This window comes from Carex rostrata, chromosome 8 (genome assembly GCF_964058835.1).
Source record: "Carex rostrata chromosome 8, lpCarRost1.2, whole genome shotgun sequence".
NCBI lineage: Eukaryota > Viridiplantae > Streptophyta > Magnoliopsida > Poales > Cyperaceae > Carex > Carex rostrata.
The window spans coordinates 2,830,166-2,880,761 of NC_135925.1; the positions used below are offsets into that span (position 1 = coordinate 2,830,166).

Consider the following 50,596-nt stretch of genomic DNA (forward strand, 5'->3'; position numbering starts at 1 on the left):
AAAATCGAACCGAACCATTTAAACCGAACTAAGTCACAAAATCAACCGAACCGAACCAATCAACCGAACAACCGAACCATTTAAACCGAATCTTACCGGTTCGGTTCAAAACCAAGTAAACTGAACCATTTGAACACCCCTATTCCCGGCAGATGCGTGCTTGATTGGGATGGAGTGATGAGTAATCTATGACAGAACGTTCGTTGGAGCAGGAACAACAGGCATAGACGAAAAAAACAGAGGCTGTGTAAGAAGGAGGGAGTTTATTGTATTTACCATTTCGAGGTAGGAGAGGGTGGGAGGTGGGAGAGGGAGATGGGAGGTGGAGGTGGGAGAGGGAGGCGGAGACGAAGGTGGGAGATGAAGGGAGAAGAAGATGAAGGTGAAAGAAGAAGATGAAGGTGAAAGAGGAAGATGGAGGTGGAAGAGGAAGGGAGAAAGAGAAAATAAATAAAAGTTGTTAGAAATGGTAGTTATAGTTAAAATATAAAGTTAGTTGGGGAATGAAATGAGGAGATGGATAGGTGAGGGAAATTATAATTACCCAATTTTTTTTAGCAATAAGATTATTTATTATATTTATTTCAAAAAGGATGGTTCAAGTGTGTTCATTTTGTGTGTCTCCACCATGCCTTCATTTTTAAAAGCATTAATAAATCAAAATTTAAATCATAAACATTAAAATAAAACTGTTAGATGTGATTTATATTTTTTTCTCTATGTGATCATTAAAAGATATCACATTTCGATTTTGTTTTTATGTGGATCAATCATTTGAAAAATCAACATCTAGAAATTATCCACATTGGTATGTTATTACAAACTCTGGATGACAAAAAAGAAAAATTTGAAATGTCATAATTTTATACACGTGCATAGATAAAATTATGTAGATCATATCCAACGGTTTTATTTTGACTTTAAAGTTTTAAATTTTGAGTTATTAAAGTTCTTAAAAATAAAGGATGGAGGTATCAAAAATGGAGACATTTGAACCCTCGTATTTCAAAATAATACATTAATTTTTCTAGCAATTAGAAGAACGAACTTACACCGCGTTATATGATAATTCAAAATAGTGTATTAATTTTCATACGAATTAAAACTGCAATAATGAATTATTTTCATAGTGTATTTTCTATTTACATGCATTTTTTATGCTTTTAATTACTTCGGGCCTCCTCTCCCGTCACAGTCAAAAAAATAATTTGCTAAATATTTTGTAATAAATGTTGAAGAAATTATTTGCAAATTAGTTAAATAATCGCATATGAATTTAGTTGTTCTTTCTTTCAATGATATATTTTTTCTTGCATTAATTAAATGATATATCAATTTTGGTGTCAATAAAATCTTGTATCAATTGATGTTTTTCCTGACGGCCTGACCCCAAGTGGTTCCCCACACGCTTCAGCAAAACCAGACAATTGGTCGTCCCAAATCCAAGTAAATTTTAAAACATAAAAAATTTCAAACTAATTTAAAATTCTGCGAGCAATTTTTTGGTTCTTTAAACTAATGATATTGCTTTCTCGTAAACAAGAAAAGAAAAAGAAAATTGGATATCACCGCTTCAGTTTCCAAAATAAATTATTTAGAATTATAAAAAATGAATTATCAAGAAAAGGATAGCTTTTTTTAAAAAAATACATAGCATAATTAGGATTTAGGACGTCTATATATTAATAGGCTACAAATGAATCGAATCGAACTTAATCCAGTTCTGCAGTTCGAGTTTGAATTCGAACTAATTTCGAACCAAACTAGTTCAAAATTGGAGTAGAGTTAGATTGAATTGAAAAAAAGATTTTTGGAAATTTGGAAATCATTCAACTAAGAGCATTATTTTCTGGATCAGTGCGAAAAATAGTTGACGTAGAGCAGCCTCGAGATTGAGCCGCCAAAAATCAAGATTACCCAAGATCTTCCTTTTTCCCTCTCAATGGGCCTACCGGCCTCGTTAACCCCTCTCTTAGCGGAGCTACAGAAAATTCTCCTCACAATCTCTTCTTCTTTGCAACAATCTGAACCTGTTAACGTCTCATCCACTCCAAATCCCTCTTTTGCAATGTTCAATCTCCCCCCACCATTTACCCAGTTCAACCCCTTCACTTGAGTACCCCGCTGCTAAATCCAGTCCTTGGGACATTGATTCGTCTTAAATTTGTGGGCCACAGGGAGGGGGGGGGGGGAGAGAACCACAGCATTCGAACAAAATATAGCTATATATTGGCAATAAATTTGTGGGACGCATAAATTTTGACCTGGCCGCACAAATTTTTTGAACTGGCTACACAAAAAAGTCTGAGACCACCCTTTCCTACTCTGCGGTCAACACAACTTTTGAATTGGTCGCACAACTGGCCGCAAAAACCTCTGTTTGCACCTAACCCTTGGTAATTTAAGTTTCCAAATTTATTTTCTTGTTCGTGTGACCACACCTTGGTACCATGTGGGCGACACCACTCTCTATTTCACTAATTTTCATAGATGCCTCCAAGAAGAAACCCGAAGAGAACTCGCCAAGGGGTTGACAACTCTGGCCAAGCAAGCAACGACCGAACCTACCGAGCCACCTTACCCAATGCGACAATACTTTAATGGCTTCGACTCCGCCCACTCAGTGAGGAACACCGCCTGCGCCTTGATAACCTAACGTACCACCGCACTCTCAACTCTTCTTGGTGGTTTGACATCAACACTCTTCAGCAACTAGGCCTTCACAACTCTGTCAAGATGCTCATCGATCGCATTGGCGTATGGGATTTTTTAAGCTCCCAGTGCCAAACCTTCAAAGAGCTGACTCTCGAATTCCTAGCCACGGTTGAGTTCGACCAGGCCGCCTCCAACATCATCAGTTTCCAACTTGGTGGCCAACAATTTCAGTGCACTTCTACTCAACTTGCAGAGCTTCTCCACATACTGACTGACAAAGCCCACCTCATGAATGACACCCGCACATTCTGAAGCGATATGTCGGAACAATCCTTTAAGAATGCCATTTGTGATTTCAATTGTCCCCTCAGCACACAAAGAGTTCGACTAATCAAGCACCCCATGCTCCATTACATTCAGCACGTTTTGGCACTTACCCTTTTTGGGTGAGGTGAGACTAGTTTTTGTTTCAATAAAACTGAAACTTTATATCTTTATTGCATGATGCGCAGAATAATGGTGAGATTGTTAGTTTGTAATAATTTAAAAGTTAATAATACGATAATTTATCATATAATGCTTTGTCATGAATTGAGTGATTAATAAACTGTCATTTTGTTGCCTTAAGTTATTGCATTTATGAATCATTTCGAGTCAATGATTAGAATTGTGAAACTTCATAATATAGATGATATATATTCTTAAAAGTCTCTAACCAAGGTAATTAGCAGGAACACTAATTTACCATTACAAGATTAGTGTGTGGATTAAAAGATGGTCAAGTTTTACAGATCACTGACAAGAGATGTCATTTTAATCACATATATACATGTTTTAGGAACATGATATTTGACAGAGTCCAAATGAAACATTAAATTGAATTGTGTTCGTGTCATTAATGTTTTTATTCAGTGTTAAACTCTAAAGTATGAGGTATTCATTTTTCCTACTAAGAGATGTGTATGTGTGATTGTTATCTAACGATGTCTGTAAAAAGCAGCTATAACGGTAGCTCTTCGGTATACATAGCTTAGCTAAGGAAGTGATGGTTTACCAAAAGTACTATTATCCCTTGTATCTCTATACGAGTTATAGTATCACTGGGCCTCTTGATAGAGTAAGATTATCGGCATGCGATTACAAAAGTAATCATATTTGATAATCTGCTCAAGATCAAGAAAATATTAAGTTTTCAAGGATGACACACACCTACCTTGAAACTGATCTGATAGCTATGAGATAAAAAATTAACATAAGTAAAATAGTTTACTGGATCGTGGTATTGTATAGTATAGCATCATCTATATAATTGAATGGTCATAGTGCATTCTGCTAGGTGCCTCCTATGATTATAGAAGTTAGAATAGTTTTAATTCTATTTACTAACATAACACAAATCTTATTGGGTCACACCGTATAGGAGCTAATCGGAGAATCTTGTTGATTAATTATAAATTGATTATGATTAATAATAAGATGGTTATAATTAATTATACGTGATATAATTAAATATTAAATGTCATGTAAAAATGCCAAAACAAAAACAAAAGAATAATTTATAAACGTACTCGGTACGTTGTATAAAAGTTACTGAAACAACAACCGAAAGAAATATAATTGTACATCACAATTATATATATTTGAGTTGGATTTTAAATGTTAATTATGGATTAATATTTTGGGCCTAAAACTCATTAACAATTAAAGCCTTAATTAATGATTAAAGCCCAAATCGAAAAGCCCAAAACTATTAGATTTGAATTTGGGCCAAAGTGCAAAAACCCAAATTGGTTTCTTCCTCTCAAAACTGCCATCTAATGGCATTTTTGTAAATAGACCAAACTTTGGGGGGTATTTTAGCCATTGGCCGAACCTCCTCAAATGCCTATAAATAGAGGGGTGAGGGTAGAGAGAAAATTACTAATTCACTTGATACCAAATTGATTTGGTAATCTATTTTCTCTCTTTCTTAGTTACGGTTGTTACGGGATCCGGAAATAATATATTTGCGAAAGTCATGATATTTTTGCTTTTACTTATTTGTGAATCATAATAACTATGGGTCGTGAATATTGTTATTCTATCCTTTTCTCGATGAATAGTGTTTTTACAGAATCCCACAGTTTATGGTATTTCTGGCAAAAGAAATAAACTGCTCTTTGGTTAGTCCTAGTGGATAACTGATAGAGGTATCAGACGCCTGATACTCCGAGACGAGTCATTCCCTGAGTCACTCTTCTCGCTCGGTCTGCATTCCAATTTGAATTTTAAAACGAGGTATAAATGTTATATTAATATATTTAATTGATTAGTAGATTAAAGTTTTAGAAATCAATCAAGGAGTAGATTTGTAAAGAATTAAAAGAGTCCTTGCAATGAAAGACTTGTGAAGGAACTCACCTTTTAATTCATGGCTTGAGTTAGAAGTAAAATTTTTTATTTTATGGTCTTTTCATAGCTTAAGCCTAAACGGGTTTTGGTACCTCTGAAACCCAACAGAGATGACCTTTCAACCACACCTTGGATACTACCTCACCAAACACTTACACGTCGTAGCCGCCGTGCATCAACCAAATGGGATTATCTCTTGCGGTGGCGTGTTCACAAAAATTGCCCATGCACTCCACATTAATGTCCCTGACAGCACGGTCAACCCTCTAATCACTCTCGATATCCCGAGCCTTTTGCAAATGCATTTAATCTCGTGATCACCTGACAATGAATTTTGGATGAGTGATGGATGGGGAACTATAGTTATCACTTGCCTCTCACCACCGCCATACACCCACTGCGGTGTTCAGCATGAAATCTGACTAAAGAGCCCATGATCTTACCAACTGATGTAGCCGCTCAAGCACCACCTGATGCTGTCGCACATAGCACATACACATCTGTTGCACACGCCGGTCCTTCCAATCAAGCAATCATGGACCCAAACATTCCAGCAAGTCTCTTTTGAACTCAGCACTCTCAACCTCAGCTATAATAATCTTGAGGAACCACTCTACCAAGCCGAGAAAGATGCCCACATGGCAAGGTGGTATGCTCAACAAGCCTTCGAGCACTTCAACATCAAACCCATTGAGGATCCGCCCACTCCACCACGAGCGCGTCGCGAAGCTCAAGGGGGAACTCACACTTTAATTCAGAAGACGTATTCTCCACCCGCCCCCCAGGGGGAAGGACACCTCCAGCCCAACAGTGAGGCGCTTCCGCCTCCTTCTCCACCTTTGCTTTCTCCACCACTATGTAAGTTTTATTTTTCTTCCTTTTTACTCTTTCTTGTGCGAATGTTTGCATTGAGGACAATGCTTTGTTTAAGCTTGGGGGGGATCGAAAGAAAAATTATATCTGCATTTAAGGCATGTTTAAATTTTTGCACAATTGCATTTTTAGGTGAAAAATTCACGTGATTGCTAGAATTAAGGACTTGTTTGAAAAATTTTGGTTATGATTTGGATAACTCTGGAAAATTGAAAATAACCCCATAATTGATCAAAAAATTGCATAGGATGAGATGTTTTTAGACTTTGAAAAAAATAAAAAATTGGATTTTATCGAAAAAATATTTTGAAACCGGATTATGCCTTTTAAATTGGAAAATTGGGATTTAAAATATAATAGAAAGATTGTGATATCCATGGGTATGAAAACCTTTGGATGCGTGTATTCATGGTATTTTTGCATAATTGGTTGAAAACATTTTAATTGTAAATCTTTGAAATTCATTTGGACTCCGCTTGCCTATATTACAGCGACATGACGTACTTATGGTTATGAGTCCTTAACACTTTGCTCCGCTAGTTTTCTCGATAAAGTGACCGAGTTTACACCACAAGTGTGAGTTTGTGTCATGGAAGGGTTGAACTAAGAGCATGCAATAGCACTTTTGAATTAAAACGATTGGGTATGGTTAACTATTTATAACTAGCCGATTTTCCACTGGGGATAAAGATCATAGTGTCATAAAAATAGCAACAAAAATAAAAAGAAAAAAAAATATGTAGAATTTTGCCTGATACCAACACACGAAAATTCACAACTTTCTAACTTAAGCTTATTCCAAGCTTGGGGGGGGGGGGGGGGGGGGGGGGGCGAAAAAGAAAATTACTATAAAACGAGGGCACATTTTTGGTAGAATAATGAAATATTGATAAATTCAAATAATTATTTTTTGCAAATATTAAAGCATCTTTGAAATATGAGATTTGATTTGTCAAATTGTTGGGTGAATTAAAATTGATCAAGGAAAATTTAAATTATTTTTCAAAAGGATTCTCGAGTTTTTAATAGTAGCAAGATCATGAGAATTTTTCGCACTTAGGGATATACTTGGAATTTGGTTAGTTTAGAAATCAAACTTATACCTAAGATTAGATTTTTGCTTGAGAATAAGCAAGGTTTAAGCTTGGAAATTTTGATAAGCCTTAATTATATATACTTTCGGTTAGGGTTTTACCTCTAAAATTGCACCAAATTCCTTGTATTTTAGCTTAGTTTAGTATATAATATATCAAATAACCAAGTTACTGCCTTTGTCTTGTTTAAATTGCAAAAATCGAGCAAAAGTAGCAATTATGTGGGTGTATGTGTGGCCTTTAGGAATTCTGTGCGGGCCACACAAAATAAATTCAAGCCGAAAAAGAAAATTCGGAATTGGTCAAGTTTTCTCCTTTCAAGACAGAGAGTTGTGCGGGTCTTTATGCGGCCTTAAGGAATTTTGTGTGGGCCACACAAAATCCTTCATGATCCCCAACCAATTCTCCATTCTGTGCAGGCCACAGAAAATTTGTACTGGCCGCACAAGTGGCCGCACGAATGCCAGTCTAGCCTGATTTCGTCATATCTCCTGCTTCCAGATTTTGAGAGATTATTTTCCAAGGTACAAAATAGCTATATATTGGGGGAGTGATTTCGTCATGTCTCCTCATATTTGCTTCTAGATTTCGATATGTATTTTATATTGTTGAAGCTTGATCTGATCATTAAGTTCCAAGAGGGATTTGAGCATGGTCTACCGTACTTAAAGGGGTGATTTTAGCCAATAAAAATTTCACCTAAAGATGGGCTATTAAGCATTTCAATCTCATTGTAATCGGTGGATTCAATGTACTCATAAATCAGAAACCATGCTTATAACATAAATTAACATATTTTTTTGTACTGTTGGCGGTGTAGTTCATTTTATTGATTTCATTTTCATTAGAGCATCACAAGCTGACTCAAATTTGTATGTATTGATCACATTGACACACGTAGATTGGAAATCTACAACAAATTTTAGGGAAACAATCTACATTTTGTATTTATGATTAAAGATTGTGGATTATCACCATCACAGCTGTTGTCGGTATTATTGAGTCAAAAGTGATTTTGGCATGATACACAGGAGCAAAGTCCAGAGATCAATTTCTTTTATTGACAGTCATTAAGCTCATCATTTATTGTCAGAAGGGTTTCAGCGTGCTGCTTGCCTGAAATATATAACAAGTCTGATAGATGATGAAGTAAAATGGGTTGACACTTGACAGCTTGTTAACAGGCCTAATCAACGAAAAAAAAAAATGAGAATTAGGATTTATGCTGCGGTCCGAATAGAGCAGGCTTTTAATTCAAATTAAGATTTCTTCCTATACAGCCCCCTTTAATAAAGAGATTAAATTAGAGGTGGTCTATGATGCGGCACAAATGGAAGAATTTAATCTTTCTATTTTCTTCCCTTCTATTTCTTTTATTTACTTATTGTTCTTTGACATATCCCCTATTATTTATTATTTTTTGTTATTACTCATAAAGGTATGCCAGCAACCATTTTGTATGTTCTTAATATATAGTTTTTTTTTTATTGTGTTGCATTATTTTTATAGTAGAACAGTGCCTTTAATTTTCGGGAAGAGAACCATCTTCATTGTACGTGCTTCAGTGTAAAAATTTGAAATTGGTTCTTTCTTTTCTTTTAACTATATTTTTTTATAGTTCCAAGTTTTATTATTTTTAAGTCCACAGTCTATTGGCTATACTTAAATTGGCTGGCTTATATCTTTAAATCTAACTTTTTCTTCTTTGGAGAAAGCACAAGTTTTAATAACTTTTTCTTCTATCTAAATTGTTCATATATGTTGTCCACACAAAACCCGTTGGTTGTCCATGTATTTTTGTCCGAACAGGCCAGTTTGAATTGGGGTTTGTAATGATCTGAGTTGGACTGACCGAACATGGTCAAAAACTCCTCAAGTTCGGGCCAATTATAGACTGAACATGTATTATTCAAATTTCGATACGGGTCGGTTATGGACTGAAACCCGCTCATTAACAGGCCTACTTCTAACCCTTCTGACCCTGTCAGAACTCTTGGATGTAGGGCTTTTAATGAGCCGGGCGGGCCTGCCCATGAGTTAATGAGCTGGATAACCCAATAATTAAAACCGAGCTGAGTCTAGAGTATGGCTAATATAACATCAATGTCATTTCAGTCTGTATAACACTAATTTCAAAACTTATCAAATCGAGTTCAAATGGTGAATCCAAACCGTTCAAATTAATTTACTTTATAAGTGATGCGTTTTTATGCAAACTTTTTATATTTTCGAGTTATTTTAGTATCAAATCAAGCGACAAAAAATTTAAAAAATGAATGTATTAAAATTAACTTAAAAACTCACACATTTGACCGCTTAACTTGATACCAAATAAACTCAAAAACTTATAAATTTTATATGTAAATGCACAACTAATGAAGTAGATCGGTTTGAACGATTTAAATTCATCATTTGAATTCAATTTGATAGATTTTAAAATTGATGTTATATAGACTGAAATAACAATGATGTTATATTAGCCATACTGCTGAGTCCATTTTAGATAACGCCCAAACTCGGCTGTACCTCAAATCTGACCACTCGAACAGGGCTGAGTTTGAGCCGAGTACGAGTAGCCCATCGAGTATCTCGATTTGAAGCTCACCTTTCTTTCCCAGAATTGCAAATTCACAATTTCGCTCTCACCTTTCTATCGTTTCCAGCACATCGCCGCCTCCGACTACCCATATCATCGACCTCCCACCTCCGCCAACTTTGAAGATAGACCTGAAGAGGTTTGTTCTTTATTACTATTCTATACACTGTTCTAATCCCTTTTCCCAATTTTTTTCTTTTCCCCTGTGATATCTCTTTCCTATTGGTTAATTTTATTCACTTCATATTAAGTTATCAATTTGGCTTTGGGGCTGAATTTAGAATTGAGATCATGAAATGAGATATTTACCAACCTTGCAATTGGGAAAAAAGCTAGATGAAGCATGGTCTATCTAAAAATGTACTAGGATATGGTGCAAGATATTCTAACAATTGACTAATCCATATGATAGGCATTTTATTAGGGGTTTGTATTATTTTCTTCCATTGCTCTATGTTAGGTGTAAAATTAAGTAATTATCTCTGCAAGCAACAGTGTGTCTACCATGGATTAACATACAAGCTGGTATATATTTAGTACACAAGTCTTATTACAAGCTTACAGCCAAAAGAAAAAAGAACCAACAAAAAAGCCAAGGCTCTTGAAACTGAGTTGTGACTGTAAGTTGTACAGCTTCAAACTCTGGTTTGTTACTCATGGACCAGAACCGGAGATTGCACTAGTGGCCTACAACCTTTTTTCACCTTTTGAATTAAAAAGATTCAATTAAAACAAACAAATAAGATCATATTGAAGCATATTTTCTCCTATCACTGAACCCTGAGTGGATTCTTAAATGAAATGAATGTGGCAAATCCTTTTCAGGTTTTTATTACATGATTAAACTGTAATGTAGGTGAGAGAAACAGTTGGTGTGGAAAGCATAGAGCTAACCCGATGCCTTGCAAAGAGAGAAGCAAAGGAGAGGCAAGAAGAAGAACTGTTTACACGTGCTCCTGTTACCAGGCGTGAAAAGAAGTTTGAGAAGTACATGACAAAGTCTAGGAACGGGTGTGAATCTTCTTGTGATATTTTAAAGTACAAGAGATGGCCAAACTATAGGAATGATTTGTTTTTTTCTTTTAAAAAAAAACAAATTCAAACTGTATATTACATTCTTTGGTAGTGATAACCACATTTTTTGCGTTATTTAAACTTCCAATACTCATTGTGTATTTGCAAATTATTGCCAAGTGCCCAAACTAATATATAAGTTCACATATGGGTAGTTTTTTCTAATCTTTCCAGATGAGTCACCGAACTGCTTTGTATGTTCAAATGAAATTGAATGCCGAACACACTTCACTCTTGTTTTAATTTACCCAGCACTTGTACCTTTTTTGGATGGAGGAGGGTAGTGGGAAAGGATGGAAAATGAGGGAAAGAGTCTAAGAGAACTTCATAAACTTATCTTGTTTGGTTGGATATTTGGGAGGTTAAGGTTTATGGATGTCCAAAGCTTATATTTTGTTACTCTGTAACAGAAGGAAACTAGACCTACTAAAAAGGAGAAGGGAAATTATGAACCTCCCTTTGTATTCATTCCATTACCTGTTCTCTCTAGTTTTAGTATCCCTTCACCTCATGCTAACCAGATACCATTTTAGGGGAAGAAAGTCTTATTGGGGTGGGGGTATAATTGTCAAAATAACAGCAATTGTCTTGTCCATGCATGAACCTAAACCTAATGGAAAGGCGAAATTAAGCATCTCAAGTAAAAATGGGTGTTAGTTGCAAATATGTCAAATATCAGGGTGTCATTTGCAAAAGAAGAAAATATGGTTTATGATTTGCAAATTAATATTGAAATGCACATTGTAATATCTGCTAGTTATAGGGTTAAAGTGAATAATTGGTCACCAAGACCTTCGTATGACAAGACGATTAGAGGTTAGATTAAAACTTCTACTTGTTTTTGAACAGATTGCTTGGGTTGACAGATGGCTTCTTTGATGATGTTAAAATGTTACCTCTAGAAGAGAGAGAAACCGATGGCCCTATAGAACACAGTACACCAAAGAGAGGAGGAAAGAGAGATAAAAAGAGGAAGGTGTGTACTAGTTTTGTTTATTTTTTTAACATCAGTAACACTGGTTATATATGTGTTGTTTTTCTATCACCACTTATTATTCAAGGTAAGATTTGTTCATATGCTAATTCCTAGACTCAAGTAGTTCTGTTTTATTTTCTCAAATGATTTATCCAGCTAATTGTTTCTCTTTTTCCAGGCACAGTTTTGAGGGCTTGCAAGCTGACATTATAATGTGTTTTGGTAAAATACCTTTTTGTGTAATCAGTGTGCTGTTGTTTCTTTTTAGATAAAAAAAATGTCATGCTAGCAGAGTAGCAGTTAGCTGTTAAATGATATTGGTGGGATCTGTGGGAAATTTTAGGGAGGTTACGGTTTTATCTTTTAAATTTGAATCAGGCTTTATGTTATGATATTTTAATCGCTCAATCCTGTTTATGACTACTTGTCCAAGTGTTTTGTGTCACTTCGCCTATATAGTTAATAGTGCCTAATACTGATTTTTAAATAGGCTATTGTGGCTATTTATTGAAATGAATAATTTTTTAATTCTAATATCTTGAATATTTATTTTCTTTTTGCAGGATTAATGCCAAGTTTTATGTAGGCGCTTCTGCCAGACAAATATTTATGCATTATTTAGTCAAGGATTCGGTTTAAGCTTGCGGGTTTTTAGATGTCTATCTTTTGTAGTGCCTTATACATGTGAAAGTAAGTCATGATATAGTTAGGATATTTTCAGTCTGTTTAAAACAATAGAATGTTTTACTGCCGCTTTCTTTTCACCGGATAGAAAACATGAACTGGTTTACAACATACTACATTTTGAAAAAGGTGACAAAAACTTGGTTCCATTCAAAGGGCTTGTCCAACCCAGTTCGGGCCTATAAATCTGACTCAAGACGTTAATTTTGAAAATTCAAGACGATTTGAAGTTGGACCAACCTATGTAAAGAAGATCTGATGTCCAGAAAATTTAAAAAAGAAAAGAAAAAATTGAGGGTAAGGTGGCAACTTGCCATCTTACATTTTGGTTGATAAGAAAGTTAATTACAGGTGCCCAAATGGGCGTAATATACACAATAATTACACCCCTAATAATCACAGTTTAGTATCTAATTTAATAAAGTTTGGAGCGCTTCTCTTAAGTGTCTCGTCCACTGTTGTATGTTTATCAACATCTCGTTGACCAGCGTTAGGATTGTTTTTGATTTGTCATTGAAGATCTTATTGTTTCTTTCTCTCCAAATGGTTCGAAGCTATTTCCCATGCTCGCAATCCCGAAGGGTCCATCGGTATTTGGTGGCACTTCCACAACCGAATGTGTGAGTGTACAGAAATTCTGGACACTCCCGAACCAACTATGTTTATGAATGCCGCTCAAAAAGAAGGGGCATGTCCAAAACAGATGCACACCCGTCCTCCCTTGTATCAGTTCCACACATAACACACCCTTCAGATGTGTGACACCCTCGTCTCATTAGTACAGTTCTTGTGAGTAATTTATTTTGTAATAGAATCTTAACATTTGACGGGGCTTTGATTTTCTAGAATCGCTGTGGTGGTTGCAATTAACTCCTTTATGATGAAGCATTTTATATGCTGATGATGTTGTAAAAAACCCACTTACCTCCCATTTCCAGACCACCTGAGGCTAGTGCAGTTGTGTCACAGTGGAGGCCGTGTAGAAAAGTTTTAAACTTTGCAGGTCTTTTAAGAAGAAGGATTGATCTTCTGAAACGGCCAGTCGGGAGCCGCTATTTATCTCATACAATAAATACAGTGTTTGAGCCCAGTTTCTCTGTGGTTTGTTTTGCAAGATCCAAATTCATTTCGTCAACAAAGCATCATTTTAAGAAAAACAAGTCTTTTCCCAATTAACTAAACAGGTGATCGGTTTACACGTTTACTACCCTTTCTAGAGAAAATTGCATGTAGTGGATCAGGATCGCCAACAGGACTGATTTAACGAGTGGGTTTGCCTCCGAAAGACAGAAGAACTGATTTCAGAAAATAGAAAATTTGAAACTGACTTGAAATTGAGGCGATTTTATCCGACCTTAAAAGCGATTGATACCTGAAATGGTCGGACTCAGAACAACATATTGGATCTAAGACTTTAAAGGGTAGTGAAAAAAACTCCAAATTTAATAAAATTTGGGTTTCGGACAATCTATTTGATGCTTTTAATATCGAAGGATGCGGAATAGAATATTATGATTAGTAATAACTTAATTTTGTAATTGCTTAGATTTATTACTTTTAATTGGATTTGACAATTAAAAGTAATGATCATCTTAATCTGATTCTTACGATTTAAAATAAGAAGTCATAATTCCATACGCTACATGCAAAGATGTATTGTGCCGTATATTCAAATCACACACTGCCATGCTTAAAGCTGTGGGCACAAAGTGCCATTTTATTCCTACTTAGCATTTTGGCCGTTTGCACATTTCATAACAGATAAATGTGGAACCGAACAGAATCAAATGTTGCTAGTCATCTTTACTTTCCGCCAAGGAATAGCAGAGTTTTTCTTTTCTCCGTTTCCGTTTCAATCACATTGTGTGGTCAATGTGACAAAACAATTACAAAATAAATTGAGTCAGGCTATATTATATGCATAGTGCGAATTGGTTCAAAATATAGATTAATATCTCTATTTTCAAAATTTAAACAGTCTGATCTAAACTATTCAATATTGTTTGAATATAAAAAAAAAATGTACTTGTAAATCAATTTTTACATTTTTTTTAGAATTTTTTTTTTACTATTTTCTTAGATAGGTAGAAAATCACTTATTATATAAAAGTAGCGATTTATACCTATTTTAAAAAGGAATAAAAAACTCTAAAAAATGTAAAATTTGGCATGCAAGTAGATTTTCATATGGAGATCATGTTGAATAGTTCATATCGACTATTTGAACTTTGAAAACGAAGAAATTGATCCATAGTGCGGATTGCTTCTTTTGCAAGAGAACATAAAAATAGAAACTTTTGCCTTCCCCTCTCAAAATTTGAATTTTTTTAGAAAAACAAAATAAACTGCTGCTATATATGCTGTAAACTTCTTACAAAACCAAAAACGTTAAAATAAAAAAAATTGGTCAATAATTACTTGAAATGGTCCATTAGTTGTCAGCATTTCTAGATAATTCCCATTTATTGCATCAGTAATGGAGAGAAACACAAGTATGACAATATTCTTTCCACAAGAGACAGGGAGAATCCCGTACGTCTCTGGCACGTCGACAACTCAAGAGGAATAAATAATTAAAAGGAAGATGCTTGATATGACTAAAGCTGAGAATAAACACCCACACATCCCTATCTGATCCCATTGGAATAAATTCTTCCCTCTGGTAGTCTGGTAGATAATGTAATGCATCCTCTCTGCCTATAAAAAGAGGAGGAGGTCCATAGGAGGCATACAAGCAAATAATATCTGCAAGAGAGGAGAGAAAAAATAAAATAAGAAGAAGATGGCTCACATCAACCACGCTCGCCGCCATGGCGGCCGTGTTGGGTCACAGCCGGAGGATTACTGCGCCTACATCAGCCGTCTCGAAAGGAAAACGAGCATGATGGACGGGCCTCACTTTGGTAATTTCATCTGTTCAATTTTAGAGTCCGAAAGGTTTCTAAGTCATGATGGATTCATATTGTTGTGCTGTTATCACATCATACCTCTCAATTTACTGTTGATTAGTGTTAACGAAATATCATGAGATGAAACAGTAATATAACCCTAATTGATCTATGTCTGGCATGTGATGATTCCAATATATGGTAGCAGTTGCAACCTTTCCCCCAATTCTAATACATACGCAGTATTATGGTCGAGAACAAAATAAAGCGAAATAGTTATATACATAGTGCTCCAAATCATGGCTTTGTTCAGGCAACATGCAGCATGCATTTAAGCGGGTAGAAGTGTACAAGGAGGTGGATGAGGGGTTCGAGACAGCGGGCCTATTTGGCAGGGCCAAGCACATGGGGCGGGTCGAGAACAAGGGTCACCACCACAAACAAAACACTTGTGAAGAGGCAGAGACAGAGACAGAGACAGAGACTGTGGAGTACATTGAGCGCAAACATGATTTTCTAAGCAGAGCCAAATAAATTGATATCAAATTTATCCAATCAGTCCAATGAATCTCATACATATTTTATATGGCGGATGACATATTTACATAATCCATAGGTGTGACTACCCATGTACTTGGCAATGATATAAAATAAGAATTTGTCATGTAACGAGTTCTGCCACTGTGTTGTATACTTAATGAAGATATATTTTCTCTAGAGCTCTTATGCTATGTCAATATGTCATATTTACTGATATGCATGCGCGTATAGTATCTGATTATACCGACCTGCTGAAACAGCTTGAAAATTCACCTTTACAAAAAAAGGTTGTACTCATCCAAGAAAAATGTGAAAGTTAATTAGGTGAATTAGTTCAAAATTTTCAAACAAATTTGAGCGTCGAACACATCCCTTACGAGTTCTGTTATGTCCAAGATTGATGTAACGAAGCAACAAAGAACATGAATTGAACATGAACAAGAAAAAAATCAAACAGTATTATTGAAATTCAATAAAAAAATGGATACAACGGCCTTAGGTCAAATCTTAGCATAAAGTCACAAATTACAATATGATAGTCTGAATTGGCTTCACTGCCTACTAGAATTTTGATTATTTGCATGGATAACTAAAAATAATTGCAATAATACTGTTTGATTTTTCTTCATGGGCGCACTAACTTAGTTGCATGGGCAAAAAAATTTCGGCACATGCAATTGATAACCAATATACCCATGCAAATCATGTGTGCTGCAGAGATTTCATAACTTTTTTTTTTGAGAGAAAGCCCTTAGGCATATTTGATTAAAATTAAATTGTTCAGTTACAACATAGGATAGTAAAAAGAACACAACAAGAAAATATTGCAACATGCTGCTAAGGTGCTGTTCTATAACAGCGCCTTATATCTCCTATATCTAAAAAAAACTACTCCTGTAAAAGAAAGAATTGAGGGTCTAATGCTTGTCTTGATGGGCTAGCATTGATGTTTATTCTTCCTTGAGTTGTAGTGCCTTGTTTTCTGTTTCTGCGAGTTTCATTTGCCAATTCTTGGGGTATTGTTAGAGCCTCCCTATTCATGTATCTGACAGAAACCACCTCATTCATTTCCCCTAGCACTGCTTTGCATTGAGCCACCAACTCAGCCGCTCTCCATAAAGGAAGGTTTTGATTTGGTTTGTGGTTGACTAGGTTTACCAGAGCCTTGCAATCTGAATAGATATGCATCCCATGGATTCCGGTTGGTCTTGGATGTCGCTGGCACCATTGCAGAACTTGAAAAAGTGCAACTGTTTCTGCATGGAAGGGATCTGAGGCCTCACATGAACATGAAGCAGTGAGTTTGAGGGTTCCCTGATCATTATACATAGTAGCCCCCCATCCAGCATAGTCTGGTGTTATCCAAGATGCATAAATTAGGATAATTCCAAATTCTCTCTGTATTTGTGCCTGTTGTGTGCTCCTTGTTCCTTGCTTAGAAATGTTTACTTTGGTGGGGGTTGTGATTTTCATGGATTTTGCTTTATGGAGAATAGCAAGTGGTGTGGGTTTCTTTGCTTAGAATAAGGTTTCGTTTCTAGCTTTCCAAATTGACCAGAGGATATTACAGAATTCCGTAATTTGTTGCTCACTTAGGACTTGGGTTATTTCCAACAGTGCTTTTGTGAAATCAAGGGGTATATGGTCTTACCTTATGCTGAAATCGGATGCATACCAGGTAGCTCGGGATGAGTCACAGAAGAACAGGATGTGTGCCAAGAACTCATTCTCTGTATTGCATCTCTGACACATGGGGCTGATACTGCTGATGCGTCTGTGCAATTCAGTGGCTGTTGGCAAACCACCATGAACACCTCGCCATAGAGATTTCATAACTTATGACTAATTAGCATGGGTATGAAATCTCAATTGCATGGGATATAAAAAAATTGTGGCCCATGCAAATGTGCATAGCAGTTATTTTATTTCACTATTTGTGACTAATTAGCATGGGTGTGGTCGTGTGGAAACTAAATTGCATGGTTAAAAAATGCGGCCCATACAGGTAATTAAATTTTATACCCATGCAATTGTTGCTAGGCAATGTTCCCTTCTTCTCCATGCCAGCAACTTAATGGTTTGTCCGAAATAAACAATTCTGCTATGCAATGTTCCCCTCTTTTTACTTGTTTTAGGTCATTTTCAATACACTGTCTCCACCTTATACCGTACTACTTTGTTGGTTATTTTCCTCTCTGCTAGCACACTTCATCCATAATTTCGACCGAGTAAGTATCTATTTTATAATTTTTAGGTTATATTGGATAATTCATCAATTACTTGGAAATTTTGGATGACAATTAGTTTAAACTAATTACTTGGAAAATGCATCCAGAGCGGACTTTTTCCAAGAAGGGGGTACCATCAACCAATTTACTATTTCGACTCGTGACCATTTGGACCACCCAACAGAATCTCATGGTGTGGCGGAGCCGAATCCAGCTGGCACAAGTGCTCAAGATGACATTCGAAGAAATTGACGAGGATTAAAAGGATGATGATATTTAATTTTATATATTTATGGGTTTTCTTGTATAATTTCAGAATCTCAATGTTTTAGTTTGATTTTTGGTGTAAGGGTTTAGTTTGTTTCAGTAAATTTATTGCCAACTGCATAGTTTGCATAATTTCAGTAAATCTCAATGAGTAATTTCAGTAAATTTATGAGCAGCAATTTTATGTTTTTCTATATTTATGGATTTTCTTGCATAATTTCAGTATTTTTTTTTTTTTACTAGTTCCTATTAGTTTGTTTTTCGTTACTGGTTTTCTTGCATATGTCATTTAGTTTTTATTACCACATTACATATGAATTAAAAGAAAAGAAAAAGGAAACAGAAAAGGATATAGATAAGTTGATGATTATTTATACTGAATAGCGGATTGTATTTTTCTTTTCTTTTTGCATTCCATCGTTATATAAAAAGATGAGGATCATGTCTCAAATTTTGCAGTCCAGTAAAATAAAAATAACCGGGAAAAAGTTAAGATTGAATTTGATCATCCCAATGAAGTGCTGGGAAATCCTGCTTAATACATAATTTAAATTTGATGTTTAATATAAAATTATATACCAACCCAATTAATGATTTTTAGGTTTAATTGTTCAATCACACCTGCTTATATCTCCTTTTTTTTATTAAAATTTATTAATTTTGGGTATATTTTGACTAATAATACAACGATAATTAGTGATTAACTTTTTAGCTAATATACATTTTTTTAGAGAAAAGGTTTCTATCTATGATGTTCTGTTCACGGTTTGTCCACAGAGACTTAACTGGATAAGAAAATTCTCCACACTAACGGCTTTTCAAACTAATTTTAACGGTTCGAACCTTCCAATCAGCTTTTATTTCCTCAATCTCTTCTTTCGTCTCCGTTTTATTTTCCTATCTGATTAACCCTATCGCTGCACAAACTCGAGCTTGTCAGAACCCTATACGGCATTGATGTCGGCGGCTCCGGCAGATAGATAAGAGAAAGAGATCACGGCCGCTCAGCATATCGTGAAGACCTTATCGATCTTCACCATCTAGATTCCACAATCAAACCTGAGCTCTAGAAATATGAGATATGGTTTCTCTCTTATCTTCGCTCCTTTTGTTGAGTTGATTTAAAAGAAGATCGAAGAGAGAAAATTATTTAGATTTCCAAAGTTATTTATACTAATTTAGATGAGTAAGTTTTATTGGAGAAGGGAATCGTTCTGGCTTCTTTCGTTGCCTCGTCACCTCTCAAGATAATTAAATCTAGTTCTTTTCTCTTTTGATCAAACCAATCTTGAATTTTGATTTTCCTAATTAGTGCATAGGTGACAAACGAAGAGGAGCAGCAGCCTCAATCGTTGATTTTTATCTTTGCTCTTCACGAATTTTCAAGTTCGATGGAATTGGAGATCTGTTTATAATCTTCTATGGTAAAAAAGTTCTCTTTCCAATTGAATAAAGATAGTATTTACGTAGAGTACTTTTTAATTGATGTATCGATTTGCATAGTCCAGATTGGAATGGGTCAAAATTTTCATGTTGTGGAGCATTAGTTGGATTTTGTTTTTGTCATGAACAATTATGTAGACATATATTGGTTTGTCACGATCTGATCTGGTTTTCTAACGGTGTTGAGACGGCAAGCTATATCGCTACTGATTCGTTGTTTTTGGTTGATCTTGATCAGATATGGTAATATTTTGAGTCTGGTCTAATTTGATCTAATATGTTAGCTGTCGATCTGGTCTGGTTTTCTAAGTTTTGATGAATCAACTGTTCATCTTGTTGTTTTACAGTATTCATCTTGTGACTTTACAGTATTCATCTTATGGCTATACAATATTTTACAAAATTTGTCAAACAGGAAGGTTGAATTCGTAATGTCGTCGATTTGAATTTTCTGATTTAAGAACTTACAGGATTTGATATTTTGTTTTACAATATTCGATATCACTTTTGAAAGAAGAACACGACGAATCATTTATGATCTTCATTATTTGCGATTTGGATTGAAGAGCAGTGGCGAACATCATTTGTGATTCGATAGATATATTTGTGTGCTGAATATTATGTTTGTGTTAAACATATGCTTGTAAAATAATGAATACTGTAAAATAGACCACTTCAACTGTAAAAATAAAATGTACAAACTATAAAATTACAGACATACAAAATTACAGACATACAAAATGTACAAACTATAAAATTACAGACATACAAAATTCAATCACTTCCTATCATTAGTTTGTATGTCTGTTAAACATCACTTGACGAAACCCTTGAGGGCCAAGTAAGGGTCATGGTGTTGAACCTGTGGTGGAGAAGAGGCCCAAATTGATGATCGTCAGCTGGAAAGAATTTAATACAGAACCTGATACAAAACAGATTGCAACCACTTTGTTGTTTGCAACAATGTCAAAGGCCACTACACAACCTTCAATGAATTTTCAACAAATGATAGGAAGCAGTGCCTTCAAGAATTTTTAGTAATTCCAATTGTCATTATAATGCAACTTAATCCTCTAGCAATATATTAATAATTTAGTATTCTCATCTAATGTGATCAAATTACCCAAATTCAGTATAGGTTTTGTTGGGCTGATGAAGAAAACCCAAGCAAGTATGAAACTGTTTTCCACAATATTGCCATCATACAGTATGTTGCAGCATTGACCAGTGCACGGACCAATTGCAAAAACAAGTATGACGATGAATGGGAGAAGTGGAAGGAATTGTGACCTCATTGGCTTGGTGATCAGAAAATTTGGAAATCAATGTGTGTGAGATTTGGGTCTCCTACATTTCAGAAAGTGTCCAAGCAAATTAAATTCTGAAAATCGTAAAGCTCGTGGGAATGAGAACATTGTCAAGCACGTTGCTGGAACAAGAAGTACTTTACGTCATGCTAAAATAATGGTACTTGTTTCTTGCTGAAGTTATTAGTTTCAACAAGTTATATATATTGTCAATGTGTACATGCAAAGTGATTTTAATTTTTGTATCTAATTGATGCACTTACGATATATTAATAAATTACTGAATTTTTATTTGATTTATTATATTGCAAAGATGTATTGTGCCGTATATTCAAATCACACACTGCCATGCAAAGCTGTGGGCACAAAGTGCCATTTTATTCCTACTTAGCATTTTGGCCGTTTGCACATTTCATAACAGATAAATGTGGAGCCGTACAGAATCAAATGTTGCTAGTCATCTTTACTTTCCGCCAAGGAATCGCAGAGTTTTCTTTTCTCCGTTTCCGTTTCAATCACATTGTCTGGTCAATGTGACAAAACAATTACAAAATAAATTGAGTCAGGCTATATTATATGCATAGCGCGAATTGGTTCAAAATATAAATTAATATCTCTATTTTTAAAATTTAAACAGTCTGATCTAAACTGTTCCAAATTTTATCAAAAAAAAAGTACTTGTAAATTAAAATTTACATTTTTTTTAGAATTTTGTTTTTTTTACTATTTTCTTAGATAAGTAGAAAATCACTTATTATATAAAAGTAGTTATTTTATACCTATTTTAAAAAGGAATAAAAAACTCTAAAAAATGTAAAATTTGGCATGCAAGTAGATTTTGATATGAAGATTATGTTGAATAGTTTAGATTGGCTATTTGAACTTTGAAAATGAAGAGATTGATCCATATATGGTGCAGATTGCTTCTTTTGCAAGAGAACAGAAAACGGAAAAATAGAAACTTTTGCCTTCCCCTCTCAAAATTTGAATTTTTTTAGAAAAACAAAATAAACTGCTGCTATATATGCTGTAAACTTCTTACAAAACCAAAAATGGTAAAATACAAAAAATTGGTCAATAATTACTTGAAATATGGTCCATTAGTTGTCAGCATTTCTAGATATGGCCCATTTATTCGCATCAGTAATGGAGAGAAACAAAGTATGACAATATTCTTTCCACAAGAGACAGGGAGAGGCACGTCGACAACTCAAGAGGAAATAATTAGAAGGAAGATGCTTGACATGACTAAAGCTGAGAATAAACACCCACACATCCGCATCTGATCCCATTGGAATAAATTCTTCCCTTTGGTAGATAATGTAATGCATCCTCTCTGCCTATAAAAAGAGGAGGAGGTCCATAGGAAGCATACAAGCAAATAATATCTGCAAGAGAGGAGAGAAAAAATAAAATAAGAAGAAGATGGCTCACATCAACCACGCCCACCGCCATGGCGACCGTGTTGGGTCACAGCCGGAGGATTACTGCACCTACATCACCCGTCTCGAAAAGAAAACGAGCATGATGGATGGGCCTCACTTTGGTAATTTCATTTGTTCAATTTTAGAGTCCAAAAGGTTTCTAAGTCATGATGGATTAATATTGCTGTGCCGTTATCACATCATACCTCTCAATTTACTGTTGATTAGTGTTAACGAAATATCATGAGATGAAACAGTAATATAACCCTAATTGATCTATGTTAGAGCATGTGATGATTCCAATATATGGTAGCAGTTGCAACCTTCCCCCCAGTTCTAATACATACGCAGTCTTATGGTCGAGAACAAAATAAAGTGAAATACTAATATACATAGTGCTCCAAATCATGGCTTTTTTCAGGAAACATGCAGCATGCATTTAAGCGGGTAGAAGTGTACGAGGAGGTGGATGAGGAGTACGAGACAGAGGGCCCATTTGGCAGGGCCAAGCACATGGGGCGGGTCGGGGTCGAGAACAAGGGTCACCACCACAAACAAAACACCTGTGAAGAGGCAGAGACAGAGACTGTGGAGTACATTGAGCGCAAACAGGATTTTCGGAGCAGAGCCAAATAAATTGATATCAAATTTATCCAATCTGTCCAATGATATAAAATAAGAATTTGTAATGCCAAATGGGTGTGACTACCCATGTACTTGGCAATGATATAAAATAAGAATTTGTCATGTAACGAGATCTGCCACTGTGTTGTATACTTAATGAAGATATATTTTCTCTAGAGCTCTTATGCTATGTCATATTTAATGATATGCATGCGCGTATAGTATCTGATTATACCGACCTGCTGAAACAGCTTGAAAATTCACCTTTACAAAAAAAGGTTGTACTTATCCAAGAAAAATGTGAAAGTTAATTAGGTGAATTAGTTCAAAATTTTCAAACAAATTTAAGCGTCAAACACATCCCTTTCTGCTATATATGTCCAAGATCAATGTAATGAAGCAACAAAGAACGTGAATTGAACATGAACAAGAAAAAAAATCAAACAATATTATTGAAATTTAATAAAAAATGGATACAACGGCCTTAGGTCAAATCTTAGCATAAAGTCACAAATTACAATATGATAGTCTTAATTGTCTTCACAGCCTACTAGAATTTTAATTATTTATATGAATAACTAAAAAGAATTGCATCTTTAAGTTAATCCCTTACAATTGATATTTTTTTTATAGGCGCGCTAACTTGCATGGGCAAAAAAAAATTCCAGCCCATGCAATTGATGTATATCCATGCAAATGTGTACCGCCGATATTTCATAACTTATGATTAATTAGCATGGATATGCAATCTTAATTACATGGGATATAAAAAAAATTGCGGCCCATGCAAATGTGCATAGTAGTTATATATTTCACTATTTGTACCTAATTAGCATGGATTAAAAAAAATGCGTCCCATACAAATAATTCACCCCATGTAATTAAATTTTATACCCATGCAATTGCTGCTAGACAATGTTCCTTTCTTCTCCAAGCCAGCAACTTACACCATGTTTGGATGGAGAGTAGATGAAGGGATGGGAGGTAAAGAATATAATAGAAAAAAAGATTAACATATTTAACCTCTTCGTATTTAGATGATTAATGAGAAAGAATAAATTTAACTTTTCTTTTTTGTTTGGTTAATGTGAAATTTGGTGACTGTTGTAGGTTTGAGAAAAAAAAATATTGTATGAGAATTATACATGTAAGATATAGGGTTCGACATTTGTGTTATTGTTTTAAAAAATATTTGTAGCAAAACTTATTTCCATCCGTTACACCTCAATTTGGGAGAAAAACCGATTCTCTTAATTATAATGATATAAGGTTAAACCTTTCACCTACTGTACCCATTCACCTCAGATATAATTTTATCAACCAAACACGATTCAACGGAAAGTTTTTGTTCATTTTCTTTCCCTCCCTTCCTCTACTCTCCATCCAAACAAAATGGTTTGTCCGAAATAAACAGATCTGCTATGCAATGTTCCCCTCTTTTTACTTGTTTTAGGTCATTTTCAATACACTGTCTCCACCTTATACCGTACTACTTTGTTGGTTATTTTCCTCTCTGCTAGCACACTTCGTCGATAATTTCGACCAACTAAGTATCTATTTTATAATTTTTAGGTTATATTGGATAATTCATCAATTACTTGGAAAATTTGGATGACAATTAGTTTAAACTAATTACTTGGAAAATGCATCCAGAGCAGACTTTTTCCAAGAAGAGGGTACCATCAGCCAATTTACTATTTTGACTGGTGACCATTTGGACCACCCAACAGAATATCATGGTGTGGCGGAGCCGAATCCAGCTGGCACAAGTGCTCAAGATGACATTCGAAGAAACTGACGAGGATTAAAAGGATGATGATATTTAATTTTATATATTTATGGCTTTTCTTGTATAATTTCATAATCTCAATGTTTTAGTTTGATTTTTGGTGTATGGGTTTAGATTGTTTCAGTAAATTTATTGCCAACTGCATAGTTCGCATAATTTCAGTAAATCTCAATGTTTCAGTAATTTCAGTAAATTTATGAGCAGCAATTTTATGTTTTTCTATATTTATGGGTTTTCTTGCATAATTTCAGTGTTTTTTTTTTTACTAGTTCCTATTAGTTTGTTTTCTTTACTGGTTTTCTGGCATATATGTCATTTAGTTTTTATTACCACATTACATATGAATTAAAAGAAAAGAAAAAGGAAACAGAAAAGGATATAGATAAGTTGATGATTATTTTTTATACTAAATAGCGGCCTGTATTTTTTTTTCTTTTTGCATTCCATTGTTATATAAAAAGATGAGGATCATATCATGTCTCAAATTTTGCAGTCCAGTAAAATAAAAATAACCGGGAAAAAGTTAAGATTGAATTTGATCATCCCAATGAAGTGCTGGGAAATCCTGCTTAATACACAATTTAAATTTGATGTTTAATATAAAATTATATACCAACCCAATTAATGATTTTTAGGTTTAATTGTTCAATCACACCTGCTTATATCTCCTTTTTTTATTAAAATTTATTAATTTTGGGTATATTTTGACAAATAATACAATGATAATTAGCAAGGTTCTAAATAGCGATTATAGCGGTATAGCAGAGAGACAAAATAAAAAAGCTATAGCGGAATCTATCATACATAACGATTTTTCATTTTCAAATTTTATATTCTATATTTCTACTAATTATGAACATAATAAATATTAGAGAATTGAGGTAACAACTAAATGATAACTAATCTATGTCTATATTATTTTTATCAATTACGCAAATAAAAAGGGAAAAAAAAATCTAAAAAGTAATATTATTTAACAGTTCATATTTCATAGTATTACATATTATAATAGATGAAGAGCAATTAATTTTATAAGGTAAATGAAGTCAATATACATATTTAAATATTTTATATATTATAATAATTATAAGCAAAATCAGCTTTCAATTGAAACGAATGATAATAATTTTATAAATGAATACTATACGAAGAGCAATCAAAATAAAGAATTAATATTTGAATATTTCTCGATATAGAATAAGAGAATAAATAACAAATAAAAACAGAAGTATATAGTTTGATTTAGCATACTTATCGTAGAATACCATGTAGCATTAGAAATAAAAATAGAAGTACATAAGTCCATATAAATTGCAAAATAAAAGCCCATGTAGCATAGCAGTAGCTATAGTGCGTCGCTCATAGCGGTAATAACGGTCAGCTATTATAGCTATAGCGGTCGTAGCTGAATTAGCGCACTTTTATCTCATAGCTTAGTGTTTATGGTCCGGAAGAAATTAATAGGATTTGCCGAAGAAATTAGCGCACTTTTATCTCATAACTGAATTAGCGCACTTTTATCTCATAGCTTAGTAGCTACAGCCATGGTTACCTGTATCAGAAGCGAATTTAGTTAAACTAATAGGATTTTCCGAAGAAATTAAATCCATTCAATGAGCTACCTACTTTAAAAAGTATAAGAAAGTCCCTACGTAACAATAAGAGAGAAAAAGTATAAGAAAAATAGCATTAAATTCAAGCTTAATATATCCAAAAAAAGAGCCTGAGTTTATTATGTTCCAATAAATTCACCACAACAACAACAAAAAAGCTCAAAATTATTACAGCCCCTTGTTTTTCCATTGATGTGGCTTGTAATGTCATTTTTAGGGTTCCAGCTCCTCTGGTATCTGTTCAGGAATAAGAATTATTGAATTAGTGTTACAAAATGCCTTCTAGTTACATTGTTTCATTTATGGTGTATTTGGTGTTTACTGTACAATTTATAGCGAGACAATTGTAATTTTGAGGGTAAATTGGTGGAGAATTGAATTGGTGCTTAATTTCAAAAAATGTAGAAGGATATACTGGTCTAGTATTACACTGTCTGTTCCAAAAATGTAGAATATTTTTTGTGATGTGTATACCTTTAAAGAGTCAAGACATGCCTTTAGTTTGGGCCATTTGACAGTTGCCTGGCCATCAGACCTCAACTTTGCCTTAAGCACTACAGACAGATCTGAAATCTTAGCTTTCTCCGTGCCGCAACAATTTGCATTTACTGTCATGACCTTCTTTACATTACACTTCCTCTGACATAATCCACAAAAATTATCTGATTCTAGGTACCTCACTTTCATGTTCAATTTATCAAAGACCCCCTCAGTTTTCAAGTAATTAAGCGCATCTTGCTCCGTTGCGAGTCCAGAGTTATTCCTTGCCCCATACCACTTGTCGAAGAAAGTGATGGTTTTGTTATTTGAAGCCACAAAGAAAAATCCAGTACTGATAGAGTTACTGTTGTCGAAGCATTTACCATTGTATGTGTCACAGCTGATTGACATGTCTTCTCTTTCGGGGACGAAGTTTTTCAGTGGGTTTCTCAGCCAAAGTACATCAACATTCTAATAGAAGAAAAGGTATATATATTTAGTCACCGTATTTCTCCGAATTAGTGTTTGATTTTAATTTTTGAAGTAAACATTTGCCTTCTCAGATATGGGTATTGTGCTGGCCTTTCGATCTATGCACCTGTTATGATTTTCATAATTACTGTCAATGTAAGGAAACCCCCCTCCCCTTGACATGCCTTTTTTTTTTATAAATATAAATTATATCATGTTTTTATAATCTTGTAGGAGTTTTAACTTTTTACAACCGTGTCTTACCGTGAATACGAAGCTATAACCGCGCTTCAGCACCATTCTTAGAAAATAAGTCTTCATCCACATATTCTCTACATCCTTCTTATAAGCTACCCCTTTTAACAAATCGGGGCTGCTCATCTCAAGCTTGTAGCAGTTAAGTTGGATCTCATTGCATCGACTGAGCGCCACCTGATCAACTGCCACAAAAAGAATTCTGTCGTTCAAATAATCTGTTCCTGCGCCTCCACGCAAGCCTCTGAGGAAGAGGTCTAACAACCCTTCTTTCTTGGTGTGTGATTTGTTTATTATTGTTATGATTACAGTTTTGTATTTGTTTGAGAGAAATTTAAGGGTTGTTTCAAGCTCGTCGTCTTCTGGGCTTGTTACCTGAAGGTAAAAAAAATAAAAAGGTGAAAACATGCTTCTTTTTTCTGTGGTATATATTTTTAGTTACAATTTTCATCCAAATTGTGGTAATTCAAACAAGTCTTCGTGCTGCTGTACCCGAATTTCCATGACCAACTTAATATATATAGCTGACAATTTACAGTAATTTGCAGAAAATTGAGACAAACTGCACATCTGACGCTTAATAATATTCTATTGATAATTATCAACATTTTATGGATACTGCTATTATTCATTTCCGATACAGAGTGAAAGACAGAATAATGATAAGGAAACATCGACAACAACAGTAATATGCTATTACATTTTATCCTTTATTTAGTTTTTTTTTTATGCGAATTTAACAATTTTGTTCGTATAGTTCAGGCGATTAGAAAAAAAAGGAGGGATCACTTGACAATTATTCATCTCAACAATCATAAAAAATAACGTTTAAATTTGAAATCCAACATTATAGGCATGATCTATTTGATGAAAATATCATACCTATAAAAAAAGGATGAGATTCGGAATATATTTTACCGTTCATCAAGTGCCTTGAAATTTTCAGCGATTAAAAAATAACGGCTCTTAATGCACCACCAAACGATACTTAAATTGCATGAAATTTTGTTGGTACTCTTATCTTATCTATGTATGCAACAACCAACTTATAAATTTATTTTTTTAATTTTCAGCATTATTTAAATTTCTCTGAAATTATATTGGCAAGACTGCTAAAATAAGTCATTGTCAAGTGATCTCTTCTCTTAAAGTAAAAACAAAAACAAAAACCTCTTACGGATATTCTGTACCTTCCATGAGTCGTGACACGCCTTATGTCGAGGCCATATAACCTCGGATGTACTATTAAGGGTGCGCCATGTTTCCAGCATGGCTGTCAGATCCATCATCTTGGCCTTCATGGTTTGACAGCAGTTAGCATGAACTGTTGTCACCTTTTTTGCATCATATTTTGTCTGGCACATTCCACTGAAGTGCTCCAAATCAAGGTACCTCACTTTGATGCCCATTTTGTGAAACTCTCCCTTTGATTTCAATTCATTGAGCACATCTTGCTCTTTCTTGCCTTCAGAGTTGTTTCGTGCTGCATACCATTTGTCAAGAAATGAAATGGTATTGTTGTTGGAAGAAACAAAGAAGAAGCCGGTATTGATCGAGTTCCTATCATCATATGGTAAACCGTTGTACCCGTCACAACCTAGCAGCATGTCTTCTCCTTGGTGTTTCAAGTTTTTAAATGGGTTTCTTAACCATAATATATCCATGTCCTGACAATGAAATATCAAATATATACACAATGGAAATTTAAATGGATAGAAAAAGAGGATAAGAATGATTTGTACATTTACTGGTAAAGAAATATGGTACACAACATTTAGCAGTGCCACATGAGGCCTCAATATGATAAATTTAAGCCTAACTTTGTGCAACAAATGATCCTTTATTTATCCATTTTAAATGATGCAATTCGTAAATTTTATGTACTTACAGTAAAGATGAAACTATATCCCAGCCTAAGAACTTCACTGAGCAAGCGGGTCCGGGCCCACATCATATCAATAAAACTGTTAGTCATATAAAGGACCTCGTCTGACAAATCTCTGCTTTCCATGTTGATCTTGTAACAATGAAGATTCAAATCCAAGCACTGGTAAAATGAAACCTGATCCACTGTCAAGAAGAGGATGTGTCTCATTAAATTCTCAGTATTTTCGCCTTCGCGAAAGCTTTGTAGAAAGAGATTTAGTAAGCCATCGGCCTCTGAATAGGCCTTGTTTAGCATTGTTAAAATTACGGTTCTGTTAGGCATTGATGCTTCATAAAGTGCTACTTCGAGCTCTGACCGAGGCGATGCCTTCTTCTGTTAATATGCATTAGATTGAGTATATCATTATAATATTATGACTTTATATCTCTGTTTTTGAAGTTCAAACGGTCAATAACATGATCTCCATATGAAAATCTACTTGGTGACTAAATTTTACATTTTTTTAGAATTCTTTTACTTTTTTAGATAATTAGAAAATCACTACTTTTAAATTAATGATTCAGAAATTCTAAGATCAAGTGAGTTTCTACTTATCTAAAAAAATAGTAATTCTTTTTTTGAAAATGTAAAATTTGGTCTCCAAGTACATTTTCATATAGATATATCAGGTTGAGCACTTGAAGTAAACTGTTTGAACTTTGAAAATAAAAATATGAATTCATAGTATGGATTGATGTGCATTGTGCATAGTAGGTTGAGCAGTTTAAGTAGACTATTTGAACTTTGAAAACGAAACTATAAATTCATAGTATAAAACTATAAATTGATGTGCACTGTGCATAGTATAGTACCATAGCCACACTAGAAAAAATATGTAATGCCAATACAATCATTCCTACTTAAGGTAGTCTAAATTAGGAAAAAAAAAATATGCTTTTCACATACCATCAAAGGGAGATGCTCTGCATGAGAAAACAGAGTGACATCTTTCTTGACAGGCCACAAGCAAATAAGCACACCAATCAGAATCACAAGAGAAATTATGATAAAATCAACATATCGATCTGACCGGTACCATGGGTTCCCCATTGACTAATTAAGGAAAAGAAAGAAATACTTTGAAATGAGAAGAGAACTGAAGCTCAAAGGAAAAAACCTTGAGCTATTATATATCCTTCTTGTTTACACTGTGCTATGGTTATTTATTTATTTACCGTTATTGTACAAATATCTAAGCACAAAAATCTAAGCTTATAATTGTACTGGTGAAGTGCCGTAGACACCACGGTGTATGAATAGTAAAGTCATTTTTTGACAATCCTATGTTCTATGGTGGCAACCTCTTTCAGGTCACAGAATTCCATACACAATCTCCATGGACCCTGAAGTACTAATTAAGCAACCTCTCGAAATAATTTTTACATTCAAGATATTTATTAATTTTGACTTCGATGGAGGCATGTTTTCCTTAATTTCAACACTAGAAATCGATTTAGATTAATTAAAAATTGAAAAATAAATCAGGCATTAGGTTGTGCTGTAGAAATAGTAAATTTTTTTTTTTTACTATTTTTTAGATATGTTGTCTAAAATCTTTAAATGAAATGATTTTCTACGTACCTACTTAAAAAATTATAAAAAATATAAAATTTGAATGGTTCACATTGAGTATTTGGACTTTAAAATGAAAATGTTGATCTATAGTATAGACCAATTCGCACTATGCATATTACTATAGCCTCAATCAAATAGAACCATTGCCATTTGGATTATTTACATAGTAAATTAAGCTCTATACACATATTTTTACTGCAGCTGACATTCCAATAAGATAAGAAATATAGCAGCTCAATACCAAACGCTATTGTTTGAAAAATTAGCAATTGAACTACCAGTTATTCGGATTAAATCGTCGATGTGAAATGTTATCTGAAGTTATAACGAGATGGACAAAATATGGTTATAACATTTAGTAATTAATTTTGTATCTCTATAAATACCCTTGCCTTCAGGTAGCATCAATGGCACAAATTCCTAAATCCGCTTTAATATGTGCAGCGCATTTCATTACAATATTATATGAGTGAGTGAGTCTATGTTGCGAAATTTTTTTATAAACCATAATGAATGAATAAATTCTTCCGGAACCAGCATGATTACTTCGTTTTTTTGAAAAATCAGAAGGACCGAGTGCTCTATTCGGTCTCCAGTTTTCCCTTTTCTCCAGACCGAATCGAGAACTCGGTCTCAACCTTTTTTTCACGTTTTCCCTGCAGGCGCCACAGAAGATCCTGAAAAAGCCAGACCGAGTAGACCATTCGGTCTTGAGATTTATTAAACTGATCCCCTCTCTGTGTTGCGTTCCCCATTCCCCCCTTCACCATTTTTCCTCCCCCCCTGTCTCTCTTCTCTCTCCGTGGCTGCCTCAAAAAAATTTTTTTACTCTCTAATTATTAGTTTAATTTTAATTCTAATTATATAGGTTTGTGTATTTTTGAAAGGAGAACAAGAAGAGCTTCAGATCTACAAGTTTCGTTAGGTATGTAGTTTAATTCTATTATTTTTTATTAATAATCCGAAATTATAAATAAATAGTTAGAATAAATGGTTTAGTAGCATAAATGATATATGTAATAATGGTAGTATAAATAAATAGTTTTTGTGTAATTTTTTCTTTTTGTAGTATAAATGATTTATGTGTATTTTTTTAGTAGTATAAATGGCTTATGGACTAATTGTAGTATAAATAAATGTTTATGTAGGAATTGTAGTATAAAAAATGATTTATATAGTAATTTATTTGCATGTAGTTTATGTAATAATTGTAGTTTAACTAAATAGTTTATGTTGTAATTTATTTGTATGTAGTTTGCATGTAGTATAAATAATTGTATTAATTTATATTTATTTGCATGTAGTATAAATAATTGTATTAAATAGTTTATGTTGTAATTTATTTGTATATAGTAATTTATTTGCATGTAGTTTATGTAATAATTGTAGTTTAACTAAATAGTTTATGTTGTAATTTATTTGTATGTAGTTTGCATGTAGTTTATGTTGTAATTTAATTGTAGTATAAATTATTTTTGTAGTAATTGTATTAATTTATATTTATTTTTCTAGCGTAATTTAAGTTTATATATTGTAACTATTAATTGTAGAATTATTTAGTGTACATGCATTTAGTAATTGTTGCAATCATTTATTTTTTTAGTGTAATTTAGATTTTTCCAGTGTAATTGTAGAATAATGAAAAATAATAGAATGAATGTTAATATTTAATTCAATATTTGCATGTCAATATTGAATTGGAATTGCATGTTAATATTTTTTTTGTATGAATTTATTTATATTGTAGTGGAAAATGGAAGGTGAACAATCTTTATTGCAGTTGCCCCAAAAGCAACATAAATTATATGCGGCGACTACGAAGGTATTTATTTAATATTGGTTTGAATTTAAATTTACTTATTAAATTTTTGAATTCTAAATCTAATTTTTGTAAAAAAAATTTTGCATGTCAATTATCGTTCCAGCCTGATTTTGAACTGCGTACTGGTAGTTGCAAAATGGCAGTTAGGTACTAGCCTAAGATGAAAGAAGGTTTAAAAAATTTAGGCTTGTATCAGATGGTTCATGTCCATCACTGTCTGATAGATAAAGGGTTGATCACTGCTCTCGTTGAGAGGTGGAGGCCCGAGACAAATACTTTTCATCTTCCGGTGGGGGAGTGCACAGTGACATTGGAAGATGTTAGCTGTTTGTGGGGCTTATCTGTTACTGGTAAAATATTTTTTGTTGCTAATTTATACTTTTGTTATTAATTGAAATTTTGTACTAGTATAATTTTGTTTAACATCTATGTTTACAGGGAAGGCTATCTATGGATGTACCGATGATGAATATTCACAATTGATCTTAGATTGTCTAGGACACGAAGTGTATGATGGTTATGAATGGGATGATGATGAATTTTATCATAAAAAGGTGGAGAATAAGGGTGAACCCAATGAGAAGGTATCAATCTCAAAAAACTATATGCATCTGATATGGTTGAAAAAAAAATTTAATGATACGAATTTGGCACTAGTGGATAACCGGGATATAATAGATCGGCACACACGAGCATATGCAATGTACTTGTTCGGGTCTATAATGTTTCCGGATTCGAATTCAAGTTCCGTCTCGTTAATGTACTTACCATTCTTGGAATATTTGGGACCTCGAGGTGAGAACCACTACAACTGGGGAGGCGTTGTTCAAGGATTCTGATCCGTTTGTAGTCATTATACCCCACCTATTCATGCCTCCGTCATGACATTGTGCCCATTTATGGAGTTGCAAAGGCTCTTCTTCGAGATTTCGCAACCGTTTACCACACCACATTACATACTTATAAGTAGTAATACTCCTACCTTTTATCAAATCCATACCCTCATTAAACCTCCAAAGTTTCATCTTACAAACAAATTTCTTGAATATTTTTTTTATGATTTGGTCCTTGCACAACTTGTAAACATTTGACGCAATATGTTGAGAACATAATCGATGAACTGCTTCACCCCTTTCCTCACACCACCCTAAATCAGGTCTATCAAACACTGAACGGATTGCAGCATGCTGGTCTGATATAACGCATATCCGACCAGGACCGACAACATTTTCACGTACAAATTGCATAAACCAGCCCCAATTAGATGAACTCTCCTCATCCGCAATCCCGAACGCAATTGGCAATAATTGTTGTTCTGCATCGTAGGCGCATGCCATGAATAATTTTCCTTTATACCTGCCGGATAGGTGTCCAGCATCTACACTTATAACTGGTCGGAGATATGGCCAGGATTCAATGCATGGACCGAAAGCCCATGCCACACGGGTGAAAATACGGATGCCCATTTCTGTAGATGGTTCATGCTCAATTACGTATTTTGTGCCTGGGGTAGACATCTGGATTGCACTGAGCAAAGAAGGTAGCAGTTCGTAGGCTTTTTCCCAAGAGCCAAATAAATCAGCAATAGCCAACTCCCTCCCTCTCCAAATCTTGTTGTATGAAGGCTGAACCATTTTGTATCGATTTCTAACTGCAAATCGACATGCTTTAATTGACATCTCCAGGTCCTCCTTCAAACCAGGTTTGATTACATCTGCAATCATCCTGGCAGTCAGCTGACGACTGTCTACTTTACAAGCAATATTGTAACAATTGTGCTCGTATGGGTTTGTTGCAATTGTCCAATTTCCCGTCTCAGTAGTTTTTGCGTATACCCTCCATGGACAACCCTCTGCTCTACATATAACTATATAGCCAGTACGATTGGTATGGGTTTGTTGTAATTCTAAGTTATGATTTAGGGCAAATTCACCCAACTGAGATTTAAGATCGGCTTTGGAGTCAAACATCTGTCCCACTGAAAATTGACCGTCAATTCTGGGTGGATAACCAAAAAATGCTTCATCCTTGTACGGCATCGGCACATCGTCATTAAATGCCGGAAAAGGATGCTGCAATCCTCGATTAATAAAGGGAATAGAATTTACCCACTCCTTCATTACATCTTGCATTCTAATTTGATCCTCCATTTCAGCCATATCATCTTCCCCGACAGCTGAGCCACCAAGGTCAGAGTTTGTGTCTGAGCTAGTATTATTATTCATCTCATTAAAACGAGTTACCAAATCATCCACTATTGGTATTTCGGGTGGGTTATCACAATATATGGGTGAATCAGACACCGTTGGGTCTCTGCTACTTCCAGGTACACTACCCGGATATGGGTCATAATTGGTCTGATTAACAAATGGTACTGACTCAACCACTAAATCAAGAAGTTTAAAATTCAGTACCGGAGTGGCATGTTCAAGCACCATGTGTCATATCGTTCCGTTGTCTATGCTAAACAACTGGTATTTTTCTGCTGAGCCAGGGGGTGCGTGTCACACCCCGCGGCCACGGGTAGTAACAGTCCCCCGCCGTAAGCATACAACGCCGTGTATGCTTACAAGGCTAATCAAAATTTAAACCAACAACACGCAATTCAAAACAAGTTTCTAATATATATAATCAGAGTACACAGTCTGGACAGTAAATAATACAATATAAGTATCTCATCCGGATACCAACCACAAGGCCTACCCTAAATCTATACAACAAAACATATCTAGGGTCGTATACTGGTAAGCTACTAAGGCCTACTACTCTCGTGCCTCTCCGGAATCCATCGCACCAATACCTGTAAAATAACGGGGAAGGTGGGGGTGAGAATAAATTCTCAGTGCGAATTTTGCCACATATGAATTATTGGACTTGCAATCAAACTCTATATTCAATAATGAAACCCAAACAATAACAATGCAACAGTATATAAGAAAACATAAATAACAGAATGCCACTACTCGACAACAGTTAATCAACCTGAAACACAGTTTACGAAATTTCCAAGATGGATTTCAAAACACAACATCTATTTTGGCTTAACTCGATTCCTAACTCAGTTCATTAGGGCTGGTAGCAATTACAGATGTTCTTTCGAGCTGAACCGTTATCAAACCCACATCTGTAGGGTTACAAGCGCCTACAGATGGCCAACCAAGCTGAACCTTTATCGGACACCCATCTGCAATTGCTGTTTGGCTTAACCATTTCCTAAGGTTCGGTTACAAGTCACCAATACAGGTCAACTTGACACAAATGCAACACACGGAATCAAAGTTACCTATACAGGTCAACTTTGCTAAATCTCAAGCAAATATATCTCAAAGCCACACATACAGGTTAGTCTCACAAAATCATAACACATGGTCAACGGATAGCTCACCGTCACCTTATCCAGCCACCTTAACAGGTCGGTCTGGCAAATCCATAACAGGTCAAACGCATAAGTCAGCAGCGTCACCCTATCCAGCCACCTAAACAGGTCGGTCTGGCAAATTCTAACAGGTCAAACGCATAAGTCAGCAGCGTCACCCTATCCAGCCACCTAAACAGGTCGGCCTGGCAAATTCATAAACACCGGTCAACGGATAGGCCACCGTTACCTTAACCAGCCACCTAAACAGGTCGGCCTGGCAGATTCATTCGCAACAAGAACAATTAATAGAACTAAACAAATAATAACCATACGAACATGCCAATCAACCTTAACTAAACAATTCCATCATTCTCATTTATGCAAGAATCAATATGCAGCATGAATTCCAAAATATGCAACAATCAATCATTCAACATGACAAACGAATAAACAGTTTAATTCCTGAAAATAAAGTATCAAACAAGTCCAAGAATCCCGCACCTTTTTGACGAGCGTACCGCTTAAGCTAAGGATCGGACGTCTCGTATGGTCTCGCAAGTTCTTGCTCGACCGAGCCTACACCTATATCATACGTATACTAGGTTTAACATTGGTTCAGGGTCGAGAGGTTTACTCGAGTTACTTCTAGGGCTTATACCTTCCCTAATCAATTTCGATGTTTTTGGTATCAATTCGTTCGGTTCATTATTTCTTACCAAAATCCTCTAAAACCACACAAAATTCATCTAGGTCCTCGGGACCATACAAAATCCATTTGGTGACCATCAATCACCGTTTCACTACTTTGGTTCTCGGTTCAATTCAATCCACCGTTTGGTTAACCCTAATTTGGTCAAAACCTCAAATCGGCCGTTAAATGTTCTAAAAATTCACGATCAGGAGGCAACCCTACCGATTACAAGTCTAATTGGTCGGGTTAGGCAAATCAAATCACGATTATGCCAACTTTCAATTTTGGCACGAAACCCTAGAAATCAGATTTCATAAATCGGAAGAAATCGGGAAAAAGAATGACAAACAAACTAGTAAGAAGTGTAGAGGAACTAGTCCTCGAGCAATTCGAGCACAAATCTCGGGTTTAAAACGAGAATCCGAGAAATCGAGAAAATTCGAGGTTTCGAAAGTAAAAATGAGAGAAAGAAATACCAAATAGAAGGGTTCTGAGAGATCCTCGGCTGCTTTCTCGGTTCCAAACTCGATTTCTCGCAACAATCGGGAGTCTGGAAGAAACGAAAACTCACGGGATCTTTTCCTTCTCTCTTAACCGAAAATAACTTAGAAATGGGGATAATGGTGAAGAGAGAGAGAGAGAAGGTTTAATTTGGGTTTTAGGGTTAAAATTACCCTGAATGCGGATTAGCCAATCCGCACTGCGGGTTACCTAATCCGCACTCGAGACTTAGTCGGTTGTCAGCCGAATCCAGAAAAAGTCCGAGCCTACTGCGGATGAACCTGATCCGCACTGCGGTTCACCCTCATCCGCACTCACTACTTAGCCGATTTCAGGAAAATTCAGTGCAATACAGAAATTCATGAGTGCGGCTAAACTCATCCGCACTGCGGATCCCTCACCCGCACTCACTACTTAGTCATTTTTTTGGCAAAATTCCAGAAAAAGCCTGAGCCACTGTGGATGGCTTCCACCCGCACTGCGGTCAACCTAATCCGCACTGGGGCTATAAAATTCCGAAATCTCGAAATTTCGACGCGGTTTCAATTCACAATTAACTTACTTATTTAGGGGAACCTTAATTAAGGTTTAAACTTCCATTTTATTAACATGATTTATCGATTCTTTCTTTTAAATCATTCGAATTTAATTGTAAAAATTTCATAACGTAACAGTGCGGTATTCAAACGTGCCTTGATTGTCAATTCGAACTGGCTAGGAAGCAAACGAATGCCAAGATATATATTTTTTCTTAGCTCATCAAGACTCGTTAAGTTAGTAATAGCAAATGTGCAGGTCGGTGCGTCTGAAATTTCGCGTTCATGATAAACATTTATTATTACTTGAGACATTACCTGAAAAAAATAAATTTCACAATCAATCATCGATATCATTTTTAATTTTACAACATATTTAAGTGGGATTTATAATTTTATAATTTAGATTTATTTTAAGTCGAATTTAATTTAATTTAAGTTTTGTGTCAGGTTAAAATAATAATTTGACTATTCAAAAAGCAGTATATCACCACAAAAATTGCTAAGAATTGTCAAAACTATCTAATTAATTATTTATCAGTATATCACCACACAAAAAAAATTATCATTCAAAAGCAGCAAGCGCTTGTGAAACAATATACCTTAGTCTTTATATTATTTTTTCAAACTGAGAATTTATAAAAGTTATGAAGTTGCATGTAACTTTTATTTTCTTATCATGTCAGAATGTTAAAAAATATAGTTCATTTTATATAAAATCACGAAATGGTAAACCCTCAAGATCAATAATAAAAAAAAAAACTTTTCAACTTCATTACTTTGTATAAAAAAAACTAAATAATTATAACTTTTTTGAAGTTACATTTTTCTTTTAAAATCTTAATTTTCTAATGCAAGAAAATTTGACCATATACAGTGGAGCATAAGAAATGGTAAACATTTTGACTCCTTCTATAAAATATAATTACGTGTATGTTTTGTCTTAAAAAAGTATTTAGCTAATGTCAATCAATATTTATATATCGATTTATTTATTTTATATGATTTTTCTAATGAAAATAAAAATACAGTTAATATCTTCAAATAAAAGATGCTCTTATGAACGTAATTAAAAAAAAAACTTACTATAATCTTTAGATGAAAGCTACCAACACAATGCAGAGGCCGATATGTAAAAACACAATATTGTGATGGAGCTTGATTTTCAGCTATAAATGGTGAAAATGGAAGAGTGAATTGGAGAAGCAAAACTTGAGAAGGGAGTGAATTGGATACGCTTGGGAGAATTGATTTTCAGCTAACATAATGCTCTATGTCTTATATAGACGGATTATGTCGGTGCGTGCACAGAAACAAAAGGTGAAAGTGCTATCATATACTGCACCATTTCTAACTTCTAATGCACCATTTCTAACTTCTAATGATGTGAATTGTCGGTGGAAATGGACTTTATTGGAAAAAAAAAATCAAGACCGAATGCTGTATTCGGTCTGGAGGCATATACCGCACCATCCGCTACACAGGAAATTGGAAAAAGTTGAAAAAATAGTTGAGACCGAGTGCTCGATTCGGTCTGGAGAAAAGGGTAAATTGGAGACCGAATGGAGCACTCGGTCCTTCTGGTTTTTCAAAAAAATGAAGTAATCATGCTGGTTCCGGAAGAATTGATTTATTCATTATGGTTTATAAAAAAATTTCCTATGTTGCTATGCATAGCATGAATTGATCAGTAATATGGATTAATATTTTTGTTTTTTAAATTCTAATTGTCAATCTAAACTATTCAATATGATCACATACGAATATATACGTAAATTTTATATTTGTTATAATTTTTTTTAACTATCTTTTAAGATAGGTAGAAAATCATTTGATCTGAAAATTCTAAACCATCCAAAAACAGTGATTATCTAACTATCTTAAAAGATAGTAAAAAATTCTAAAAGGCATAAAATTCGGTATACAGGTTCATATTCATATGTGAATCATGTTGAACGGTTCGGATATCGACCGTTAGAATTTTGAAAACGAAAAATATTAATTTGTATTACGGACCAATCTATACTATGCATAGTACCATAGACTCACTCATATTATATTATTCGAGTCACATTATACTTGAAAAAAAATATACTAATATAGGATTGATGTTACGAGTTTGATTAGTGTGTTATTGATAGTATAAGATGTTTTGTGCTATTGTTTTAAAAACTTTTTTAAATAAACTTCAAATAATGAATTCAAATCGTTAAAACCGATCTACTTCACGAGTAATACATTTATATATAGAATTTATAAATTTTAAAATTAATTTAATATAAAATTAAGCAGTAAAACATTGATGATTTATAAGTTAATTAATTTAGGGAAAATTTCTAGTGTCCCCCTAATCTCCCCATCAAAATACTATAATATCCAATATCCCCATACAAATTTAACATTATTTCTTTTGAATAATTATTTCTGTACCCGCACTACAGTACCCGCGCTACAGTAACTCTATTTAGAGGAATAATGTATTATGGTCCCCACTAATTATATTGTGTCCACTAATTATTATTATAAAAAGATATTATATAGTCTCAACTAATTATTATTCTAAAACCCCAGCAGCACCCTTTCAAAGCCTCGGTACTAATTTCGTGTCAACATTTCTCTAACAAAAATAGTTGACATCGTAAAAATAAATACTTGAGTGCATAGATATAAATACTTTCAATATTTAGATATTAATACTTTCAGTGTCATACGTAAAAAGAGGAGGGATTCAATTACAACATTATGGCAGTTTAGGTCCCCACAAACAGTTATGTAAAAATTACAACACTATTTACTATATAGATATAAATATTTGTGTTCTTTGAACTATATACTTCAAGATTTGACTATTAATATTAAAAAAAAAGTTATAGATATGGAACGGTTGCGATCCCCACAAACAATTACGGCAGTTTAGGTGCAGGTACGACGTCAGAAATTTCAAAAAAGGGTGCGGGTACGATTATTTAAAAATAATTAATTTATCATTTACATTGTTTACTATATAGATATAAATACTTGTGTTCTTTGAACTATATACTTCAAGATTCGACTATTAATATTTTAAAATAAAATTACAGATCTGGAACAGTTGCGGTCCCCACAAGCAATTATGGCAGTTTAGGTGCGGGTACGACATCAGAAATTTCAAAAAAAAAATGCGGGTACGATTATTTAAAAATAATTAATTTATCATTTACATTGTTTACTATATAAATATAAATACTTGTGTTCTTTGAACTACATACTTCAAGATTTGACTATTAATATTAAAAAAAAGTTACAAATCTGAAGTGCAGTTATGGCAATTTGGTCCCCACAAATAGTTATGACAGTTTAGGTGCGGGTACTGTGCGAGTACTGTAGCGCGGATACTCATATCAGCTTTCATTTCTTTTATCTCATTTTAACTATTTAATATTTTATTTAATCATTTTAAAAATTAGATTGACCAATATACCCTCTGATTTTAAATAGACATGTTAAAGACATCTTTTTTCCTTTATGAAATCATCTCCCTCTGTTTTTCTTCTTGCTCCCTGTTAATATCCCCTTCCCTCCTAATTCTATAACATGTTGAAGTATTAATTGTGAATTGTGATTAGTCATTTAGTTTAGATCTTGATTTTCTAACTAGAGAAGAACAAAAACGATTGTAGAAATTTGGTGCTGTAATAGGAAGGGAGACAAAATTCGGCTTGGATCACCTCCGCCAGAAAACTGAACAAGTCGACAAATTTGATGTGACCATACAATTATAAATTTTTATTACAATTATATTATAGATTAAAAAAAACACCGCTTGGCCAAGCTTTTTCCAAAAGAGTACCGATTAATGCAAAAGTTCATTTTTGATAGCAATTAATTAAATAGACGAATAGCAATTTGATTTTGATCGAGATTTCATTTCATGTGATAAGAGACTCGTCTGACAAGGATAATATAACATTCTTTATCCAAACCTTGATTACTACCTTATCGACTTCACGAGTGACTCGTACCGCTCGATTGTTACCAAGTGTCACATGACTCATGATGGATTCCATGAGCCAAAGTTGATTTGGGAAGAGCTGTTAAGAAATAATAGAGACGGTGAGAGAGATGGAATTGAGGTAGGAAGAAAGAAGTTATTAAAACATAATGGACATGTCCATTTAAAATTAGAGGATATATTAGTCAATCTAATTTTTAATTAAATAAAATATTAAATAGTTAAAAGTGGATAAAAAAAATATATTAAATTTGTATGGATATATTAGATAGGGAAAATTTCCGGTGTACTCATCTAAACTTTTGAAATAGCCAATTTATTCATGAAATCACTATAATAGCCAATATTCCCATCAAAATTTATTTTTCTTTCTTCTATCCCCTTTTATTTATTTTACTTTTTATTTAATTATTTTAAAATTTATATTGATCATTATACCCCTTTATTTTTAAACAGAGATGTCCATTACTTTTTAAGTTTTAACTTTTTCTTCTAGTTACGTTCTTCGTACACCAGCGATGCCAGAATCTCAGTTTCACTCCCTACCGCAAATAACCAAAAGTGAACCCGTTAGTTCACATATTCCCACTGAATTTGTGATTTGCGATTTAGGGAGTGAGATTGCAAGTAATTGAATAGATTTTGAGTTACGTTAAGGCCTAAACTTTATGGTTTCTTGTAACAGTATTTTTCTTTAGAACTGGAACGTTGTACCAGTATTTTTCTCTTCAATTGGAACTTTGTGATATTACTTGATATTACTGATTAATGCTGGACAGGTTCTTCAAATGAATTAATATTGATAAGCATAAAAGATAACAAAAAAAGTAGCGCAGTGAATTATCTTGCTTCCCCTCATGGATATCTTTCTTGTCAGTGTGCAGTAAACTATTATCCTTCTCCTTTCGGTCCCTAAAATCAGATATCATGGACTGAGGAGTCCCTTTCTCTTCACTTTCAAATTTATCCAGTTGCGGTATTTGAAGAAACTTGGGAGTCCCCTTCATGCTGATCTTGTCATTTGAAGCTTTCCTTCATGCCAGCAATGGAATTCATATTGGAATTATAAAATATACAGAGTGTGGACCTGGCCGATCTTGTCATTTCATACAGAGAAGGAACTTGGAGTCCCCTTCATGCCACGACTTGAAGTAATTATTTTCTTCTTTGGTCCGCTTGCACTCCCTGTGTGGTTTCCATGTGCCAATGGAAGCATGAATAAAGTCAAAGCATGTATAGATAAGTTTCACGGGAAAGGAAGAAGCTTAGAAGTAAGGGCAGATTTGTCAATTTAATTTTTAAAATAATTAAATAAAAAGTTAAATAAATAAATGGGGATAGAGGAAATAATGTCCAATTTTAACGAGGCTATTGGATATTATGTGGTTTCTATGGATAAATTGGCTATTTCAAAAGTTTGTATATGGGTACACTGGAAATTCTTCCTATTAGATATTAGTGTTTTGATGGAGATATTAACTATTTTGAAAATTTAGATGAGCACACTAAAATATTTTCCCTTAATTTTAATACATTCATTTTCTTTTCTTTTTTATCATATTTTACCACTTAAATTTTCTGCATATGAAGACTACTAGACTAGCATGCAATCAAGTTTTTATGTCCATTATGTTTTAAAACTCATCTAGAATAATATTCGTTATTTTTTTCAGAAACTGAAGTAGCTTTTAACAATAATCATATTGAGCCGTGTTCTAAATAGCGCGCTATAGCGCTGTTATAGTGTTTTTGGACTCTGAACGCTACGCTATGGTATCAAAACGTGCTATTTGAGCTACGGGCGCTATAGCGGTAATAGCGGTCCGCTATAGTGCATAGCGTGTAGCGTAAATAGTGCGCGCTATGCAACATGAGCTGTTTTTTTTTTTCTTCTTTTCAATTTATATGAGTTTTAAATAAAGACTCATATTGGATTTTAACCGTGATTTTTTTTTTTGCAATTGACGTACTAAGTTTTATAGTAAACTATTAATTATTAAATTAGAGATCCATCAAACGAAATCAAATAAGGAAGCTATAGCGCGTTATGCAACATGAGTTGTTTTTTTTTTCTTTTCAATTTATATGGGATTTAAATAAAGGCTCAGATTGAATATATTAAGATATTTCTTGAAGTAACAAAATGATATTTACTATATGGTAGTTTGAATAGTTTGAATAGATTAAGATAATTAATTATGTCATGATGTCTAGGTTATTTTGAAATTTAAATAGAAAAAAATAGATTATGTCATAATGCTGAATATATTTTGAATAGAAAAAGATCGATAGTTTATGATATTAGTATTATTATGGATATTTTGAGTCATAATTTGGACTTTGTATTGGTTCAGTATGAATATTATAATTTTTTAATCAATTTGATGTTATTTATTATTATATGAGACTTAGATAATGTTGATATTTAGTACAAATATATGATATAATTTTTATAAAAATAAAAAAACGCTATGTGGCATAGCTTTCGCTATAGCGACGCTATTCGCTATAGCTTTTTTTCGGCTTCCCGCTATGACGCGATAAACGCTATTTAGAACCTTGATATTGAGTATCATTTATATAGGAAAAATTATATTGCAATTTTTTATTTCAAGATCTAAACATTCAATACAAAGAATTTATTTGTATCTGCTACCAAAGTAAAATGACAAACCCCCATTAATTTTTCTTAAATAATAAAAAAATTATTACATTTCTCAACTTTAAATTTTAGTCCAATGGAATGATGTAAGTTAAGACATAACGCAAATAAAAATTTGAAAGCGTGTTAAGATTATCAATATAACAACAATTTTCAATTAATAGAATTTGGATGCTTGATTTTTATCTTCTTCTTTTTTTACTTTTTATAATTCAAACAAATATCATTCAGAATGTATGATAAGATAAAACCCGTTTAATAACCAAGTGGTAGTGTGGTACTAGTTTTCAAAATGTTAATAGAATTGTCCTAAACTAAATTTGGGAGGAGGTTGGAAACCGAAATTTTTATTAATACCACTGTAAAAAAAATCACAAATTATGAGAAATTCGAAAAATATTAGTCGCAAATTCAATCTGCGGTTCTATTTTTGAAGGGCCACATATTGAATTGGAGATCCCCTGAAAACTCAAAAATACATTGTAATATAATGATATTTAGGTTTTTGAAGGACCTCCAATTCAATCTGCATCCCTCCAAAAATAGAGCTGCAAGTTGAATTGGAGGGCCTGGTATTTTTTGAATTCTTCAATTTCAGTGGTATTTTGGTTTATTTTTATATTTTTGAAATGATATTAATAAAAATTTCAGGATTGGGTCGGCAGCTAACTGGGGGCGATTAGACCTGCGGATCCAACGCTCTGATCCGCAAATATCTTGACGCAAATCTGAAGGTCCAGATTTTGGAGCAAGTTTAGACCTTAGAGCATAAATTTATTAATACAGTGGAACGTACCCTCCTTTATTTTTAAAGTTTTTAACTCAAAATAATACATATAAGGAGAGACTTCAAATATCTTTATGTCTATTATTTTTTAATTGTGTCTCATATTTTTATTTTCTTTAAAATTGAAGTCTAAAATGTCGATTCAAACTACTCAAAATGATCTAAATGTGCTTGGAGCCAAAATTTGGTATTTTAAAATGAAATTATATTCCAAACACATTTTAATATATTGGACAGTTTTAATATATTTCAAACAATTATATTGAACAGTTTGAATTGATTATATTGAGCTGTTAAAATTGACTGTTAAAATTTTAAAAACAAAAACAAAAATGTAAAGTATGATTAAAACATAAAAGATACTATCCTTTACAGATTGAATTATATGTAATAGAATGAAAAACTTATCGAGCTAAGAGTTGTGTCATAATTATATTTGTGGCGCATGCAGCTAGAGTTGGAAAAAATAGCACGACAGAGCATGATCCGTTACAGAAATACATCATGATACAATTACAGTACGGAATGACACAGTATAAGTATAATGATTTGCGTGTCTTGTACTGTGATTATCCGCGTGTCGTGATTATCTTTAGAAAATTTAACACGGCACATCACGTGAAAGATCTATTCACGGCACAGCAAGGCAAGTGGTCACGCAAGTTATGTGTAATTAGGACCGATAGATTTTGATCAAATGATAAATCTTGAATAAACTAACATAAATTATGATAAAATGACTCACGTGACGTGACTACTCGTGTGCCGTGGTTATTCCTTGATATTTTGATCACGACACAACATAAACACAAAAAAATTAACTTGATTACGACACAGCACGAAATCAAAATCGCAACACAGCACGATACGGTGCATTTTTCCCACTCTACATGTAGCATTTGGCCTGAATTCATATCCTCTACATTAATTCAAAAAGGAATCTTTTGAGTTAATATATTTAAACCATCCAATCATTTTTAAGATTCGTGCGAATCAAATCCGCACTAATATTAAAGATACCTACATTAAAACCGAGGAGCGAATGAGCTCCATTTGTAATCAGACGGTCTAGATGCATCAACTTAAAAAATGCTTTTTGAGTTAATGCAGACGATGCAGAAACAATTGTCAATGCGCGTCAAAATTTTCCAAGACTTCAGGATGAAAATTTTAGCGGGTAGAAATTCATTAATAACAAATTAACTTGATAATTTATTCTTTAAAACGTGAAAAGTATTTTCGAAACATGATTGTTTAAGTATAAAAATAAAAGAAGATCCGTACAATGATCAATGCTAATTTTATATGATACGCATAGAAACAATAAAAAATATATAGAAATTCACCATCTATCAAATGATTCAAAATTTGCAATGTCTATTTTAACAATATCTGATGAAATATTAAAAAATATTTAAATTGCATGAAATTTAATACATAATTAATTTGTAAGGTCACCACATGTCAGTTAATGTTTTTATTTTTAAATATGTATGTGATTAAAATAAAATTTATTGTCAAAATTATACAATTATCTCTCTCCGTTAATTATTCAACCTAACGAATTTACGATTTTTTTTAACACGGACTAAGTTTTTGATTGTAAGTAGGAATATTATATATCTAAGTTGGCCTAGTAAATATGGAAATTTTCAAAAAATAGTAGTTATTTGATTTTTTTTTTAATGGTAAAAAAAAATCAGATAGCTGTCTAGTGCAAGAAGCGTCACAAGTCAGAACGACCTATTCTCATTGAAATTTTAAAATAAACAAATTCAAATACAAACCAGTAATGTTGAACTTCTTCCATGCCATGCAGTCATGCAGTCATGCTCATGCATGCATATGAAATTTTTATGATTTCTTAAGTTAATTTTATACATTACAACTGTTGCGTGAGAATGATATTTAAAACAACGAGAAATTTAGATATATACCCATCATAACTTCATCAATTAGATACTTACCCATCAAAACTTCAAATTTAGTTATTTCCCCATTCAAACCCATCTATTTTATTTATATCCCCATTAAGTGATTTAATCAATTAAAAATATTATTAAATTTGATAAAACAAATGAAATGACGCTTTTGTCCCTAAATTCAAATCTATGTTGTACTCTTCCTTTCCTTCATGTACTGACAACTCGAATGGTGAATCTCTTCCCGTTCAAGGGCTCTCCAAGACTCCAACGCTAAACCCGATCAAAGAATTAAAGTTAGAGACAAAATATGTATATACTTATTTTTAACCACAACTAATTCGGTAGCTAGTATTTCCTGAATATACTATAAACCTCACGCAGATACAGTGAACCCAGTTCAATACATGAACTATACAATTATTGTCTTTTGTCATATCAAAACCAAAAATAAAACAAAATAAAAGAAGAAAATGGGTAAATAAAAATGTTATCAGTGTACAGACTGAAGCCCTCGTCTATGTATCCTGCCATTCTTATTCCCACCAAATTCCAAAATTCGAAGATGGATGAAAAGCCAAGTGAGACAGGAGGTGAGAGACATGGGAACGCCAATCTCCACCGGAGTGATGCCGATCTCGCGTTCGGATGCGGCCGCTGGGCACCTCTTGCATCGCTCTCAGATCAACACGTAAATGGAAGCGACTAAGAGAATCGTGAAATGACGTGTTCAGAGTTGAATCCTCTCAGCGTGGGAATTTGAGGTCTCGTCATCGCTACTTGATGCCATGGCCATGCATGAGAATGAATGATTTGATTGCGTTCTCGTGTGAGAGGAAAAAGATTTTCTAGAGATTAAGCTGTTTGGTTATGTAATTTAAAGTTGGGGACAAAAATGTCATTTCATTTGTTTTATTAATTTTAATTAATATTTTTATTTGATTAAATTACTAAATGGGGATATAAATAAAATAGATGGATTTGAATGGGGAAATAACTAAATTTAAAGTTTTGATGGGTAAATATTTAATTAATGAAGTTATGATGGGTGTATATCTAAATTTCTCTTAAAACAACTGTTGTTTTGTTACTGAAAATAGAATCCAAAGCAGTGGAAAAAGCACGAAGAAAGAAAAGGTTCAAATTTGCAAAATTTACACTTAGATTATGCTAAACGTACCCACGCATTACATCTCCGACATAATTCATACTGGTAAATGCAATAATGATGAAACTACAACGAGGATAGAAAGTTTGAGTGCGTATCCTCTGAGATATCTCATCTTTTACGTGACCGACGTGTCCGATGTCTATTCGGGTATAGCGCAGGGGCTGTTTTATTTGAGCTTTGAAATTCGTACATAACGTATTTGAACGGTTAAGATTTTCCAAAAAGACACACAACATATGAGATATCTTAGAGGATGCGAAATCAAAAAGTTCAATGCATTAATAGATATGCTACACACCAACTTCGTTTTAAGATTTATCAGTAAAAAAATATTATAATTCTTTCAAAATGTTAGGTGATAGTAATCAGTCAAAAGAAAACGAAAGAGAGGTTAATAGCACGGTATAATTGTAAGAGGGTAAAATTGTCCAATTATTATGTTTTATAAATGTTAATGTTCACTTTGTAGTGATTAAATCAAACAATGGAATTTTAATAAAATGAGTGAGTTTAGACGGAGAAATAACTAATTCTAAAATGTTGATGTGAAAATATCTATTTGAAGAAGTTATGATGGGTATATATATTTAAATTTCTCATTTCTTTTGCATGTTTCAAATATTATTTTTAAGAACAATAAAGTAGTATTATGTATAATTAATATTCAAATATTAATTCTTCATTTTTATTGCTCTTCATTTGTAAAATTATTATCTTTCGTTTCAATTGAAAGCTAATTTTGATTATTATTATAATATATAAAATATTTAAATATATATATTGACTTCATTTACCTTATAAAATTAATTGCTCTTTGTCTATTATAATATGTAATACTATGAAGTATCAACTATTAAATAACGTTACTTTTTAGATTTTTTTTTACTTCTTATTTGCATAATTGATAAAAAAGTATAGACTTAGATTAGTTGTCATTTAGTTGTTACATTAATTCTCTAATATTGATTATGTTGATAATTAGTAGAAATATATAATATAAAATCTGAAAAGGAAAAATCGCTATGTATAATAGCTTCTGCTATAGCTGCGCTATTCGCAATAGCTTTTTTTTTTGTCTCCCCGCTATGCCGCTATAATCGCTATTTAGAACCTTGTTAATTACTTGATTATTATGTATTTGGGGATTGATACTAGTATAAATCTGTAAATCTAAAATTTATTGGTTTTAAATCATCAAATGTGTACATGTTCGATGGCCTGTGACAATTTGTTGTATGTTCTAATTTTCATAAGCAAATGAGAAAGGCATCTGCTAAATCATTTCTTTCGGATCTATTTAATAATTGCCTTGTATTAATAATTTAATATAATTAATATACAATAGAATAGAGCTAGTGTGTGTTTAAGTTTATCAAGTTTTTTTTTAACTCAACTCTAATATCTATCGGATTGATTTTAAACGACAAATTTGAACCGTTAAAATCCATCTACCTTTACGAGTAATATGTCTACATGCAAAAATATTAAATTTTTGAATTAATCTTGTATAAAGGCAAGTGGTACAAAAACGTTCAAAAAATGAATGCATTAAAATGAATTAAAATGAATGCATTAAAATGAATTTTATACTAAATTAATTCAAAATTTTAAAATTTTCACATGTAGACGCATCACTCGTAAAGTCGTAAGATAGATAAGTTGCAATGATTTAGATTCGTCGTCTGAAGCCAATACAATAAGTTTTAGAGTTGAGTTTACAAAAGAGACTTGTTCTACTCCATACAAAAACATTTAGTAGAGATAAATTAGACAGAATTTTTTTTCAGCTCTTAATAATGGAATTGTTGTTGTTTTGATGAAATTAGTACTCTTAAAATAGCAGTTCCTTTATAGTGCGTTTGAATGGAGCAAGAATAGCACTAACTTGATAATAATACTATTTTTTTTAGCTAGCTATTTGATGTTTGAATGGAATAAAAATAGCACTAATTCACTATTTTTTGTTTGTCTTATATGAATT

At 33.5% G+C, this 50,596-nt stretch overlaps 2 protein-coding genes and 3 long non-coding RNA genes across 5 annotated transcripts; 4 read left to right on the top strand and 1 right to left on the bottom strand.

Annotated features, from left to right (window-relative positions):
* Nucleotides 1-9,554: 9,554 nt before the first annotated feature.
* On the top strand, nt 9,555-12,204 carry LOC144557703 (uncharacterized). The gene is made up of 4 exons (XR_013512765.1): nt 9,555-9,748; nt 10,466-10,620; nt 11,533-11,659; nt 11,838-12,204. It is a non-coding gene; the product is annotated as an uncharacterized LOC144557703 (long non-coding RNA).
* Nucleotides 12,205-15,009: 2,805 nt separating this feature from the next.
* LOC144557999 (uncharacterized) lies at nt 15,010-15,955 on the top strand. Its single transcript, XR_013512830.1, has 2 exons — nt 15,010-15,246; nt 15,545-15,955. It is a non-coding gene; the product is annotated as an uncharacterized LOC144557999 (long non-coding RNA).
* Nucleotides 15,956-16,588: 633 nt separating this feature from the next.
* LOC144558765 (uncharacterized) lies at nt 16,589-18,431 on the top strand. Its single transcript, XR_013512985.1, has 2 exons — nt 16,589-17,999; nt 18,107-18,431. It is a non-coding gene; the product is annotated as an uncharacterized LOC144558765 (long non-coding RNA).
* A 3,945-nt stretch (nt 18,432-22,376) lies between these two features.
* Nucleotides 22,377-23,242, top strand: LOC144558690 (uncharacterized). The gene is made up of 2 exons (XM_078307534.1): nt 22,377-22,562; nt 22,862-23,242. Exons 1-2 carry the CDS (start codon nt 22,442-22,444, stop codon nt 23,074-23,076), a joined length of 336 nt encoding a protein of 111 aa, XP_078163660.1. The 5' UTR covers nt 22,377-22,441; the 3' UTR covers nt 23,077-23,242.
* A 3,133-nt stretch (nt 23,243-26,375) lies between these two features.
* On the bottom strand, nt 26,376-30,649 carry LOC144557997 (uncharacterized). Its single transcript, XM_078306685.1, has 6 exons — nt 30,506-30,649; nt 29,561-29,932; nt 28,850-29,339; nt 27,682-28,091; nt 26,941-27,417; nt 26,376-26,405 (listed from the first exon to the last, which is right to left on the bottom strand). Exons 1-6 carry the CDS (start codon nt 30,647-30,649, stop codon nt 26,376-26,378), a joined length of 1,923 nt encoding a protein of 640 aa, XP_078162811.1.
* Between the last annotated feature and the right edge of the window lie 19,947 nt (nt 30,650-50,596).

Coding starts and splice junctions, on each gene's coding strand:
- LOC144557997 (XM_078306685.1), bottom strand. CDS start 30,649: ATGGGGAACCCATGGTACCGGTCAGATCGATATGTTGATTTTATCATA. Junction 29,933..30,505: donor CAGAGCATCTCCCTTTGATG/GTATGTGAAAAG, acceptor GCATATTAACAG/AAGAAGGCATCGCCTCGGTC. Junction 26,406..26,940: donor CATGTCTTGACTCTTTAAAG/GTATACACATCA, acceptor CTTCTGATACAG/GTAACCATGGCTGTAGCTAC.
- LOC144558690 (XM_078307534.1), top strand. CDS start 22,442: ATGGCTCACATCAACCACGCCCACCGCCATGGCGACCGTGTTGGGTCA. Junction 22,563..22,861: donor GATGGATGGGCCTCACTTTG/GTAATTTCATTT, acceptor GGCTTTTTTCAG/GAAACATGCAGCATGCATTT.